Source organism: Strongylocentrotus purpuratus, unplaced genomic scaffold (assembly GCF_000002235.5).
Source record: "Strongylocentrotus purpuratus isolate Spur 01 unplaced genomic scaffold, Spur_5.0 spur5_contig_844, whole genome shotgun sequence".
Taxonomy (NCBI): domain Eukaryota; kingdom Metazoa; phylum Echinodermata; class Echinoidea; order Camarodonta; family Strongylocentrotidae; genus Strongylocentrotus; species Strongylocentrotus purpuratus.
Genome location: NW_022145551.1, coordinates 2,348,443 through 2,420,531, shown reverse-complemented (window position 1 = coordinate 2,420,531; position 72,089 = coordinate 2,348,443). Strand labels below are relative to the sequence as shown.

Here is a 72,089-nt window from a genome sequence, read left to right as displayed (position 1 = left end):
CAGAACTCAACTTTATCTTTAAGTGTAAGAAGTGGTACGAATGCTTAGCTACAACCTAATTTAAAAGTCAGCCTGTCATTCCAAGAGATAACAAGGACACCTCTATATCCCTTGATCGGATCAAGTTAATCCTCTCAGCTACGGATCCGCTTCGATTGATGAGAATAGAGACTAAATCGAGTTGAATTAGAAATCGCTTAACACCGTAACACTCTCCTCAGATACCTCGAATCAAATCAGTCGAAATTGATTTCGTTGTTTCTTCTTCTTTCTTCCGTTACTTGAATTAGTAATAGAACATAAGAAAGAAAGCAGGGACATGGAGAGAGAGAGAGAGAGAGAGAGAGAGAGAGAGAGAGAGAGAGAGAGAGAGAGAGAGAGAGATGTACAATACTGTCAAGGTAAACAACTCATACTAAGCGAAATCTTAAACTATTGCACTTTGTAAACAGAGTTTGACAAACTCGTTACGATTTACCACTAATCTTTCGATGGGATAAAGCTTCTGCTTTTTCTTTGCGAGAAACCAATGTGTGTTTGAAACCTATCCTATTTAAGTTTTGGGTATATCAGTTCGAAATTCCTCAGAGAGAGATAAAAGAAAACGCATTCGCCAAGGTTGTCATCCCCTGCATTCATCCCTCTAAACATGTCAACTTCTCAGCTCTGCATGTCAAAAGTTTTGATGAAGAAGCTTTTACAAAGGAACATTAAGCATCACGCTTCAGACTTAATCCCGAATTTGTCTTATCTCCTTCTATTTCCAAACTCTTCTCCCCTGCTCGAGTGAGAGAGAAAGGTCTCTTTTGGTAGGTAAACCACTTGTCCATGTGAACTGTAAATAGGGGCGATTGTGTTGGTCAAAATCGGCAACTAATCGTATTATCTGAACGTTCGCTTTTATTGAAATCTTTATTTGTTAGAGAGTCGCCAGAGCTCGAACCAAACCACTGCTCTTCCCCAAATCAATGGGGGCTGCTTGATGGCCCGGACTCTGAGCTTTTGTTTCTTGCAGTTATCCTACAACACTTGCATCGTGTATTAGGGCGTGAAAAACAAGTTTCCATTAAGTGCACAAACATTCTTAAATCCATTGCGTACCGTGTTGTTTCAACATACAGTACACGCCGATTCTCAATAGAGAAAGAAAAATAAGGGAAGAGTTACACAAAAGATGAACGGCTTTTAGGAGGAGTATGTTGACAAAACATATCGACTTTTCAATGTGTGTTTATCTGTTTTAAGAACGGTTTTATTCTTCTCCACCGCGAGTGCTTCAGAATGAGCTTCCGGATAAGTGGGAAGGTCGGGATGTAATGATATTTTTGGAGGATGCATTTGTCGATGGAGTGGGGAACATAAAAGGAGACGGCATCTCGAAAATCAAAATCGAGTTCTTAATCGCTTATGTACATTCATCGAATGACGTCATCGCGGGGCAGAAGAGGAGACAGCAAACGAAAGGAAAGTTGGAGATAAGAAGGAGAGGGGATATTCTTGATTGAGGAATGCAGTAGAGTTGATTCTAGATCAGGGGTAAAGAAAGTGAGGATGTTTTCCTGTCCTCTCCATGGTAGCCGTTAACTTCAAGGCACGCCTGGTCATTTCGTTTGACTTCGCAAAGCGCACATCGGGGAAGCACCACCAAAACTCGTGCTAGTCATCTACCAATCTCTTCACTCCCTCAGCATTCATTTTCAACACGTGTCTGGTATATTTTGATAGATATCATCATAGTTTGATGTTTGCTTCATAATATACATCGTCGGTTGTGTAATGAAAGAGCGTTGATTATTTTAACTTTTCGATATATCAGCTAAAACCAGCCAGAACCAAATGAAGGTGGACGCTCTTTTCATCCAGTTATCTAATTTTTAATCAGTTCATCACCTATACAAAGCAAATGGCCACTTTCGCAATATTTGACTCCGTTCTGACGCCATTGTGACGCCAAATCGAGGAAAAATTCTATCAAGAAATTAACAACCCAGTCTGGTTTACCAGCGCTAGCCGTTCACACTGTTGACTAATTATTTTTTCATAAACTGGATTAACTCTTTGAATAAAGAGTACATTCAACAGTATTTCATATATTCCAGCGTCATATTACGACATTTGTTTTCGGACGTCGGGCACTACTTGAGACGATTATGTTGAGAAGTAACGTAGTAATGACAGCTCTATCATCGTTAAGGAGATAACAATAACTTTACTTGGTGAGTTTAATATTGCAACCGGATGGTCGTGATTTGATCATTTTCATCATTCATTTTGATCGAGTAAAGGGAGGAAGGGAAAGAGAGGGAGAGGTAGAGAGAGAGAGAGAGGCAGACCAATCGATGCAGAAGAAGAAACGGTGAAATCTCATCATATCCCTTGATTATATGTGTATACATTTTAATTATTGGTATTATTAGTTTAAATTATTATGATAATTTTTGTTTTTTTGGGGGAACTCAAAATTATCCTACAAATGTTTGTCTAAGCCATGTCACAGCTCCACTCATTAATGAAGCATAATTATAGTTCCAGGGCACTATCGCTTACACGACGACGATGGCGCGGCGACGCCTTTCATTCGGAATCATGCATTCGTCTTGTATACGAGATCGTAAACAGAGTCAAGAATAGCAGCCATTACTTCGCATTGCTAAGTAGATCGAGTACTCTTGAGATTGCAGACACCCGAGTCTCTAAGTTTGGAACTATTTTGAAGATGCGGCCTGATTGTGGCTTTTAGGTGTATCCTGTCGAGTCAACGAGCCACTCTATATTCTCATCTCTCCTTCTCCCCCTCCCTCTGACTTCCGCACCTCTCTCACCACCGTTCATTATCTTAAATGCACTTTCATCCCCCCTCCTCCTCCCCCTCCTCCTTACTTTCCTCGGAAAATGTCTTCTCCCATTTTCTCTCAACTTCGTGAGTATTTTCTACCCCCTTAATCCGGGTCGGATATAGGTATCATATTCCCGGCGTAATTCTAGGAGGCTTTTAATTAGAACTTTTCAACATGAGCTAGAATTTGGACTATCATTATCGTTGCTTCTCTCTTTCAATTTGCCGCCGTTTTCCTTCTGCATGTCGACCGTAATACGTCATTGCGTGTACTTAGTCTATATTTTCTTGAGAAATGTTTGCGTCGTGTATTTTTGTAGATTTTCGTCGCTGATCAGCGTCATCAAGTTTAAAGTGCAATGCCCGTATTGGCGTACAAACCCTTCTTTTTAAAACCCTACATGTAGTGTCTAGTCGTATGTAAAACGCCCACTCTACGTCACAACACAAATGGCATCGTCCCTACATATACATTCCACTGTAGATTAATATAAGCATGATCAATTCGAATGTTGTTTTTAAGAATTGATATTTTGTTTACAGTTTTAGCAGATCGAGAAATGAATTAATGTAAGTCTGTATACTTTGTTAAGTTTTTCTTTTGTATACGAAATAATGAAAATGGAAAAGGGTAGGCCTGACGATTTTGAAAGACAATAGTAATGTTATCATAGTCATGAAGATTGTTATGTACATGTATACGACTTGATTACATGTATCACCATGTTTTCATTCCCATGTTTTTTGTTTCTTCTTTTTCTTCTTCTTCTTCTTCTTCATCATCTTGCATGAAAAAAGGAGGAAAGGGGGAAAGGGGGGGGGGGGGCGATTTCAGACCAACCCTCTGGAAATTGACAGAAACATTTCTTATCAGCTGAAATTGTTTGTATGTCAACACACGTTGCATCTGAGGAGGCGCGATAGGTCAGTTGGTAGAGCAGTGGTCTCGTAATCCGGCGACCCGGGTTCGAAACCAATGCGATGCGCTAGTGCCCCTTGGTATGGCATTAATCCTCATTATCAGGACATAAAGCCGTTGGTCCTCTGGTTGATTACTAACAATCATTAATGCTTTCTTAGCAGTCAGGTAAAGTAACCACCATCATTTCACTACCATATATAAAATTGTCATTACTTGTGAATTTCATGCTATTACATTTACACATTTGTTTGTTTTCTTCAAAGATACCATATCATGTAAATTAACTGACTTTCTTCTCCTCTCGTTTGTTTCTTGTAGAAACTCTCTAGAAATTGACAGATACATTTCATATTAGCTAAAATTGTTGCTTTTTCAACAAACGTTTACTTCTCATTATTGGTAAATGCCATAGTTAAACATAATATTATACATATATATTTTTTATTTTTTATTCAAAGATACCATACAATGTAAATTAACCGAATTTGTTCTCCTCTCGTTTGTTTCTCTTAGAAACTGGACAATGGACCCTTTCAGGGTACTTCTTTATATGGTAACATTCCTGCTATATGTGGTGGGACCCATCTCATCGTTTCGGCTCTGTGGGCGGGAGCTCGCCGATGCCCTGGCTGTCGTCTGCAAAGGGCGAGGATACTATATCGACGATTCAGAGATCGCACAAAAAGGTAAGTTCTAGCTACAACACACCCCCTTCTCCAAAAAAAGAACTAAATTAAATAACAGGAAAAGACTCTCCTTTCTGCCTCACATAATTATATTTATATAATTTTATCCAAGGACTGAATAGATAATCAAAAATTAGAAAAAGACACGAATTGAAGAAAACGGTATTGACCTCTACACCCCCACCCACCTACCTAAAAAGAGAGAGGAAGAACAAAATATGAATGTTCAATATTTTACTTTATTATGACTCTACGATCTGAGGGGATCAAACTTGGAAGCAAACAAATACGGCTACTTTATTTAATATTTATTTTGTTTTAAATCAATTGATCAATAAAAAGGTACCAATAATCGGACAAGTGGGTACAGAAATTATATTGCGAGTAATGCTAGTTCTGACATTTCGACTTCAAAGAGTATCAAGTATTTCTGAATTTGTTTGGTTTTTGCAAACCTATTTACGAAATAATGATTATGTTGCCCTATACCTCAAGAACCTTCCATGAGGGTTTAAACAAATTGAACATTACGTAACATTGATATTTCTCCGGATTAAAATCATAACATCTTCCCGATAGCGGTGTCGATAATTAGAGGGAAAATTCAAATCATGTTCAGGACTTTCCCAAAGCAGGTTCATTGCTTCCGTAATTTCCTTCTTTAGTCGTGACATTTGGACTTGCTGAAAAATAGCTTTTGCGGCTGAAGGCAGGTTAATACAAAATAACGTACTTGTGGTATTTAAAGCAATAAAACAAGCAGACAAGCAAACGAGCACACAATAAATAAAACAAAAAAACGCCGTGCCGAAAAAAAAATAACGGCCTTCTTAATTAGTAAGTATTTGGTTGCTTTATTTACATTTCTCTGCAACTCTCTATCAAAATGTATCTAAAATCTAATGATAGTTGAAAACAATTCTTTTAATTTGTTTAATCCCAACTATATAGTGCGTGTACAAGAGCATTACGCCCGCAAAAAATCGGGTATTAATTATATATATATATATATTATATATTGTAAGTGAATTCAATTCGTATGGATTGGTGAATTTGTGGTGTAAGATATTTAAAACAACCAGAATTTGGTCTAGATCCACACAAGTATTGACGAATATTAGTTTCCCATCTGCATCTATGAATGTTATTGTTGCAGCTTAACTACACGTTTGTTTACATACTTCATGTTATTATATCAGATCAGTAGGATGGTACTTGTCTCTAATGCTAGTATTAGTATAAACTCGGCATAATCTAACATATTTGAGCTCGCTTATAATCGGCTTAAAGCGATCTCTCTTATCGTCACATTCCGTTAAAGTGGATGAATTTTATTGTTGACTATGTATTCATTCTGCCTTCAAAAATATTCTTAATTTGTTATTTGTATTGATAGTAGGCGGTATTGGTATGCGCTCTGAAGAAGCCGGACTATTTTATGTTGCAAATCGGCTTATTAAAGTGAGCTGTCTCTTTCTTAACTGCCAGTAAAGGTGAATCACTGAGTAAAACGAGTTGCCTTATTAATCCACTACCAAGGTCACGCCATATGTTACTGGAATGATTGACGTCTCATTTGTTTCCAGACAAATAATATGGGCTTTCTCGGGTATTTATGTTTCTACCCCCCCCCCCCCCCTCTACCTCCACTCCCCCATTTATTTCCGTAGTTACTATGTAGCAGTATTATTGTCAACCGTTATTTGTCCTCGCGTTATTTTGATTAGGACATACTTATGTTAGATTCTGACCTTTATTTTCTCCGCCCCCTTTATTTCTTTCCACCCGTCCAATGTATTACTTGCATCAATATCTTTTAATTTACTAGCCAAGTTTATTAAGGTTTTCCTACGTTAGATTCCAACTGTCTACTTTCATTTCGGTTACCATCTCCACCCCCTATTTTCTTGCAGTTTTTATCTTCCCCCTGTTTTTACTGGCATCTGCATTTTTTCTTTGAGTAGCGAAGTTACTAATTTTGAACAAAATGATTCCAGTATGCTTGCACTGCTAAATGGAAATACTTTAAGTTTTGTAACATTGCTGGCAATACTTATATCACCATTATGTACGATCAACACGATAAATCAATGTTTCAACAAGTCCTATCCCGGGTGAATGGCGCCGGAAATAACCGGAAGTAATAGCGGGGTCATTTGATAGACAATTCAAACGAAGGATTGTAAACCTGTCGATAGTATGTCTGTTGGGTCAGGAAATACTAATGCCTCGCATGGATTACGCATTGTCTGCCAAGACTCAGACATCCCCTTAAGTATATTGTACTCTCCCGATCCTCCCTTCTCTCCCCCACCCTTCACATCTCTCTTTACCTCTCTCTCCTCTCTCTCTCTCTCTCTCTCTCTCTCTCCATCTCTATTTCTGTCTCTTGCTCTTTCTCTCCCTCTCTGACCTTTTCTCTGAATTGCCTTCTTCCCTATTACCCCTCCCCTCTTTCTTCCTATCCTCTTTCTTAGTTTTATTCTCCCCTCATTTCAACTCGTTTCTATTGGTAGCCAGTGCACATTTCAAATTTTTCTTCCTTAGTCTCAAAATACAAATCAAAACTTCTATAAAACCTTATTCTGAACAGAACTGTCATAATGGCAGATCAATCGCATTCCTCATGTGTTCATGTTCTTTAATTTGGGATTTTTTTTTTTTTTTTTTAATTCTTGGCCATTTCTTGTAAAGCTACTTTTCTCAGATCTCGAATAACCGTCTCAGAGATGGTTGCAGAATGAGTGTTACAAATCGATATTCGCAAATGTTATTGTTTCTATCCGCACAATAAGCAGAAAATGTGTTCTATATTTCAAATCTACAGATTTATAGGCCTATCCTGATCTCATGCTAAAATTTCCCGAGCTCCCCAGGTCTACTTTTCGACAAAAAGTATAACCGAAACTTATCGCAAGATGGCGCTATGATACATCTATCGACGTGCATGTAAAACCGTCACTCCGATAGTGGGTGACCCAAGACTTGCAATATGAATATGTTTATATAGAAGACAATTTTTTTTATTTGTCTTAATGATCAGTTCCCTCTTTCTTTTCTTTCGAACAGATTCGCCGATTGTACCCCATCATGTCGCGTCAAGCTTCTTGGGTTCGTCGAGCGCTTCAGCTCACAGTCGGCAACGGCGGCGGGTCCGGACAGGACAGATCGTCAACGAATGTTGCGACAAGGAGTGCTCAAACAACATCATGGAAAGTTATTGTAACAGAAGAACTCCCGAAGTACCCCCCGAAAGCGTCATCTCAGAGAACCCATCAGAAGAGATAACGGAAGACTCCACGTTGCGCACAGACGGCGAATCAACGGAGATACGGACGGACATAAATCCCGCCACTAATCTTGAAGTGCCGAGTCCGGACGAAAATACGCCGGACGCAACCGCGACGTCGGATGTCGAGCAACCGCGTTCCGATAATACAACCGCAGTAGAAAAGCCGAGGAAGAAAGACAATGGCAAAGGCAAAAATTCTTCTTTAGAGTCGTCAACAAAAAAGAACAGGACTTCCAAAGGTATGAGTAAAGAGGATAGAAGGCGGATTGCCAGTGATGAAAGGAGGGCTAGTAGGGAACGAAAGAAGGAGCTGAGCCGGGAGAGGAGAAAGCGGTTGAAACTGCAGCAGAGGAAAGACAAGAAGAAAAGAAGCGGTTGGAATCAGCGGAGAGGAATAGAGGGACAGACCACATGGGGCTGAGCGAAGACTCGACGCTGCTTGCAAGGGAACCCTTAGGCATTGATGTAAGTAAAGCACAAGTACTTTTATCTTACAAAAATCAAACAAATACATAGCAAATTAGGGTTTGATGTTTTCTTTTAGGAAATAATGTCATTTAGGTGCTGTTGTAAATGAACTCTTTGAGCTCAGTAATATAGGCTGTTCATATAATCTCATTGAGAAATTATTCAAACTCTTAAAAATGTACTTTCCTCTCTTTCCTCTCCAGGTACGAAAGCGGTTTCATCACACGCCGCGGTCATCGAGAGAGCAAGCGTCAACAGCGACACACGCGTTAGACGACGATCCGGCGACGTCGCGGCAAGAACGACGCCGAACTCAGTCTCGTCCTAGCTCGCGAGAGCGAAAGACGCATAGAACGACAACAGCGACAGCGAGGGAGGAAGAAATGCAACGTGAAAGAAGGAACGTTATGCAACGCCTTACCGGTCTGTTTCTCTGATAACGCTGTGTAATGCTAGGACAGATTTGTCAGGTTCTGCGGGACTATGTCAGTAACTTACAAAGATGACGCTGGTATTTGCAATCTCGTGACTCTGAAATTATCGGAGATGTAAAAGAATGAACCGATATTAGGCTCCTGCTGCAGATAAACAATGGTGCCGAAACTGTAACGAGGACCAAGACCTGTATCTTCATGATATGCAAAGGAGTGTATTCATATTTGCTACGATTGTGATACGACGTTACTACGATTTGAGGGCGATGTGTGTACGGTGTTACCAAGATGTAACTACGATGTTGAGGTACAACACATGCTGAAGAGATACAAAGCTGCTTTAACATGAGAAAGTGTCCTTTACGCATGTGGCGAGTGATGGGTTTCCTTAACGATCGTTTTGAGGATGTTGCATGGCAACATAATAACTATGCAAACTAAACATTATTGATTGCAGACGTTTGGGATCATAACGATGACGGCTATAACTGAAATGCAATCGTCAGATAAAACGTAACCAATAACTTTGAAAATTGCCACGACCTTCGGCGATATTTGATACCACGATGTGCCACGAATGTGACACGAAAAATCCATTGTATTCATTTATTTTCCCGACTTTGGCTGAATTTTGTCGTATTATGGCTGAACCAGTTGCTGAATTTCGCTGATTTTTTTAAAACTGTATTTTACCTGTCTTAAATTTTAAATTACCAATCGTTACACGTTCCTGTAGCAGTTTTACTTTACTGTATATACAATCTGAAACTTATTTTTAGATACAGTCATAATGATGTATATGATAACATAACATTAAAACGACGGAGGTTTTGTGAGCATTATGGAAAAAGGTGATTATAAAGAATCCATGGAATAGATTGGAATTAACAAATTAACAGATGTACAATTAATATTAGGGGAACGAGACAGTAACTTTGATAACTTTGATGAGTGAAAATAATTTTTTCTATTTATTGTAAACAATAACTAATCAATTCTACATGACGTAGAGTAATTTTCTATTTTAAAATGTGACGATTTTTGTCGAGATGTAAGTGCGCTTCTCTGATCAAAATAATCTTTTCTAATTTATTTTTGTTCGCAAGAAGGTGACTAGAAATAAGAAATTTTCTGCTACAGCAATTTGTTTTCATGATTAACTATATTATTTAGGATCAATCTAGATGAAAGTGGACTCTAACCTACAAATAATGTTATTCAATAGTTTTATTGTGCATTGTATTCATTTTTTGTACAAAGAATAATGTATTCACTTGACTGTGATATTTTTGTATTTTTTCTATAGAGTATGAATCCTGATGAATCGTTCTTTTAACATTTGAACTGTGTAAATATTCATTTGGAACCTTGGTATTCCGTTTTTATTTAAATACATTGGCGATATATTATAGAAAAAGCCACGAACGTGGTATGTATTTATTGATTGTAATAATGATTTCATAAGGAGACTTACGTGAGCCTACTCTTAGCATGTTTGTGGGTTGTAATTCTTGCAGTTATGGCGTCCCATTTCCTTCTCCTCGGCCCCTCCTTCTTTCCGAGTCTTATCCATGCCTCTTCTCTTTTTTTAAAAATATGCCATCTCGAATGTATAACGGTACCTGCAGCCTGCACTTTGTCACTTTGTCTATTAATACATATCATCATTATCATCTGAGCATTTAAGTAAGCGATACAATAGTATCCTTCAAATTTAAAAATATTGTATTCACTGAATAACTATACAAGGATTGGCAAAGAAAAAAATACCTTTATAATGCATCTACGTATCAAAGTGATGTCTCCGCGACCGTTTAGGTTTTTTGTTTTTCTTTATTTTTAAACAGGTTTATCCTCTATAAAGATACATTATCGCTGTAGACTGCCTTTAATTTTAGTGAGATCTCGGTCGTTCCGTATAAATTATCAATGGAAACTTGCTGCCGCTTTCTTTTGTTTTCTTCATGTTATTACTTATTTGAAGAAAAAACTATTAAACACAGTCTGATTCATTAAAGATGTTATAATTGATTAAGCTACATTTCATGACATTTACAATCATCTGGGGTCGTATGTTCATGCACTTATAATTTCTTCATAACCTTCCTTGAATTAACAGAGCATTTATTTGGCTTAAAATAACGAATCCAATCGGATACTAAATGAGTTAAATTTAGTTGAATTTAACGAATTAGATAGTATAACACATCTTATCACGAGGTTTAAAAAGTTGACATGCAAGACAATTATTTTGCGGAAATTGTGTTTATTTATAGATAACTTAACTTTAGCATAACAAAGTAAAAAATAAACACAACCAAATGTCTTTTTCAATCTAGTATTAATTATGATATTATAAACATAACACATTTGTATTCATGCCTATTAATACTGATACCTACCAGTTATATGACCAAATATACAAATCAACGTGTATTCACTGTTTGTATTGCACGAATGATATGATATCTATTTAAACAGCTGCACTTTTGTGACATTTATGCTCGATTCACTACAAAGATTATCTTCTCGCTTTAAAATACATGTAGTTTGAATGAAAGGATTTTTTTTTAAAGTGTCAAATTTCATTTGTATAGCATGAAAGGGAAATCGTAATTATTTCAACTAGTATTACATGATTTAAAATGAGTTTTTTTAAGCACTCCAAAACATTTCTTTTTTTAGATGAAAGCTTTTGATGTGAAATATTTTTCAAACGTAATACCTTACTAGATCTTAAAATGTTGCTCCTAAAAATGTATAACATTATATTTCGTATAAAACTGTATACAAGAGTTTTAATCACATTTTTTTTTAATAGAAAGACTCAAGAGTTTTTTTTTTCCTGAAAAAAATTGCCTCATCTCCTACCTCCATTAAAAAATTATTATGGTATTGTTATGAAATAGTCAATACGTTTAATGAACAAAATATCAAAACATGTTTGACCTCATCATTATTATTTTTGTAATTTTTACTAGTCCAAAAAAGTATTATTAGAATTTAAAAAAAATCACACTTCTAAAAATCTTTGTTATTCTAACGTATGATTAAAACCACCGAACCTATATGTTTAATTTGTATAATGATGATTATGTAAATGGTTGATATTTTCTTCTTGTTATTTTTTGATTTATATGTTGTCAATTGTTGATTGAGTCGACTAGTTTCACTAAGCTGCATTTTGAATAATAGAATGTGATGATAATTAACTGGATGAAAACAACGGAGTATCTCCAAAATAAAACAAATTTGAGATAGGAAAAATTAATGCAATGTTGTTTATTGTTTTTGTATATTGTTATGTTTACATGCTGTTGATTGTACTTGTAGGACAAGTTAGAATGTTGGGAGCCAGAAGGGTGTTAACTTATAAACTTGAACACAGATCTATAACGCCCTTCTGGCTTCAACTTCAGACGAAGTGAGCATGATGTGAGTGCAGTGCCTTTGATATTGATCTAAAAGGCATCGACTTCAAAAGGGCATCGTAAATGTGTGTGTGGGAGAGGGTGCTAAGCCATACACAATCTTTTTTCAGCCAAGCTACAATTTTGATAATTTTGAGCATGGTCGGTCAATTTCAACATATGATGCCTCGATTGTTTGTATGGTCTTTATATTAATTAATAATGTGGAATAGAATAGAATAGAATAGAATTTTATTGTCTTCTTCCGAAGAATGAAGAAACTTTCCTTCGAGGTTATGCATATACATAAACATTTCACAACTTATACAAAATTTATAATATAAATACAATTATACCAAAATATTCAAATGCATACTAAATACAAAAGTATTAGTTAATGAATAACATACGTACAAATAAATAGAATACAAACTACATAAAACATAAGGATAAAGGGAAGAAGACAAAAGGGAGAAATAGAGAAGAATATAGAATGATGGGAGTTAAAGGGGAATGTAGCCCCGGGGAAAGAAACTCAGAAACCGACATTCCCCCCCCCCCCCCCCCCTCCCTCACCACCTCCAGGTCCTCACTCTCTTTCAAACAAGTACGAAGAGACAGAGAGACTAGAAAGAGAAAAGAAAGAAGAAAGGGGAGAAAGAAAAGTAACAGAAAAAAGGAGAGAGAGGGAGAGAAATGTATTGCTTGAGGATGTCCCGACTCTTTCGTAAGCAACTATAGTTCGACAATAATTTCTATACCCATTTCACAAGCGACGGCATGAAAGTAATCTTAAAACGAAGATAAAGTGAAATAATCAAAACTTGTTTTTATAAATATTTTTTAATACTAAGAAATGAGAATGGCGATAAAAACGCACGAATAATACGATACAGATTTATTAGTTTGAACCACTCTTGTATAAAGATCAAGTTAGTCAAGTTTACCTAAATTTGCAATCGACGCACAATACAATTAGACACTAACACATTAAATATCTCATGTAGACAGCAGGCTATGGGACATGTATTTTGGTATGACAAAAAAACTCTTCGTAAACACTGAAAGACTCCTAAACCCAATATTAATGTTGTTGCTGATTACGATGATAATATCAAAAATAGTGGGTTTTCGTACAGCGCTCATATTATCTGTCATGCTTTGACACTCCTGGCGCTCCGCAACTAATGATGATGATAATGATGATGATAATGATGATGAGGATGATGATGATGAAAGGACTAAATGATAATGTCGATGGTGGTGATGATATCTATGACGATGAGTACGGTGATAGAAGTCACAAAGGACATACGACACTCAAATCGAACAGCTACTGGCTTCGCACAGACTGTCTGACTTTCAACAGTAGAGGACGCCAAACCGCTTTTGTATCGGGAGCAATATTGATCGCTTCTATGGCACTCTGTCCGTTATTTTCCTTAATTGATTGATTTTTAAATATTTGTTATCCATCCCAGTCTCGTGCGATCTGTTTCAAGACTTTGTAGCCCTCATACAGGCTTTTGATACTTTCAATCTCCACCGAAAAATAAAAATCCAATCTTAATAGACAACCAGGCGCGTACACAGGATTTTTTCAAGGGGGGGGGGGGGGGGGGTTTAACATTTATAAATCGGGCCGAAAATTTCGCAACGACTCAGCCAGCCGCTGAATAAGCGGGGGGGGGGGGGGGGGGTAAGAGGACACTTTTTTTGGGGGGGGGGTCTCGAAATTTGAAAAATTGACATTTGGCTTCGTTTGGGGGGGGGGGGGGGGGGGTAAGGTCACCTTTAAAAAAAAAAAAAAAATCCAAAGGGGGGGGGGGGGTTAGGGGGTGATGGGGGGTTTACATACATAAAAATACCAAGGGGGGGGGGGTTAACCCCCAACCCCCCCCCCTGTTTAACTGCTCTGAAAGGAACCATGCAGCATGCAGATGAGTCAGAGTTTGAATGAAATCGGACCCCCCCCCCCCCAACAAAAAAATTATAAAAAAAGAAAGAAGGAGATTTGCTTTTAATTTGTTTAATTCAAGTTGTTATCACTACATGTATTGGCTCTTCAAATTGTTCAATCTATAATGTTGTTGTCACGTAGGGCAGGACAACGTTCCCAACACAGAAAATGACTAAATTAAAAAAAGAAACTCGTTCAGTATGACTGGGATATGTATTTTTTATTTTACAGGACCTATACTGATAAGGCATTCATGATTTCTTAGGAGTAGAGTGCCTGAAGGGATAAACGAAATATGAAAACAAAAACATGAATAAGTGACTATTTGAGTACACAACAAACGGGACATTCATCCGTAGAAAAAAGAAAATTCAAGCCATTTCATATACAGAGCAGATGAGTTAGGAACTAGCAGGAGACGTCTGTAAGAGTACCAGAACAAACTGTTTAAAATGCCTGTAACCCTAATTATGTTGGTATTATTGCAAAAGATCTCTAAAATCTTCCTCATAATTCACATGTACTTTTCAATTCTGTTTACAGAATCATTTAATTTGCTGTCAAAAGTGATGAAATTGCTATCCGTTTTTCCGCCCTTGACTATTCCAGTATCTGGCCTATTTAATTTGATCTCCACCACACCAGCAATGCGACCTGCCCCACTAACTTGCTGCCAGCCAAAGATGGCGTAATCCTCAATTCAAAACGCCCGGCGAAAACAAAAAACGGTACTGAGGCTGTATTATGAGTTCGTTGATAACGCCATCTTCGGCGGCCTGAATCAAGTGTATAGGGAATATCAAGAACCAGCCAGATTCTGGACTAGCCCTTGATTAGCCCGCTGTTTGCTGGTATGATTCGTGACATATTAAGCTGGGCTACCCCCACCCCCTCCTCAGTGGACTGTCAGATGCATGTGTCGTGTATGTGTAATTATCACTCGGACGCCAAGTATCTCATCCGATGTCCAATCTTTAGTATGAAGTCCTACTTGATTTAGCCCATTCTCGAGACCCTATTTTTCCCGATGATTTTAGTCATCGAAATTGATGAAAGCAGCTTCACAGCAAGTGACAGTGATAATGATGATGTTGGGGAAGTAGGTGAGATAGGAGGAAGAGAAAGACTAAGAGAAGGAGCAGACGCCGTTCAGTGATGGTGCTGCTGCGGGGCAAGTCCCCGCCCCCACCTCACCCCCCCCCCCACTCCGGGAACGGAGGGATACCATGCGTGTTCCCAAAATCTCCGGCTCGTAACAAAAGAAAAAGGTCTACCCGTATTGACTTATCAAACCGGACTTTTGCTGAAAGGGGGGGGGGGGCGGTGCTGAAAAGTCTCGTATAACAAAAGAAAAAAGGTCTACCCGTATTGACTTTACACACCGGACTTTTGCTGAAGGGGGGGGGGGGGGGGGGTTGCTGGGAACACGCATATACGTACCCTAAATAACACTGAGTTTGGGGGGGGGGGGGGGGGAGTCATAGCCTATGTGCACGAACCTGAGCCTCGCGCTTTGGCGAATGGGCGCCGGAGACTAGCCCCACTCTTTCTTTCATTCTATCATTTTTTTAAATGTATGCATCATTAATTTGTTCATTATGTAATCCCTAACATAAGAAAAGTGCCCCTTTACGTCAGATAAGTGCCTATTTCACCTTCTTATAAGTGCCCCTTACCACCTATCATAATAATCCCCATTATCTTGGATAATTTCCTCTATTCGAATTTGAGAGGTGCCCCATTTCCTTCATATTAAGTGCCCCTTTTCCATTCTCATAAATGTACCTTGACATTTCTGGTGATTCGAATGCCCTTTTTACCTCTGATTGTTTCATTTTTTAAACTTTGACACGTGCCCTTTTTCCTTCTGATTTGTGCCCCTTCCCTTTTTAATTAGAGCCTCTTCCCTTTTTCATTAATGTCCCATTTTTCAACTCTGATAACTCTGATAAAAGGGTGCCCCTTTTTCTTCGACAAATGCCCCTTTTCCATTCTTACTAGTGCCTTTTTCATCTCTGATTCGAGAGCCCCTTTTCAGGTGCGAGAAGTGCTCCATTTTCACTATTCTTAATCGCCCCCTTTTGTAATACTTTGAACCGTCCTCCTGTTCTGTTCTAATTAGTGTTCTTTTCCATGTTGATAAGTGCTACCCTTTTCCTTTATAATGTCCTTAATTTAAAGCGATTAAAAACAGCATTTTCTTCAATTTTCAAAAACAAAGCTCACTCGCATTTAAAATATTGTTACCATTAAAGATATGTTCAGTTTGTCATGATTATATTGCGCTTAAAGACCCACCAGTATTGTTTTTCCCCTTTATAAGATGTATTTTTGCACACCGTAATATCACAAATCTTTCTTTTTTGCCCGCTCGCTTCGCTCTCTTGCAAAAATAATTATTCACACCATCACATTCGACTGCAAAGTATGATGCCTAATCAGTATCATAGGCCATGTAAAGAGAAAATTAAATATTGAAATCATCCCTAATAATCTAATCACAATGTAGGCGTACAAACAAATGTATACACATTTTATATTTTCACTTTGAGGTTTCCCTTTGAAGGTGCCCCCTTTCCAAGAAAGTGCCCTTTTTTGTTGGTGCCCCCTACTTCAGAAGAAGCTCAGACCCGTGAATAATGTGATTAGTTGTATGAATTCGGCGAAATATTGCTGCAGCTAGCTAGTTTAAAGAGGCGACTATAGTAATTAGGTGTGATTTGGTCAATTTGTTTCTTCTGAAATACCATAATCTAAATTTTCATGTTGAATAAAGCACTACAAGTATGTTACATTCAAGTTCAAAGACAAGTATTTCATGGTATTTAATGACCTTGCACTTTTCCTTCACCCCAAACATGCACTTATTAAAAAAAATCATTAAAAACAAGATTCTAAAACCAAAATATAACAAGTAGGCCTAATGTATCAGAAGAAAGTGGATAACAAGGGCTGATTACTAGACTAGCTTTGTCAATGTGTTATGCTGCCATCTAGTGGCCAAGATGGGAACAACGTTTTACCTCTTTGTAACCTGGGTCTATATCCCTTTGAGAGCGAGCCCGCTCACAGCGATCGTTTCCCTTGTGACGGAGCAATTTCGGTTACATCGCCAGTAATGGAAAATTTGGCGGTGCTTTCTACTTTCATTGCTCATAGCGCCTCATTCAGTAATTTTTGTGATTTTTAGTAAATGTAAAAATGAAAGATCGGACTTTTTCCTTTCTAAAAATGTAAGTTTTGTGTATCATTACGAAAAAGAGAGTCTGTTATTTTTTAGGGGAAGTGCCGTCTTATTTTGCTGAAGCTTCACGTCTTTCCTTTTCAATACACTCACAATACAAATTGCGTAAGTACCGCCGCACGCGCAGATCGGTCGATACCTCCATTCATTTCCCCATTGTCAATGATTGTCGTCTGCTAAAGCTCGGCCGATTATCAACCGAGCCATAAATAATAGGCCTAAGCCTTCGTTTTACATGGGTTTTCGACACATTTTGTAACTATATTCTGACCAACATTATGCCATGATCAACACTAAATGCCCCTTTTTGTTAATGTGCAAATCAAATATAGGACTATTTGGGAAATGAATTTGAGATGAACATTGTTTTATTCTCGAAAACGAAAATAATATTTACTTTGAATGCTTTCGACTTCGTTTCTCATAATTTGAAAAATTCATTTTGTTTTAGTTTTTACCTCCCGCTTAATTTTGTTAATTTTTTCTCTATCTATACATCTCTTAGAACCCTATTTTGATATGAGGTTGCTGTATCAATAACATATTTATTGAATTTTTGTACGCATATTTGATTTGTTTTGTTTGTAATGAAAATAGCTAAATCAATGACAGAGATTACAACAAAATCATAATCCATCACAATCATCTCTATCTCTCTCTCTTTCTATCTATTTATCTATATATCTCTGTCTGTCTATATCTGTATGTCTGTCTCCTTCCCCCCTCTCTGAATACGTCATGAATTTCGTGAAATTGGAATTGTGCTTCAGTGTCTTTTATTGCCTCATCGCGTTGTTGATGTGTTTTTTTTTGAAAGGGTGTGGCTAATAAGGAGTTAATCGCCATAGTCTTGGTAGTCTTCAATTTATTCGAAAATAAATGATATTGAAAATATAGTAATTCATTATATGTTATGAAACAATAAGGAATGAAGTGCAAACAACGTGAGAATTCAATTTATTTGTCTTCGTCTCCATCTGTGTTCTCGTTCAACATATCGTGTCAATAAAACTTTGATAATCCTCGTTTCATGATTAGTTTTGTAGATGGCATGTAAATGTAAACCGGTACATGAAAATATGATGATGATGCTTACAATATTGTAATAAAGTAGTAATGATAATACAAATTGTTTTCTTCATCTTGCGCTCGCTTTTCTTCATTGCCAGAAAACTTGTTTTTATGTTGCCTTGCATTTTGTTTCTTCAACAATGGTAGCATCTTTGCCCAGGAAAAGTCTCATATTTGTGGCTATACAGCCTGAGTTGCTCAAGACAAGACTGATATCCCGTGGGGAGAGAGAGGAAGAGTAATGGGTCGTTTTTTCAGAACATAACATTTGAACATTTCATATGCCCGCTCAAACCAAGACCGGCTTTAGGTTGATCAAGATATTTTACTCAAACCAAAATGGTTACATGCCCTCGTAAAGGTAGTTAGAGTGGTTGTTTGTATTGTCATGTAGATTGACCTATTGACCTACGTTTAGGCTCACATCCTCTTCTTTCAAAACGGTAAACTTCCAGAGTAGTTACTTCTTTACAATCTTTTGTTCCTCTCAGGGTGGGGGATAAGGCTTTCATAAAAGAGGTCCATACATGAATGATTCGCTAAATTGGTCAAGTTTATAAAATGAACAGCGTATTGTCATGTAAATACCCTACATCGATAAGGCTTAGATTAGTATATGATGAACAAAATGCCACACCGGTAGGGTAGATAAATACAAATAAGTAATCAGGGTCGAAATCGAACTGATAATACGGACCCGTAATACGAATATCTGAAATGCAGAAGGGTGCATGGAACTTGGAAGTAGCGTCAAGCAAGAATCCTGGCAAGAATATAGAACGGACGCGCGCGTACGCGTCCGTCTCCAGCTGTACGGGTATTTCGGGGCCTTTTTTTCGATCCGAACACTAACTTAGAGTAAAGTTGAAATGATATCACCTTTTCTCGATTTTTTTCTACGTATATTATTTTTTTAATAGATGAGATGAATGAATATATCTAAATAATAATTCAAAGAACTCTAGCACATAATAGCTAATAATAAGCTGGAAAACTTTGTCAACATATTAGGGATATATCCCGGCTTCTGTAGAAGCCCGTCGTCTCCAAAGTGATATTAGGGACTTTTAGATTTGCGTGGACTGATACGTGTGACGTCCATTCAAGGCAGTGCATTAAAAGGACGTCGATCGTAGCAATCCACGTTGTCGTTGTGCAAATCTAAAAGTCCCTATTGTCAGAGTGTCAACCCTAGTTCCAACTCACTAAAAATGCCTCGCAAAAACTCCAAAATATGTGAAGAAGAGGTAGGTATTCAAAGGTGTACCAATCAAGGTATAATAATTACAGAAGAACAAAATGAATGATGCCAGAAGAAATATCAGCTTCAGAGAGGAAGCTTTCTCTGAATAAGACGTGTGTGGACAGCCAAATGTTAAATAATTTTGATCCAATTTTTGCATTGAAAAGCATGTAACTTTTATATTTGTCAATATAACATGTATATAGTGTATAATTATATCACCTTCTTAGTCTGTTTATTATGCCGTACAGGTGTGTCGTTGACGGATGACTGTGTGCAAAGTGTATTTCTTTTTATTTTCTTTGTTTTCTCAGAATGGTGTTTTTGAGTGAAATGGTGACATTGTTGCCAAATATTTAGGATGAAGGGAAAAATGCAGAATGCTCAAATCTGTTGTGTAATATCAGTGATATGTCTGCTACAAGTTTATGGGAACAGTTTTAGGAAACCTTTTTAACAATGAAATTATTGATGTAGGAATACATAATTAGGCTATATCGCATGCGATTGGTCGAATATAAGTTCCTAAAAAAATTAAAAAAGTGGATAAAAAAAAATGCTCCCATATATTGGTTTATATAAATCCATAAAACTTACACACACAGTTTCAAAACAATGTGATCAGTAGTTAGCCCTAAAGCTTGGGCAACATAATTTCTTATTCTTTATAATTATGCAAATGAGGGATTAGTGCAACAATTCGTTTACGTACGTAAAATTACACCTTTAGGCAGATATTATGAATACATACAAAAATGAGGTGAATGCCACGGTAAAGTAACAACATGCACTGAAGCATAAATCTACCACAAAGTCCACAGCCTGGACCGTTTCCGTGTCGCGCGCCCAATCAGCTGAGAAAATAACACACCCTCAACGCTGACTTGGTGACAGTATATTGTCTCTCACTCTGTATTCTTTTCGACTGTTGTTGTTGTTGTGTGCAGCTAAATGTAATGTGCCAACACACGGAGCGACTATTTTACAAGAGCTTAAAGGTCAAGTCCACTCCAAACCATAGAACAATGGAAATCAGTACACAAATTACCGATTTGGTTATCAGTTTGTTACGTCATGTCCTCACTATTTATCAATTGCTTTATATAGTTTAATCCTATTAATTTATCTTTTTATCCTCCAATACTTGATTTTCCCATGTTTTGCCCAGGTTATATGATTTGTATTATTTTGCATGCATGACATTGCACAATACCTTTTATGAACTTTGAAGAATTGATAATATTTTCTGAATATTGTATATTCATTTTTTTTTTTTTTAAATCTAAATAGTTTATCAAAAGTCACATTTTTCATGATTTAACTGAAAAAGTACTCTACAGTGTGAGTAAAGAAAAAGTTTACACCTAGAAAATTGTTAATTATTTAAAAACTCATCGATTAACATTTAATTGTTATATGTCTTATGAAAGAGTGTTTTATCCCAAATCATTTGGTACCATTTTTGTGGTATGTGTTCACGCTTGGATGAACAGGAGACATTGTTTGCGAGAGTGCAAAAATTGACTTGCGGCTAAGTTGCCTATGTGACGTTTGAATAAAACAATTTGGATTTGGGTATTAATTCGGTCTTTGCAGATCCAAATAACATCCCTAACAAAATTAATCATGCCACACATATCACATATCGAATATCAAACATCAACGAACATTTGTACGCGTGTGTGTGTGGGTGGGTGGGACTTTGCCCTTTGCAAAAAACATGTGCAATGCATTTCAATTGATACATTCAATTCATTCTCTCACTCCGCTATTCCCAACATAATACTGTACATGCTGTAGGCATCACTTTGGCGCAAGTCGATTTTTGCACTCTCGCAAACAATGCCTCCTGTTCATCCAAGCGTGAACACATACCACACAAAAATGGTACGAAACGATTTGGGATAAAAACACTCTTTCATTATATGTATAATAATTTACTGTTCATAGATGATTTTAAAAATAATTAGCAATTTTCTAGGTGTAAACTTTTTTTGGACTCACACTGGATCTACACAAAAACATATTATTATCAATCTAACTTGGATGCTGGTGTGAAGAAATAAAATTCTTAGGGAGGAAATAGGAAATGTACATTATCAATATAAACATAACAATTAGTGGATAGTGAGGACATGACGTCACAGACTCATGAGTGAATTTCCAATCTGTCTTATGATTTTCATTGTTACATAGTTTTACAGATTTTTTCAAAAGTTCATAACTTTTTTTTATTAGTTTTCCGATTTTGCTCAAACTTTTTTTGATGGGTTTGTCTGATTTTCCTGCTTCTATTAAAAGTAATTTATTTTTGGAGTGGACTTGTACTTTAATCACCGTGTTACGCTGTAGTAAGGCCGTGTTGCACTTAGTCACAACGTTGCAAACAATTATAACCTGAATATTTTTAATAGGATTTTAAGGAGACTTTTCCTAAAATCTTTCTTTTATTTCTCACCTCAGTTTTATTAAAAACGCACTAAATATCAGGGTGAACTTTTCCTTTAATAACAGGACTAGGACTACTAATAATAATAATGATAATAACAAAATAAATAATAGTCATGATGATAATACGTTTAGTTATAATAATAATAATAGGCCTATGGTTTATGATAATCTCGGTCGAAGTTAGAATATCGATTGACCTACACATGTTAAGCACAGCTCAATCAAGCTAGAAGAGCAATGTATAGTCTATTATCTGAAACCTACCAATTGCAATTACCTATTGATTTCCTCTTAAAACTATTCGATCAGCTTGTGTTGCCTATTCTGCTCTATGGAAGTGAGATATGGAAATTTGAAGTGCTACATGATCTTGAGAGTTTCCTCGTGAAATTTTGTTTACAAGCCCTTTTGTGAGCAAGCCAACTGCAAATTGTATGTTTTTTGTGAATTGGGGAGGCTTAAACTTGAGAAATATATCGACAGCAGAATGATGGACTCCTGGTGTAGGATGGTACAACTTAGTAGAAAAGATACATTTTCTGGTGAGGTGTACATTATCTTAAAATTAACCTTTGAGCAGAATATACATCAGGCACCTTGGTTTAAAAAAAAATCAAGCTGACTCTTGACATTTGGGAATGTCTAATTTACGGGAAATATTTGAAAATACAATAGTAGTTGTGATTGTGTCAAAAACAAAACGGTGGAACGTCGATTGAAAGATTTTCATGTTAAGTATTGGTCTACTTGTATGTACGATCAATCACATTGTGTGAGATAACTATCGAAACTTAAAACATTCTTTATATTTAGAAAGATACTTAATCGATGTCATTAAATGAGATTGGAAAATTTTGAAGTCGTTTTCACCTGCCGATTTTTTCTGGTAGATATCCGGCGAATACTCCCTAGGAAAATGAATTTAAATACGCTCGACGCAATTTGAAATGACTTGAGGATGAGGTTCATTACCTGCATGCGTGCATGCTTTTCGTTCAGACAGAAAATCGTTCCTTAATAAATATTGTAAGACCGAATACATGCACTGAAAATTGATCAGCTTTTTAACTCCGATTATGTCCAAACACATTTAATCTTTTTGTTTTAAATGTCAAAAATAATGTTTCGTTTTCATTAATTTAAGTATGGGCACATAAAATGTCATGAGTTCAATATTTTCTTTATATTTATCTTTTGTCTTATATCAAATAGCTCTAGTATTTTAAGCATCGTGATTGGGCAAAACGGGTCACATGACACGATCGTGCCAAAAAAAAAAAGCGCTGTCAAAAGTGATATTGCACGCTAAAGATCCATATCAAGCGCAGGGTACGTGTAGAGCTGAGCAAGAAGCAAGGTCTTATCTTTTCATTTTCTAGAACCAACATAACCTATAGACTCTAAAGTTAGACTTTCGTTTCATGCGTCGATATTTATAAAACAAATATTAAACGCACTTGACCCTGTTGTGCGTAATGTATAAATGCAGTGTATGCTCGGTTTCTTCAGATAGTGCGCACCATGAACTCGCCGCAAACGGCGGCACCAATCCAAAAGAAACCCTGCATGCACTGCATTCACAATTTTGCACAATACCAATTATGTTGTCATTTTTATTTTCCATGCGCATATGTAAATGAAGATTAAGCGCATTTGTATATTAGTAATACGCTTATTAAATGCGCACACAAGTTTAAGCGCAGGCAAAGAGAACAGAGAAGATACAGTACGGTGAATAGTAGCGAACGAGCCTCATGTAATGTAAACATCATCTTCAACGTGTGATCGCGATAACAAGGTGCGTGTACGTACGTATTATGCGTAGATCTACTGCTTGTTTTGTAATGAAGAATTGAGATCAATGTCGTGGAACTGAGCACAGAATGACGTAATACCAATATGGATTCTGCTTTGTCATTGGCAGTCTCATTGTAAGTAAGATTTAGAATCTATAATCAATTATTTGTTTATTTTTTGTTCCTGATCGCAGTGGATATTCTTTATTATATAAGAAGTGCTTCTGTGAGACAATTCAACGAGCCTGCGCATGCAGATATATCTGATTATGGCTGCATATTTTGTGTGCATATGTGAGTGTATATACTATAGACTTGATATCTACAGACAGGTTGTTAATATGGCAGTTCATTTCAAACAGTAGGTTGAACGAGTCAACGTAACAGTCTCATATGTTAGACAACATTATCAAGTGCATTTCTTTATCACGGCCAGTGCTATATGCATGCAAAAGTGACGGCTTTATTTTGGTGAGTGTCCGGATACACACCCTCCAGCATACAGCCTACGTACGTGTGTGTACATGAAAAGAACAATACTTCTCAGCATAATAAACGCTTGCGCAATTCTCCGGCCAGGTACAGGTACAAGGTCAGCGCCTAGATTCATTTTACACAGGGGAAGTGTGTGTATGTGTCTTTGTTTAAGTGTGTGCTTGTGTAACTGTGAGTAGAATCTATAGTGTGTGTTGTCCAGTTGTGGGAGTTATGACGACGCCCCCTGTACGGTGTGCGCTGTACAACCTATTCAATAGACCCGTCGAGTTACGTTTGCTCGAAATACGAACGACTGAAATTATCGACCAAACTATTAACACTATTGCTATGGTACCCACGAGCGAACAAAATATAATTGAAATCAATGACAATCGAATGGGTCGCTAAATATTTGTATCATGACTTCATGAGTATTTTAACAATTCTGAATCTATAGTCCTATGTATTATGATCAATTTATTTTTATGTTTGAGGGTAAACGTTAAATATTCAGGACCAGGATTATCTTGTTATTCTGATGAAATGTTCAATCAAATATTAAATAAATAAATAAGAAGTTAAAGAAGTTTGCAAGCAATATTTCAAAAGTCTTCTAAAAGAAGTTCTAAGGGTTATGTTGACAATATCGTAACGGATACTCGTGATGGTGAGCGCTGTTCAATGATTATTTTTCGTTCAATCTGGAGCGAAAGAGAAGGCTTTATGTGCATGGTAAGTGTCCGGACACCTAACTGTACCCCCCCCCCCCCTTAGCTCCAACCATAATTCTCAAAAGCACATTTTCTCTTGAATGTTCTATAATTGAGCGATTTACATAAACCTCCTCATTCCCCTTTGGGGGGGGGGGGGGGGGGGGCTATATCACCCAGTCTAAGGCCAACTGATGAATTAACACAACTAATAGTTTGATCTGTTAGACAGTTTGACATTCCACATTCTTGTGAAATATTTATCACCTAAAGGTAGACTGACAAATTTGCATGCCAGAACAAAAATGAAAATGTTAAATTCCAACGGCATTTAAAAAATAACACTGATTTAGAACCCCCCCCCCCACTCAGTGTTATTTAGGGTACGCGTATGCTTGTTCCCTCTTTTTGAAAGCACCCCCTATCTGAGGACTGCCAACATTTCCGAACCCCCCTTTCGCGGGATTTTCTTGCTTTGGAGACCCCCCTAAATTGGGAATAATTTCTCAGGAGTCCAAAGAGATGAGAAGAAAAAAAAAAAAAACCCTTTTTTAAAGAAATCTCCGGGTGAAAAGTCAAATACACCCCCTTTTCTTAACCATAAGTGTATAATTTGTTGCACGATTCAAGCATATAGCAAGCATTCAGAAATTTATCTTGAAACATTTCGAAACAACCCCGAAGCTAAATGCAATGGGTATAGGCCTACCAATACCATTGCACATCCAATGGCACATTTGGCAAGCATTTTCTTTTTCGTTTCTTTTTGTTTTAATATCAAGATTACACATTGCTATTCTAGATTGGTTAGTTGCTTCTTCATATCTTCATTTAAATAAAGATTATAATTAATATCAGTCCCAGAATAAATATTATCATCAACAACCTCAACTTCATATAAGGGATAGTTGAGTTCTGTTGCAGAGGGCGCTACACAAAAAATTGTATTGTGAGATAAGGAAAAACTGAGTGTCAAATTCGAAAGAACATAATATTTAAATGACAAAATCATCTTTGTTTGATCAAAATCGGTTCAGAGACGGCTGAAATATTACGATTTCTAATACTTGTGTACCACCACAAGTATTAGATATTTTGAAAAATTTGAAAAAAACCGTTGAAAAAAAAAAACACGAATAACGCCTTTTACGTCGTATTTGAGCCAATGCCGATGTTGGCTTTTTTGTTGGCATTTTCGTGTTGCTTATATTCCCCACGATTAGCCGGCTTGTGTATTGTTATTTTTAATTAAATAATTAATTAAAGGTCACCATGTTTTTTTTTAAGTGGAGCTGAATTGGTATGATCGTATTGACTGAATTTCACACATTTTGGGGTCTAAAATGACCTTCATAGCAATTTTAGCTTCTAATAGGGCATTATAAATGTCATAGATAAGAATAAGAGCAATAACCATGCACTTTTAAGGCATTTGCGGTCTGAAAACAGAACTCAACTATCCCTTTCATATAATGCGACGTTTGTCGTAATTCCATCTGTTCTCTCGACGATACCATAGTACCTTCCCTTGTAGCTTAGTCAGTGATTTCAGTCATACGTAGATTCTGCTAGGTATCCAGGATTTTTAGAGTTGTTTCTTCATTTTTCAGATCGGTAAATGTTTTTTTAAATAGAAACTATATAATATCATGTAATATTTCAACCATATCTACTAGTAGGATTAATTTTACTCAAACACCCCGAGTGCAATTACAATTCAAGCTTTGTTCGGTCCATGATTTTATCAATTCGGTGCGTCGCATTAACCAGGCCAGCAAATGGTCTAGCAAACCAAACGGTCTATATGAAGACCAAGAACTACGTCCGAACTGACCGCGACTTGACGGGCAATTCCAGTGTAACCGATGGGACATGTAACTCTCCCATTTGTATAGCTGTAGACCTACATGATATTTTGTACTTCTTGTAATACTGAAGCCGACATATGGTATTGGCGTTCATGAAAAGGGGACACTATTTGTTTTTCCAGGCCCGCCCACAAACAGCGGGCTATTAATGTCAGTTTCACCCTTTGATGCCAAACTGAAAACAATTATAGATGTTATTTATTTTGTGAAGAAAAAAATAAATAGAGACATGCCAAGAAGTGTTTAGTTTTTTTAAAGGGAAATCAAAACTTAACAATAAACTGTTCTAAAAGGAAGCTGAAAAATGACATGACAAGACTGGTGAAAGTTTGATCCAAATCGGACTCTGATAAAGTTATGAATGTTATGAAGGCTCACCACTATAGTTTTTGTAATCATGGACATTATGGGAATCGGCAGTGTCCGCCGGACGTCTTATTTGTTCCAATAAAGTTTTTTTTTTCTTCTTCAAATATGTATGAATCTGGATGTCTTTGTTATCTATTAAGAGAATATTTAATGACAATGCCGGCCACAACATATTTTGATTAGTGCCCAAGGGGAGAAATTATGATATTTTTTTTAACACGGAAATTGGGAGAGTTGCCCATGAATACGTTACGATCCAGCGACCAAATTGCCAATTTGCGATTCGCATAGATTTAGCGATCACATATTTCAAACACTTATAACAATCTTACTTTTGGTTATTTGTTTTAAAATCTCACCATTCTGTTTTCTCTTAGTTGTCCGCATTCATACAAATGAAATTACTGGATTGCCATTTAAATAACTCTCTCTTTTTGCTCTCATGTTTCAGAACATGCTACTAGACGTAGTACCACACGGAAGATTCACACGCCGTCCTGCGTTCAGCTAATCTTCAAGCTAAGAGGTGACTTTCATTTAATACGAAGATATGTGAATTGAAGATGATAGTACTGACCACGCTCTTGAAAATGTGTCTTGTCAAAGAAACTATAAGTTATTCTGATTATAGTACAAATTTGAGTAATTGCGTATCAACCCGTACGTGAGTAAAACTGGAAAAGAAAGCTGTGAAGTTATTTTCCGCCTTAGATATTATACAAAACCCAAGTTACACAAGTAGCCTACTGATTAAGACGTGTGCAGTGCCTTCGGCAGATAAGGGAGGGGGAGGGGGTTCTTTCGTGCACCACCCCCACCCCCCCCCCAAAAAAAACTCTATAAACTTCATCTTAGAAAATAAATATTATGATGTCTATACATCAAAGGTTTCTTATGTCCAATTTAACAAGTGATAACCTTGGAATTGGAACTAAGGTGGTTACTAAAAAAAATTTTTTTTTTCTTATTTGCTTGACTACTTTTGTAAATAAATATGCGAAAGAAACCTAATCATGGTAAAATACTATTCTTTCTTTTAGGATCTCTTATAAGCACTGCATCTAGACATCTTCCTTATCTTCGACAGTGCGTGAGCACGCATCAGGTGATGTATGTGTTCTACTTATTATTAATTTAGGTTGTTTGTCGTCATCATATTCTAATTAGTACTTAAGCCAACCGCGTAGTGAGCGATCCGATTAATTCACATTTCTCTAATAGAATTTAATGAAAGAAGATGATAGGAACAAATCGGTCAAATGTATTAATCAAATGGTCATGTAAATATAGTTTAATTTTAAATGTAATCTGAATATGTAAATAATAAAATATTAAAGCCTGTCTGTACTAGTTTGGCCAGGAGAGACTTCCATGCATGGTCACTGACAGGTGGTTTTCTCATCAAATCGGCTTTCAATTAACATAAGATAAAAAGGACCATGGGGGAGGTAGCAAATAGCTACAAGTTGTACAGTGGGGTTCAAGAAAACATAATTAGTAAGGGTATGAATATTTTAGTTTGTTAACTGTAGGTGTCTAAAACGTCAAAGCAAAACTGATACAAACAATATTCAATACATGTCATAAACTTGGATGCAATATATTTCTGTACGGCTGTAGACTCGACAGAAGTATGTACGCCTACTTATTCTAGTGCAAACATCATTTTACATGAGATACAATTAGATATCTATAAGCTACCTAAATATGTGTACTGCAAATAATTATGGATTTGTCAAAGCGTAAAGTGTATATCCATTCTATATAGAGGGCGTACGTAGCTACAGGTACTAGTGCAGTCCCGCTTTAATAGTGAAACAGATACCAAGTACTGACTACAGCTCTGCACATGACACTGAAATCGTCACGAGACGTGGCGAAGAAAAGGGATAGAAGAGGGGGGGGGGGGGGGAACGTAGAAGATGAATCTTAAGTCTTAGGACATGCCGCACGCTTTTATTTCAGAGAACAATAGCGCAACAAACTTCGAGCAGATCAATATGTTTCTACAGTGCGTCCCAGAAAAAACGAAACCGAGAAGTATCGATGTTTTATCATAACTTAATCACAACCATAATTAATGAATGTACATATTTGGAAAGCTTAGAGTCTCCTCTTTCAGTTGATGTTACTCACGTGATGCATATTTTACGCATGAGTGATTAAGAGCAATTTGAAGGAAGGAAATCAGAAAGTAATTTGGACGGCGGTATCTGAATTTCAAAGAAAAATTCACATTTCTAGAAAGTTCATTTTCTGCTCTTTCATATGATACCTCGATCAAGAAAAATGAGCGAGGAATAACAAAGTTCTGTTTGCTTAAAGTAGCCCTTACATTTTCATAATTTTAACAAACGAATTCGTTTTCACTGGGTGCCTGCCGTAGCAAAAAGCAGATTTGACAAAAGACTTAACTCCGTTTCGTTGACAATCAGCCATGCATGAAGACTCTCGTCTACGGCTGATTGTCAACGAAACGGAGTTAAGTCTTTTGTTAATTTCGTTTATTGATACGGCAGGCAGCCAGTGAAAACGAATTCGTTTAATAAAATTATGGAAATGCAAGCACTACTTTAAACAAACAGAACTTTGTCATTCCTCGCTCATTTTTCCTGATTGAGGTGTCATATGAAAGGGCAGAAACTCAACTTTCTTGAAATGTGAATTTTTCTTCGAAATTCAGATACCGCCCGCCAAATGTCTTTTTGGTTTCCTTCCTTCAAATTGCTTTTAATCACTCATGCGTGAAATATGCATTATCTGAGTAGCATCACATGAAAGAGGAGACTCTAAGCTTTCCAAATATGTATCATTCATTAAATATAGTTGTGATTAAGTTATGATAGAACATCGATACTTCTCGGTTTCGTTTTTTCTGGGACGCACTGTATAGCAACATCACATCACGATGAGTCCAATTGTGCAAACAAGGGATGTTGCCATATACATATATATATTTTTTTTCCTTGTTGCAATTGTATCCTGCTTGGATGTTAATCGATGCTATTAAAAATGCCCCTTTTTGTTTATTCATTCTTTGATTTTGTAAAAAAAAAGATTTTCTTTCTGGAAAAGAAATGCACTTGAACATTACTTCATTGCTGTAACTTATATAGACCTACTGCATGTGAATTAATAAAGAAATTAGAGAAAACAGTCAATTTCTTTTTGTCTGTGTGTATGTTTTCATTGTTTTGCCAATCCAGCCAGTTTAAAGTAAATATTATGAACATGTATTTCTGAGTAATCGGACAATATTAAGTTAACCGTACTTTAAGACATTGCGTTTCACTTCAATATTATTACCTTTCTGGACCGACAGACAATTTTGTTCAGAAATGGAACTTGGTATTATTGTATTGTTATTTACTTGCTTTTTCTTTCTTTGTCTAACATTAATCTTCATAAAACTATAGAACGAAGCTGCCTTTTCTTTTCAGAGTTTAAGATATTGTCCCAAATTTTGATATTTTTTTTTCTCGCTTTGTTTTCTCTTCAGGCGAAGTGCGACCGGCCACACATGACATCAGGCATATTTCATCGCTATGATTTACAGCTTCGGAGATGTATGCTTCTTTACAGCGCTCCCGTACGCCCGATCTTCCACCTTTTCTCGGTACCGTCCAAGCAAGATTGCATGCAGAAGTAAGTCATCATGGAGTCTCAGATAATCACCACTAGTCTAGAGTCCGATCAAAAGAACCCTACTTTGCAGGTGGTTGCTGATCAACCCGCTGTTGATCTCGACGATGACCGGTTTGTGATCACGGATAAACCAGGTAGTGATGACGGATGGATAGAAGACTCTGACGAGGAGGTTCCCGCTCTGCGAAAGCTCTCCGACGTCGAGCACGAAAACTTTGATGATGTCGATAACGATTCGGAGTTCCACTATGATGAAAGTTTCCTGTCGACAGCTGATGACTGCGCAGAAGAGTTTCTGGGTCTTAACAGCGCAGATGAGATAGCGAACGGGACAGAGTCAACGCCTTATACAGACGTCTATTCATCCACTCAGAGAAGTGCACCAACTTCCGTCGGTAAGGCCAGTGTTGTTCAAAATCAAAGTTTTGCTGTTAATAGTTGTCAGGACAGAGTCGAGGTAACTGCTAGTGGCGAGGATTCCGATAAAACTGCTAGTGCCGATGAAACCGCTAATGCCGAGGAAGGAAAAGGTGAAGTTATGTTTTATGGAGATAAATTTAGCAAGCGCGAAACCACGTCACAAACGCAACAAATCAAAACACTGGTTGGTAAGCAAGGTCACGAGGCAAAGGTCAAAGAGGGAATCGATGATTCGATCGAAAGCAAACAATACTGCACCATGAAGTTGGGACGAAAGGAGACACGCGGGTCTTCTATGTTAGACGAACTACTGTCCTTCCCTGAGTCAAAAAGAGCAGTATTGCCAGTTTCTGCGCTTCCCACAAGAGGGGTTAAAAAAGCGCGAAGAAGGAAAACGGGTGGTAAAGTGGCTTTCGCATTTGATGTCAAGGATCGAAGTAATAGATTGCGGCAGACAAAGGTTTCAACACCTAAAGAAATGGCTTGTGAATCTGAGACACAGAAGCCTGGTGAAGAAGAACTCACGACAAACCCGAATCTCATTCCCCCCATGCCAACTAGTCAGATGTGTACTTCTTCTCGCAGTGAACCCACACGGTGTTCAACCCCATCTACCACATCTATCACATCGAGCGCTTCTCAATGTTCTATTAAACCGAGGACTGTACCTTTAAAAGTGGATGTGAAGGGGATTTATCCCAAGGATGGCATTTTATTGACAAATGTGTCTACCCCATCCAGCGCCTCTAGCATAACCCGTGCAGAAAGTAGCGTAGGACGTGAAGGACTCGCAGGAGAATCTGTGGACTGTAAAGGACTTGATACAACAAGGATTAATGATGTTATTCGTAAGAACTCTGAGTTAAAGACAACGACGTCTGAATCACTTCCAGAAACAAGTAACCAGAAAACGTACCTATTCAAAGTCCAGGCGGGATCCAAAGCGGGCAAAGCCGATGATAGTAAGACTTCCGGTCTGTTTTCAGGCGATGAAGAAGGTCGGAAGAAACGTTATACGTCAGTGGACGAGTATGTTAAAGACCTGAAGCTTATGATGAAAGAGAAGGGTATCAAGAATATGGTGCTGCAGGGTCCAAAGCAGGTCATTAATGATGTAACAAAGAGGTTGAATGATTCGGACAAGAAGAAGGTCCTCTTTCGACTGGGTGTACCACAAACACCTGCTCAAGAAGGGATTTCTATTTTGCGGCCTTTATCGAAGGTGAACAAGCCTGCTCCTGCAAGTTGCGCGACTCCTTCCTTGATCGATTCACAGATGAATAAACCGCCATTGAAACTTGATCCCTCCAATACTGGCAACGTATCGAAGGTGAAAAAGTCTGCTCCCGCAAGTTGCGCGACTCCTTCCTTGATCGATTCACAGATGAATAAACCGCCATTGAAACTTGATCCCTCCAATACTGGCAACGTATCGAAGGTGAAAAAGTCTGCTCCCGCAAGTTGCGCGACTCCTTCCTTGATCGATTCACAAATGAATAAACCGCCATTGAAACTGGATCCCTCCAATACTGGCAACGTCTCGAAGGTGAAGAAGTCTGCTCCCGCAAGTTGCGCGACTCCTTCCTTGATCGATTTACAAATGAATAAACCGCCTTTGAAACTGGATCCCTCCAATACTGGCAACGTATCGAAGGTGAAAAAGTCTGCTCCCGCAAGTTGCGCGACTCCTTCCTTGATCGATTCACAAATGAATAAACCGCCATTGAAACTGGATCCCTCCGATACTGCCAACGTATCTGAGGAATCAGCAGCGAAAGATGACAAGCCTTCAGAGTTTAGCATTCCTGCAAAGTGCGCGTCATTTACCCCAGAAGTGATCACCGTTAAATATCCTACGCCAGTGAGCGTCGGAAACATCGCAGATGAAGCTCAAAGTTTGCCAGCCACTACGTCGAATGTCTTCAAGGCACTTTCCATTCTAAAATTGGGTCAACCCGATGAAGACCCAGCTGTCCCGCTATCAGCACCGATAAGCAGTGCCCGTCCTACAGACCATGCGATCGAAGGTATCATTAAAGCAAGGATGGATACAAATAATCCGACAGCTGGAAACACTGTGATTGATTCGCTAGGAACGGTTATTCCATCAAGGTTGACACACGCACCACCATCTACCGATCAAACAGCTTCAACCCAACAGACACAAAACTCTACTCTTGAGAAAACGAAAACAGTGACTGCTGGCTGTTATAAACCTCTTGCCGCGAAAGTTGCCTCCAACGCTGGGGAAGGAGAAACTCGCATCACAAGATCTAAGTCACGTGCGGCAACAGAGACAAAACGCAAGAGTGTAACAGATCTCGATATAGCTATGGCACCACCTTTAAAGTTAGGTGATAAAACCTCTGCTGTCGTAGGTGATCAAGACGGTATGTTACGTTTTCGGGCGCCCTCTCAGTCCTCACCATCATCAATGTTACCGTTCGTGATGAATACTTCCGATAAGACAGATGGTACCTTAGTGGGACCGTGCGTCTCTTTTGTTGGTTTACCAAGATTACCAAGAACATCTGCGCCTTTGTTGCTACCCAAAAGGACGAATCTAGTCCGTTATGTTGTCCTTGGCCCCGATGGTCAGCGGAAAATATTGCAAGTGCCCGGAGGAATCCCTGTTCTAGTCTCAAAAGCCTTATCAGGTCAGACCCCGTTGATACATTGCAATTCTAATCTTAGTATAGGTGCTTATACAGATAATTCCGTCCTAGGAGATTTGTCGGCTACCAAAGAAGTGGTCGATGTCAGAACCGAAGTTCTGCCATCTGGCGCCAAAGTGAAAATAGTGAGAACGAGAACTAAATCTTCACCAGAACATGTTGAAAGAAATGTCAGGACAGATCCTAAGAAAATAGTAATATTAGGAGCTAATGAATCCCCTAATAGTGGTAAGAACATAGTATCCCAGCACGATGGGTCGTTTGTATACACTCAAAAATCAACCACGGCAATCAACCAACTTGAGAACAATCCCACGGAAATTGCCAGAGACCATGATAAGACTATAGCTAATATTGCCAGAGACCATAATGAGACTATAGCTAAACAGGTTTCGCGGAGTTCTGAACCATGTGACGGACAGGAGGGTACATGCGAATCCACAGAGAATATTGGGGTCAACTCACCCAGCCCACGGAGGAGTCGGCGCGAGAGGAAAGTCACAAGGCCATATTCTCCGCCGCCTCAGAAGAGACGGAAATGTACATCTTCACCATCATCTTCGGACTTCGACGTTTCATCTGCAGAGATCATCTGCTCCTCTCAACAGCCGTCACCTAAACCGTCTGCTAGTGCAGTGGTCGTGTTGAAGAAAGACATCGAACTTCCGCACTTGGTCAGGTTATCGGGTAACACTACGGTTGAATGTATAAAGGAGGAAGATGGCCAACAAGATACTCGCACTCCTAAGAAGGTGTTAAAAATACGCATCAAATCGGAACCGCTGTCCGATGACGACGAGCCAATGAACCCTGCCGAACCCAGTCCGAATCTTGCCGAAAACAAGACGATCAAACCCGAACCGGATACTGACTCTGATTCAACAGACATTCCAACTGATCCGGAAGATACCGATGATGAATCTTGCCATCCGAGTGACAAACCGACAGGACTTCTTGCCGATGCGAGGCCAGCCGATGGGACTGGCGAGCTCCCGAAGATTTCCGATTCAGAGTATTTGTCGCGAGCCGAGAAAATGCGTCTTCTAAAGCAAAGGATTCAAGAACAGGAGTCGATGCTTGAAAACATTCAGAGACAACGGCAACAACAAGTGATGCAGAGACAAAACAATCCTGATTTAGAAGACCTTTTCTGATTAAAAATATTCGCATATCTTGTCGGTACTGCTGATTATAAAGTACTTAAAGGGTGCCTGCTTACAAAAAAATGGGCCATCGTGAAATAGATATACTCCAGTAACTATACTTGTTGTTCCATACCGTCTAAGGATACCACCCACAAGAGTAGACTGACAACAGGCCGATTAAAGTCACATTTCACTGAATGGCCCAGAATTGGTCCGTTTGGATTCGGTGTGACGTCATGACTGAGGTATTGCATTCAACTCGGTATTACTGTTGTCAATTTTGTGTTTGTATCACAGTGCATAGCTCGAATATAATACTTGAACCAGTTTACATACACGAGTACACATTATACATGATGAATGCTTCTTCTCTCACCATACCTCGATCACACCGCTAACCGACTCCATACTGGATCCAAACAGACTGATTATCGGAGATTCGGTTTGATATATTTTTGGTTTCGTTTACTCTGTTGTCTGATGTGTATAAAATATAAAGTCTTTGCATTTAAAAAAAAAAATCATAGACGAAGTTCGTACAATTCATAAGGCGGAAGAAAAGTGTAATACTTGTTAAGTGCCGTGTTTGTCACTCTTTTGTCGTGCATGTACTATATAACAATAACATACATGTACTATTCCATGCTTGGAATTTAAATTGTAAATTGATCTATGTTGTTCACAAAAAGCTGCCTGCTGGGGTAGTTACTCGTAACCGTGAATAAGTCTTACTTCTTGGAAATCCCATTGAAACGTGCGTTATAGAATTAACGCACGTTTCAATGGGATGTCCACGAACCTAGACTTAGGACGTTTTCGAGAAACTGGCCCCCTGACCTAATTTATTGTGATTGACATAACATGTCGCACTTTGCCCATCATTATTATCAGTATTAGTAAATGTTGACAATCAAACTAATATTTTGTTATGGTAGGTCCATGGTCTAAGCTAAAAGGGGTGTCCCTTTTATACGAACTTGCAGGTATTTTTAAAGAGAAGGTTTAGTTCTGGGAAGAGGTGAACAATAATTTTTGTGAGCGTTATCCTTGTATTGTGCAAGTGTGGAAGAACATCAGATAAAATAATGTTCCCTGAAAAGCATGGCTCTTCAAATGCCTTAATATTCGAAATATTGGAAGTAACATCATACAAAGCGGGACGTTTTTTATGCCACATGTTTGTGTAGTCCCATATACATCTTTCTGTGTACAGTGCTTGTAACTTTACCAAGACTGGGCCAAATTTCTTATCATTTTGATGACTCCAGAGCCTTGCAGTAGACCTACACATCAATACTTATATGATACAGGATCAACCTTCTCTAAACGATTCCACATGTTTCTTTCACAATTCAATTGCCTGACCAGAACTCAACTTTATCCTTAAGTTCTATCTCGTGTAGAACACTGTTTGCACCAGTATAATTACAAGCTTCTGTCGAGTCTACAGCCGTATTCAAAAAGAAGATACTTCTCAAACAGTTCATTGTGTATTCCTTCAAATTGTGTACCATGTGTTCAATATTGTTTGTATCAGTTTTGCCTGTAAGTCTTTGATACCTACACTTAACTAAACAACTTCATACCCTTACCAAGTTTTGTAATTTTGTTAAGTATGTGAACGATTGATTTGTCCCGATTTATGCTTCTTGATAAAGCCACTTTTAAAGCTTTACATCTAAAAAGTATTCACAAGAGTTACAAGAAAAAAAAGGAAGCAAGAAGGGTTACGAACAATTTGATTGTTAACTGTACATCAACCTCATAAGGCTATAGAGTTTATTTTCACTTTGTTACTATTTGCCTTTTACAGGATGTTTTAACTTTGTCATTTTCGTTATCTCGAGTTCATTTTACAACGTTTTTGTTTTTATCACGAATTCATCAGAAAATATGGGTTATATTTGCCCTCGTCAGCACAATGTTTATGGAGTTCCATGATAGGTTGTGCAATTATTGGTGTCGTTTGCTTTTTACTCACAGTTTAGGAAGAGGTACAATTTTAGATGGAAATTGTTTTACAGGATTAAAAAAAAATAAAACAACGGATTTTTTGTTTAGATGGATTTTTCCCCCACCATTGCAACCCATCGTTTGTCCTTTATGGACTCGACAAAAAGTTTCTTTGTGAGCTGAGTTACTTTCGATACCATACATTCATGCGTTTTGCTGTATATATTTATGAATTTGTTTTCTTCATTGGAACGTATCTTTTCGCGGTAACTAAGATAATTTTCTGCCTCATGCATTTCATCATTTTTATGTTTAAATATAACTACGGAAATTTGGACTTGTTGCAGTCTTATGTTATCGTATTGATATACAGGAACAGTACCACTTATACGGTACTCCCACCCTTGGCTGCCCGGCAATAGACAATACACTGTTAACCACATTAGGAGACAGTCAACAACAATGTTTTGATCATAAGTTTGGAATTACCCCATCTACGGCCAAATTTGCAAAAAATTGCAAGTGCAACGGATTTTCCAGAAAAAAGTAAAACCAATAATAATCGTATTTGCAATGCCTTTGCTCCTTAATGGTTTTTCCTTTCCTACCCCCTCGACCCTCGTTGTTTCCTACTGGTAACGGTTGTTGCCAATTCTGTTTGATGGTAGGGGTAGAGTAAAAGTTAAACAAAATTAGCTCGTATGTATCTCGTGTGGGTATACAATAATTGTTACTTTACGTAATATTTCGAAAGTTATGATATTACTCGTGATCATCATTCAAAACTAGGTACTAGTTGTCCCATCAGGGGAGTGAGGTTTTCATTATATCTTCCAAATCTGTGATAATTATTATGAATAGATTGTTTTACTTTACTGGTTGTGTTTCTATCGTATTTTAATTATGTAATGTTTTCTCAGTTGCTAGGGATGTACTTCCTGGCGTCTATTCTTACCTTCCGACGGGCATTACAAAGTACCAAATTCAACGAAGCTTGATGTTTTTGACGCATAGATGTTATTTAATTGACCTCGCAATCATAGTAATTATACACAAAGTACTAAAGAAGAATGTTATATAAAACCCTTGTGTTGTTTGTATACGTTACTCTATAGTGGTTATAATTATATGAATCATTACTATAATTATGTTTATGAGGAAGTGGTTGCTATTACGGTTCTGTATTAATCGTTGAAAAAAGTTGCTCATGTTTACGGTTGTATCAGTGCGCATGCGCAGACAGTTGACCTCGGGTCATTGGCTTTAAAACAAAGCCAATGACCTGAGGTCAGTGGTATTTATGCGTAAATTAAGATTGCGCCCATGCAAGTGATGACAATGACAATGACAATGACAATTTATTCTCATGTCACCCAAATGCGTAGGCAGTGATGTTATCATAATTTGCATGGGCGCAATCTTAATTAATACGCATAAATACATGACCTCTAGGTCATTGGCTTTGTTTAAAATGGCGCACACAACCGTAAACTGGTGTATTGTGAAACGTCAATGGAAAACGGGAATGGGTGGTAGAGAAAAAGAAAATAAAAGAGATAGAGAAAGAAAGTATAGAGAAGGAGAGAAAGTATAGAGAAGAAAAAAAGAGAGAGAGAGAGAGACTAGAGAGTGATAAAGAGAAGAGAGAATGGGAGAGTGATATAAAGGCGGATAACGTAGGGGCGTCTTGGAGGGATGGGATCTCTAAAGGAATGTAAGTAATCGCTAATCGAGAAAGAAAAAAAAAAGGTAGAAGATGGTGATATCATAAGCTGAAAATAAATGATAGATGAGAAGACAAATTGTGTCCAACTAAGAGGATAAGATGATAAAGAGATACAATGAAGAGGGGAGGGGAGGAGAAGAACGATGAGAGGGCGTAATGCCGTCAACTTTCTACTACAGCTGCAATCCCCCCCCCCCCCCCGCCTCTCTCTCCCTCTTCTTGTCTGTCTGTCTTTCTCTTTCTGTCTCTCTCTTTCTTCCCCCTTTATTCAACCACCCCCGCTGTTCTTTCTTTTTATCCGACCCCCTCTCTATGCGTCTCTTTCTTCATCCTAGCTATCCGCTCTATGTCTTTCTGTTCACCCCCTCCCAATCATTTCAGTCTTCATGTTATCTCGCTTTATTTTTAATCGTTCTGACTCTTTCTTGTCTTCCGACTCATCCCTTTTGACTTACAGTATACACATTGATTCAAAATACATGCATGCCATCTCTCTCTCTCTCTCTCTCTCTCTCCACATATCCATTTCTCTCTTTTTCTCGTAATCTCTCTTTAAGCTACCATTCCCCCTTAAAACGTTAATACCCTAAAACGTTTTGTCTTAAATTCTTTTTTTGTGGAAAATTCTTTCAGAAACATAGTTATGCCTGAAGCATATCATTTTGTATCACCAATGGTCTCCTAATTGCAAGCAGACTAATGCCAAATGTTGCAACACCAGAGACAAATTATACAAAGTTAACATAGTAAGTGTGTCCTAAATGTTTGTTTGGAATAATACCTGAACGGTCCTTTACGAAATGCCACGTAAAAAAAAGAAGAATACATGAGTCATTATGAAAAACAAATGTCAAGACATTAAACTGCCAGGTGTTATGAATTATTTTCGTATATTAATAGCTCATCACTCGAGGCATAATTATCAAGAAAATAAAACGTTGATGTCTTCGAAAAACTATGAGTGGCTTATCTAGTCCAAGCGATATGTTACATTGCCTTTACGGGTTGTCTGATAATGTACATGGATTGGAATTTGATACGGTATATAATTCTTTCCACCTGCATCATAAATGCAAGAGAAGAGATGAGCTCCGCTTTGGGTTATTATGATTCTTCAAAAAGGAGGGGATTTTTCTTATGGAAACGATATAATTTTCTCGAAAATGATGCACATAATATACATTTGTATGACTCCCATGTATACATTATTATGATTCAAAAGTAGAAATGTTAAACAGAACAAAGCGGGAGTATATCACATCATACACTATTGACGATTCGGGAATTCGGGAAGTTGTACAGATTTCCACAAAATATTGTTTTGGGTATTTTTTCTTTTCAGTCTGCCTCTAGCTATCATTAAGTAACCAAAGTTCCGACTACAAATATGGATCAGCTTGATCACTATAGAGCGATATTATCTTCATAGTGGTGTAGAGAGTGAGTCTACCAATTGAGAGAGGAGGGGGCGGCACTGGAGATTTTTTTATTTTTTTTTTGTGGGAGGGGGGGGGGCATTGATCTTATTCGGAAAATGAAATGCGAAATAACAAGACTACTGGTTTGTGTTAGGGTGAAGGAGGGGTTCCAGGCGTCTTCTTTTCTTACCCTTTCATTTTCTCTCTTTCTTTCTCTCTTTTCTCGCTTTACCGTTTTTGAAAACTCGATTGAGGGGAGGGGGTGCCCCCATATTCTCTGTAACTATGCCATTAATAAAGTTGAGTAACACATCTCTCATTTCTCATCTCTAATTATACAAATTTAGACAGCGACTTTTTCTTGACATAAAACATTTTTATTTCGCAACCGACGTCCTTCATAATGCATTGAAATAAATTTACATCCAAAGCAAGAAATCACAAAAATATAACCTCAAAGCCTGATCATCTTTACAAGCCGGCATTTCACATACCCGTAACATTCACGATAATTATACAAGCTTCTTTAAACAGAATATAATCATTTTCTTCGCCTTTACAATATAGCAATCATTAAACGAAAGCATAAATATTTACACGGTATGTTTTCATATTCAACCAGTTTTTTTTTTCAAACAGAAAGCGCGTGTTCAATTTTATAAATGCTAGAGATCATTTTTTTTCTGTTTATCTTATGTTAGCATTTACATTTACCATTTGTTTTAAATCGATGAATTAACAACATATACGAATATTAAGTATCGTGACCCCCCCCCCCCCCCCTCCCCAATCTATTTAAACATACCCATAAACTTGTGGCTCTTTATTCTTTAATAATAAACATGAAATTAAGTTTGTTACCAATATTCCAAGTCGCCAACTAAAAGCCTTAAGAATAATATACATGTAAGGGGAAGGGATATGTTGTTAAATGATTATCAAACCTAAAAGCGCTCCCATTAATGTTTGTATTACCATGACGATAACTCTGACTAAATTGGCTAGTTAACCTTTACGACAAATTGGGGATAGTGGCAGGTGTTTTGTTTTTGTTGCTTACCATGAACAGCGGTCGGGAAATAGAGGATACTGAATCCATTAGAGTCGTTATAATATTTACTGGACGTACTAACATTTCCGTTGAATGTCAGCATTTTCCGCAAATCACTATAGTGATTTGCGGAAAATGCTGTCCTGTTCCGTTCATGATTTTTATAATGTTAATCCGCTTTGAGTATTTTTCGTCTTCCGGTTATACTTCTACATAAGGATCCATTTGCTCCTATTTCTGTTGCATCATTTGAAATATTAACCGATGTATTTGTTTTTTCCTATATACGTTTTAAAACTCCCAATTTAGACAGTATATGAATTTATTTGGAAATTGCCATATGTTAAAGGTAATACAAAGTTTTGGGAAATTTTGATATTGGTGGGATAGTGAATCTTTACAATTTTGATATATTTGGATGCCCCTGTGGATGTATTACAAGCACTAAAAAAATTAGCTCCTAAAGCACTTCTGTTTTCGAGAAAAATTGAATATAAAAATTTACCGGTGCTCCCGGTAAATTTTGATATATTTCAAATATCGCCTATGGCCGTACAATGGTAGCTGCGACCATGAAAATCTCAGAATATGTAGTTGTGATATATAATTTCCAAATGGGAATAGCTAATCGGTCGATTTTAGTCAAAAAAACATTGTTTTATAGCTTAATTAATATCTTGACCTTGAGAGGGAGCTATACGACATAAGAAATTTATTAATTACAATTTCATAATTTTAGACTCGATTTCAACAGCGACAACGATCAATGAATATTGTAGGAACGCATACGCTTCCAATATGTTAATTTGAACCAAATTCATGACCCCATACCGAAACTTTGTAATACCTTTAAAATCGGTTACATCATACAGACGACAGCTAGTGGTTTCAAAAGATATCTAACTGATGTCAATCAAGAATGAGAAGAAACCAACAAATTTCCCTCAAAAATTACTCTGTATCTCTGGCATTTAATTGATACGGTAGATCATATTCTTATTACAAATTATTTACTTGAATATCCATGTACACTCTCATATATATTTTTTTTAATGACAAAGATGCGCGGTGAACGAAGGTGGGTTGAGCACATTCATTTTCACGTTAACACGAAATTTGATAACAATCTTTCATTCATGTAATGCTTAGAAAACAAAACATACAATTAGTCTGTGTTTTTTATAGCAAGTTTGTATAAAGATATACACATTGAACTCATGTTAGAATATTTGCAAAAGAATAGAATCATTTTGAATTTTGAGCGGTGAAAGTTCAGTACTTCTTTCAAATTTCCCGAAACATGGGTAGACACATGTAAGAAAATGGAGGATATAATTCATGAAAGAAAAATATGGCCGGATCTCGAAAGGAACGTAGAACTATATATATATATATATATATATATATATATATATATATATATATATATATATATATATATATATTTCATTATCCAACATTTAAACGAATCTTTGAATGGTCGTAGAACATAACAAAAGGCAGTGTCATGTAAATTAAATGAAACATATAACCAATCTAGTTATTTAAAAAGCCTAAAGCCGACCTAATAACCGCTGAATATCCCTCTATAACAAATTAGAAAATGATTAACCATGTGTAATTCCAACTACCGACTCTTTTAAATTCAAATCAATTTCCTACTCTGGCAAAATTAATGTATGTCATTTACTGCTTTTCTACACTCTAATAAACAGGCGTATTTGTTGATGTCGTTGTTGATGTTGTTGTTGATAATGTTGTTGTTGTTGTTGTTGATGGTGATGGTGATTATGTTGCTGCTGCTGTTGTTGTTTACTACATATAACACGTGCTATGCTTTTAACAGGTTGTGAAATTGCGCCCATTCTATTTGCCGTTTCTCGCAGCAGTACAACACCATTTCCCCCGGATCGCAGAACTTGTTGCAGCACTCGTGGATAAAACCGCGGTTACCCGTTGACCTCCGCTCCACCGCCACCTCAATCGCCGTGTCACCCATAGAGGGCCGACTTTCAATTTCTCGTTTTGTCGTTCTGAGAAAGTGCACTGCATTTCGTTTGTGTAGGAAAGGCTCTGGAATGAAAAGACAAAACAAGAGTAGAAAGAATGAGAGAAGGAAACAGGATACCTATCAACAACCTTCGCAAAACAAAGGAAACGAAGCGAGAAAAAAAAAGGTTACTTCATAGCGAAAATGCATTTACTAATTCCAAGATATTTAAATTATTAAAAACAATAGTAAGTCCAGAGACCCGTTTCACAAAGCCTTTTTTCAATGACAAATGACAAAGATCAGTGAAAAATCTGCTGATAACCAATCAGAAGCAAGGATTTCACTAGTTTATAACAAAAAGTGTCATTTGTCACTGATGACAAGTTTTGTGAAAAGGGACCCATGATCTTTTTTCGCGTTAGAGGAAATTTCTACCACATTTAAATTCTTTCCCACCTCTGGAATTAAGCGTAAAGAAATTATATCAATATTTGGAAAAGCGTGAATATTACAAGGGGTCATTATATAAAAAAATAATAAACATCAGTAAGTGTTATCGTTACTAAAAGGGATTATCAAGACAAGGTAACTCTGGATTGTTGTAAAGGTACAAAGGGGCATAAGATGGGGAGTGGGTAACTAAACTAAAGTATAACGACGAGTATTTTCTAATACAATTAATTTTCATGTGCATCCTTGTCGTTTGATAAAGACACCTCATCTCTTAATAAAGTTGGCTGACGTAGTTACCTGGAATCATGTACAATACGACATTATTTCAGTGTAATAACTTGGCTATGTTCTCATTTAGCAAATTATAAAATGCTAATACCTATCCTCTCTGTCTTGAATAAGCAATCATTAGTATACATGTGTAGTTATGTTTCTTTACTTGTTAATATATATTTTTTTTATTTTGGCTGAGAAATATTTAGAGAAGGTTAAGTTATGTTAAAGTTATTATTACGTGTTCAATGCTTCTCTAATTTCATCCGATGTAGAGGATTTTAATGACACCATTTCTAGTGAAATATTTCGATCGCCCACTCGTACAGCCTAACAAAAACACCCACACTCGGGGGCTTTCCCCCTTGTTTTCTTCTCACCTTCACGACATCCAAAACTATTTAACAGATTCGACAGGTGTAATTTGCTGTCAATCTATTTTATGAGGTCCACCAAGTGTAATCTTTTCACAATTGAAATACCATTGGGCTTTAATACTGTTTATCGATTTTTGATGCACTTTTCCTCCCCCGCTGAGCAGATTTCTTTGTTTTTGTTTTGTTAATGAAAATATAATTTCCGTTTCATCAGCCCGGAGGTTTTGAAAAACAGAAATATGTTTTTAATGATTTGGTTCAAGCCAAGTACAGGCGTTATCTAGTCAACCCTTAATGGAGTTCAAACTGGGTTGAATGACTGTCAATGGAGCGCGAAAACACTGTAATTGCTACTAAATTAAACAATTATTTTGCAAAAAAGAATAAAGAGTTGAAATCTGGTCATGAAACGAGAGAGAGAGAGAAAACGAAAATTAACGAAGAAATCCTTTTTGTCCTCATTATCTTCAATATCATATATGTACCACATATTAAAGGGATTGGTATCTTTTTCTCAGATTCTAAACAAAATCCTGGATTAAGCCCATGCTGCAATCATAATTATAAACCTTTAGGTCAGTCAGGAATCCCATGACTTTTACAAGCCGATCGCTTGTCTGATTATCAAGATATTTATGATTGCAATTCTGATTGGAATTTGAAAATTCAAAAACCATTTATAATTATTACAAGACCTCTTAAAGCTTATCAACACTAGTGTGGCTAGGAGGGATTAGACTACACAGCGAGGTCACTGGACAGGTGGTTATCTCATCAACTCAGCTCTTAAATAACATAATAAATAGAGGACCATGGGGGACCAACAAGCACCGATTGGGGAAGTTTTCTACATAGAGGGAGCAAGTAGCTACAAGTAGGACAGTGGGGCTTTAAAAGAAAATTATGACCACCAAAAGATAAGGAACTAAAATAATTCGATTTTCGTTGAAGCTCAATGTCTTTTAAAGCTTATCTGCCGTAGTTTACAGGAGGGATTAGACTGCCCCGCAAGGTCACTGGACAGGTGGTTATCTCATCAACCCAGCTCTCAGTTAACATAAGTAAAAGAGGATCATGGGGGACCAATGGTCACCGATTAGGCATTGTTTGTTATATAGAGGGCGCAAGTAGCTACAAGTAGTGCAGTGGGCCTTTAAATTGGAAGGAAAATAAAGAACGAACGAAAGAAAGAAAAGAAGAAGAAGAAGAGAGGAGCAAGAGAGAATAGCGGCAACTGCTTATGATCCATCGAGAGACCAATCATTGATCGTGAGCCGAGAAAATTAAATTGACCGCAAGCATTTTGAAAGGGGGCCATCGTTTATCATTTTCTGCCCTGAATAATGATTTTGAAGAAAATTTCAGAAAGTCGAATCGATTTCATTTTTGTTTGACAGGACAATGCCAAATGTCCGTCAAAGCACAGAGAAATGTATTTATTTATTCATTCATTTATATGTTATTGTGCGTGATAAAATAATGACAGGGTAGCTAATTCAGTACTATACTTGGTCTTTCATGAATGTTGAAAACTTCAAGGGGTGCAATTCTAAAAACGTTAACTATATGGCTATTTTTAAAGAGGTCGAGTTCGTGGTTACATTTCAACTCTTGAAAATATATCGCCGAGCAAAGCCAAGCTTCCCTGAGATACCGAGTTAGATCAACCCCATAAGATGATGATGCTATGAATATAGAATGCTCCACAGGGAGAGGAGAATGTGCATGTTTAAGGGTCAGCCTAAATCCAATGACCTGGGTAATGTACAATATACCATCTGTACAGTTCTTAGAGACATCGTTGATATATCAAACGCTTTGTAAACCTACATTATCATTATTATTATTAAAGCCCCAATGCACTACTTATCGCAACTTACACGCTCTATATAACAAACAATGCTTAAGCGGTGACCGTTGGTCCCCCATGATCCCCTTTTTCTTATGTTAATTGAGAGGTGATTTGATGAGATAACCACCTGTCAGTGACCATGCAGGGATGTCTAATCGCTGCTGGCCAAACCAGTGCAGACGTGCTTTGATAGTGTTATTATCATTTTTATAAATTATCGAAATGTAATCATGATAATGAAATAGACTTACTTGCTGGTGTATAAGAGGGTTTCGAAATACTTCTTTTGTCGTGTGAGGCGTAGCAGCTGTTACACATGCCCATGATGGTCTGCGCTGCCCTACCACAATGCCAGCTCTGTCCCGCTGCCACACAGACACACAGCAGCAACACCGCCACAGCAACCCCGAGCAACTTGTTGTTGGAAGACGACCGTATCGACACCTTGCCCCATTCTACCATCTGTGTGGGAGAGAGAGAGAGAGAGAGAGAGAGAGGAAAATGGGGGGGGGGGGGGGGGGGAGGAGAGAGAAAGAGAAATTGGTGAATGGATTAAAAGAAACTGGAACCATTGAAATGAATCCCAACTTAGGATAGCTTTATTTATTCATTTATTTCTCATATTTATACAGGGTGGCACACAAATTTGGTGGTCTTCCTTGAGTACCTGTTTGGTAAGAATTAAACAAATAACAGCAGCAAAATATAAAATAGATACATGTACAAAAACATGCACATAAACAGGTAAAATACAAATTAATTGGTATCCTCGTGAAATAACTGATCATTCAAGAATTATCATTGATAATTTAGGTGAATAGGTGAATGGAATGTTCAATTTAAATAGAAAATACATTAAAAAATGGGAAAAAATAAATAGATGATAATAAACAACGTATTTAAAAGTTCACTTACACGTCATCGGCATGCAGATAACAGGGATTAGAGCTACACACAATTTACTGAAATGTACTCACAGATAGACATGCAGGCACAGGGACGATCCATCTCATATTTGAATATAGTTGTAGTTGCAAAAGATATTTAAGTGCTTAAAACTTGTTTGGTATTGGTAGGAGGACTAGAAACATAGAATTGCTAGTGCAATATTTTGCGTGGTAAAAATCATCCTGATAAACATTACTTACAGTGAAAATACAAACGATCTCTAGATATTGGAGTTAACTCGAAGTCGAAAACGAATTGTAATATGCTCAGTAGTGGACGTAGTAGCAGTGGTGGTGGTGGTAGTAATTGTAGTAGTTGTAGTAGTTGTAGTAGTTGTAGTAGTAGTAGTAGTAGTAGTAGTAGTAGTAGTATAGTAGCAACGAATAGCACTGTAGCCGGGGTGACGGTATTATAGTAGCAAGTTACAGTCAAATAGACGTAGTGGTAGCAGTATAGTTAAGGTACAGTAGTAGTATAACAAGGATAGAAAAAAGGGTAGAGTGTAGGGTCACGTGGTCAATGTGTGTAGGAGTCATATTTGTAGTAATATCACGCAGTCATTAATTGATATTTGTAATCCCCCTCAAACCAACAAAGAGTAATAACAGACCGACACATAATCGAATAAACCATAATGACACCACCTCATATGACCTATTTAGCGGTCTGTATAGATTTGTGTGGGGTTGGTAACTTGGTAGTAATTATCAATGGGGTAGATTATTGGATCAGCTGGTTGGGAAAAACAAAGGAACGCATTTTATAGTCATGTGAGTGTTACATATTCACCCCACAGCGATTAAGCGTGATTTATTTCGTTTTGTTCCATTTATTCTTAGCGGTGTATGTGGCCAAAACTTCCATTGTGACGGAGCTCTACGTAACTTCCTCAATCCTTGGACCCGTCTACATCCGCCAACATGTGACGTCATAAGGGTCTGGTTATTACGTCAAGGATTCGAGTGGAATTGATGAGAAAGAGATTGTTCTTCTAGTCTGCTAGCATAATCATTCGATTACACCATTGTAATATATATTTCGCTTTGTTCAAATTATGTGTTTATTTAATTCATTTGGGGTCATTTATCTTCTGTTGGTTGGTTGTTATTTTTTTTTACCTGACTGCTAAGAAAACATAAATGCTTGTAAGTAAGCAACCAGACGGCCGACGGCTTTAGGTCCTCTCCGAGGGACCTGGTTATGAGGAGTAATGCCTTACCAAAGGGCACTAGCGCATCGACTTGGTTTCGAACCCGGGTCACCGGTCTTTGTTGTTTTGTTTGTTTATTTTGTTTGTTTTCATTTTTCATTTTTGTCTTTGATAGATTTGACATGAATAGAATTGATGTGAAAGAGATTGTTTAACTATTATGTTTGCATCATCTTTCGTGTACACCATTGATATATATATATATATATATATAGGCCATTGTTTATATATATATATATATATTTTTATTGCGGTATCGTTTATCTTTTTTATAAAAAAAACTTTTTATGGGGGATGTTTTTTTTTTGTTGTTTGTTAGTTTGCTTCTCTTTGTTTCCGGTTTTCATCTTTGTTTTTACGGATCGTAACATTAGAATCCGCTTTCACAAGTAGGCCTATACATTACATGTCCGGAAATCAGTTACACGAGTTATTCAAGAAATACAGAATTGGATGAATGGAATAACGGGACATATTAATGTATAAATAGATTACTGAACAAAATGACTCATAAATAACCAAAATGACGGATACATCAATCGAACAAAATTGATTGATCACTTCACACCCGCACATTATATTTGACTGCGTAAATAATATTTATTTATATTTTATTTATTTGACATATTTGTACAGGATAAAAAAGAAGCAATCGAATCAGCAAAGCTGTTTTTATCGATGTCCTGTTAACATGAATAAACATTTCCAATTCTAACCAATGGGATTCTTTTTATTACATTAATCAACAACAAAAAAGGTTGTTAATGGAAGAAAGAAAAAAAAATGATATGGACAAATTCGTTTGAAAGTAGTTAATGAATAACCAATCATATATGTTGAGTGAAAAAATATAATAGCAACAATAAAGATGGTTAGGAATCCCCATGGTTAGAATTCGACATGAGAGAGACAGAATTAGTAAAGCGAAGCGAAAGTAGGTTCGGGTCAACTAAGACATCTTTATCACTTCCCAAAGAAACATCTACCTGCCAATAAAATTCCTATTCATCTCTTTGATCTAATGACGTAGAAAATGCAGCACAACTTTTTCCTTTTGGCGCCTTTTTGAATAGGGCAATCTTAACACCTGTCACACGAGCAAAGGCGTTGATGTTGATCACCCAAAGCGCACCAGGTGAGATATAAATAGATGAGGGGTGACCGCTCCATTGGTAACTGACGGGAATCAATTCCTTTATTTCCGCTACCATAATATCGTATTGATGGGAGCTGAAGCGCGTCTTAGATGAGAGAGAGAGGAGGGAGAAAATAGAATAAATGATGAGAGAAGCTCAAAATAGCCTAGGAATTATCATGGGAAGCTGTTTCGAAGATCTGCGCGTATGATATGTATGAGTTGATGGTAAGATGTCGCAGAGGGTTCGAGGAGGGGTAATAGTGGCAGCCGTGGCTGATAGGGGTACATGGGCGTGGCTGGGGTACGGTGCATTGGGTGGCAGGTGGGGTTCGGTTGTTGGACAATGCAGTAATTGTGATGAAGAGTTAGTCCATTCCAGGGGGAGAATCTTTAAAAAGAAGGAGAAGGAGGAAGACGACGAATCGATGACGAAGAAGGAGAAAAAGAAAAACAAGATGATGGTGACGATGATCAACGTGAAAGAATAGAAGAAGAAGAAGAAGAAGAAGAAGAAGAAGAAGAAGAAGAAGAAGGAGAAGAAGAAAGAAAAGAAAGTTCGAAAAAATGAGAAATGAAAAAGGATGATAATCAAAAAGAATGAATAGAATAAGAAGAGAGTGGAGATGAGGAAGATAGAAGACGACAACGACAAAGAAAATAATTTCATAACATGAATAGAACAAATTAGGAAAGGACAATACAAAAAAAATGTTTGATTCAGCAATCATTACGAAAGAAATGAAACAATGAACATGTTGAGAGGACGGGTGAAAGAAACAACACTCGAAAGAGAGAGAGATGGGGAGGGATAAAAAGATACACACAGAGAATAGAAGGAAGCAGAATTAGAACGGTTGCATAAACCGCTACGTCTATTCATGCAAATTGTTGCCGATTAGATACACTGTTTCCCCATTACATCTATTACCTTAGAGATAGAAATCTTACACACCCAAGGATTAACGTTTATTCACCCAATTCAATGTTTTCAAAACATGTTATCTTGTTAGATGCTGCTTGTAAGTGTCGGCTTGCATGGTGATGTAGATATACATTATGTTATCTTGAATAATCTATACAATATTACACCTATGATAATTAAATCTATTTTAAGCTTAAGAGGGTGGTTTGGAAGTGATTATATCCTCATCGTCAGAACATTGCGCGAAACAAATTGAGATAACACGTTGTCCTGAAATTATGTTGAACATGATGGGAGTAGATATTAAGCAAATAACTACCGTTGGTGAAGATGATGGGACAAACTATCACTTCCGAGGCTCCTTGAGGGTTCGGTGCGCGCATGTGTTTGTTTTAATTGCGCTCATTGGTAATGCGCGCTTAATTACGCCTGCTTTAGTGCGCTTTTGGATAATCTTCAGTGAAAGTGCGTTGCCCTTTGTAGATAGTACCTCTATCTTCAGTGAAAGTGCGTTGCACTGTGTAGATAGTAGTACTATCTACACAGTGTAACGAACTTTTTGCTCCCCCATCAATAATGGGCGAACTATCTTTCATCACGTGATTTACTTTTGACCAATCGGGCATAAGACCATAGGGGAGGGAATAAAAGGCTGGCAATCTGAAATTATTCAGTTAGACACATACTATCAAGAAGAAGTAATTTGTTGTCTTTAGTAATACATAATAGATCTAGGCACCATAATAACTATATACAAAAATGAACTACTCAATGAGTCACAGTATTTATCGAGAAGATAAACCTTAAGTGTTCGCTTAAATGCAGAGAGAAACTAACATATTACTAAACGCTAGCTATTAAAGAACCAAGAGAGTTCCAGAACATATGTAAAGTATTACAAGTAAACTTTGTGTCGAAAAACAACGAAAGGATACGTATTACAACCGTCCTTTTCTCTGCCAAATTTTGCGGATAATCTTAATTCTTCATTCACAATTTCGTATTCGATTCGTAATCATTTCGCTCGCTTTGCGCTATTGTCATCTACAGTTTGATTGAAATACACGAGAAACATTAATATCTTTTCGATTATTTCATTTTTATCCGAATGCATTTAAATCCTGGTAAAAGAGAAACATACATCTCCAACTGCCCCGTTCAATTCCTTTCCACGGGGATGGTTATCTGGGTGTGTAAGCCACAAATATGTTTAAATAATTGAAATTTTCCCCAGGAAGCATTACATTTATTAGAGAATATCCTTGTTACAATTTTTTCTGACAAGAATCGGTTGTCAAACGCCATTTTTCAAATTATAGTACAATTCTAAAACTTTTGACCGAATTTTGATGCCACATGACCATGCAGTCCCATATACACACATCCCTTATCTAATTTCAATGTTACATGGTTATCTGTAAGAAATATCAAACATCATGAAGGATTATTCCAAAAACTCTTATCTGTACAATGCATATAATGCAAAATGTATTGGTGAAGGATTAGGGCCATTGATCCCCTTACGAGAATTCTCCTAATGAACTAATTTAGGAGTGAACATCATCGTGACATCATAACCCCAGATGCGGGACTCCCTAGAGCATCAACCAATCAGAACTGGAATTGGCTGTGACGTCATATTTACGGATGCAGTTTGGATGGTAGCTCTGTAATACCTCTATATGATCAGTGCACGCTCAATGGCAGGGGAGCAGACATTATGGATGGAGATAAGATATAATAAAGATAATAAAGGGGAAGAAATAAGGAGGGTATGGAAAGGAGATTGTCACTGATACGCGGAAGTCCCAACTTCCACCCACACTCCCTTTTATCCGGTAATCCTTACTCTTCCTTGCACACCCCCCCCCCCCCCCCCCCCCTTCACCTAGTACCGATGCTACGCCACTCTGTACAATTATATATGTTTAAAAGAAGGAGTTCCAACTTTGGCAAGATAGTCTTATTACAGTGGCAGTTATAGGATTCTACAGGGGAGGGGCCAGGGGGGGGGGGCGAGGGACACAGGACAAGTATGAAATTCTCTGACAATTTAGAAGAAAAAAGAAGATCAGTACAAATTTACAGTACTTTTATCGATGCCTCTTGGATCTTGCAACAATTGTATCAGGCTAGATTTTGCACAAGTTGAATATTGAACATGTTGAAAGAGTTGATTTTACATATAATTATATTTCTAATTATCGGAGTAACCTCCGTGCTGGAATTAGGTCCAAGTAATCAAAACAAATTTTTACTAAATTTCTAAATGTTCTGCTTATGTTATATGTATTGAAAGGGGGTTGCGCAATAGTAAAGAGGGTCGGGGAGACCGAGTTTTTAATTTTTTTTTTTTTTTTTTTTTTTTTGGGGGGGGGGGGGGGAACCCATTCCTTACCAAACCACCTACATACAACTACTACTACTAATAATAATAATAACATGCCGTTCGTGTATAGCGCATATCACATTATTATCTAACATCTCTATGCACTTCCAAATAACTTTGGATATAAAGAACCCCAGCTTGATGCTATATTGTTATAGCCTATTGTCGATTGCCCTGGCGCTGTTGGAGTCCGTAGTCGTCATCGAGTCAAACATTCTGGCGAGCGAAGCATCCCAGAAGGCCAGGAGGCAGAAGGCCGGAGGCCGAGGCGCCTAGGCTTTCTGGCTCGCTTCGCTTGCCAGAATTTTCGCCTCGATGTCGACTACGGACTCCAACAGCGCCAGGGCAATCGACAATAGGCTAGCATCGTTAGCGCTCAGTGCATTCAAGGAAACAATCTGACCAGGGACCCACTTACTACACCTAAAACGAGTGTGACAAATATAGATTAATTTCGTGCAAAACAAAATGTCATTAGTGCTGCGGAGGAATTCGAACCCCCGTGCCTTGTGGTTCCCAATCCGGAGACTTATCAGGTAGACCACAACACCTACATACACACGCGTGGCTCAGAATCCCTCATTGGACAGAGGAAGTGTGTGGTTCTAGGCCTCTCACCGACTGACAATTTTATGATTTAAATGAAAGAAGAATACATAAATAAAGCAACATGAATTCCACGCTCGTTTCATACCGTTTACATGATGTTGGACAATCGGCTTTTCAGGTTGGCAAGCAATACCACGACTATACATGTTTAGCATGTTTAGTGCCTCAGACATTGAAAGTTTTCTTTAAATACTATCCATTCTTGGTGTGTATTTTAATTATCTTACTGCTTGCGTGAATGCTAGCATATTACTTCTTGGCTGCCAGAATCTATTCTAACATATATTTAAAGATAGTTGGTTCTAAAATAACAGAACTTTATGAGATCTCATCATATTGATTACGTTTTTATGAATGCAATGCCTTTTCAAAAGAACTTTATATTGATGAATACGAAGACGTGTTAATATGTCATGCACGTTTACACACCATCGAAGAAAGATCAAATACAAATATTTGAATTAGTGTAGGACTGCAAACATGGTATACGTATTAAAAGCCAAGTACCTTAAAGCCCCTCTGCACTAGTTTGGTCAGGCGGGATTAGACCTCCCTGCATGGTCACCGACAGGTGGTTATTTCATCAAATCAGCTCTCATTAAAATAAGGAAAAGGGTTCATGGAGGACCAATGGTCACCGATTTGGCATTGCTTGCTAAATAGAGGACGCAAGTAGCTATAGATAGTGCAGCGGGGCTTTAAACCAATGGTGTCTACAACTAAAAAAAATGACAAGAATTAGATCTCACAGACAACGGGCTTGTTCGGCGAAATGAGTTCAATAATAGTTTACTGAGTGGAACGATTATTTTTATTTAGCTAGGATGCACGTGCCAAGCATGGTGAGAGGAAATGCCAGTGTGATCAAGTGTGTGAGAGGGGAACTAGACGGCCCACTTTACCCGATGTGCCCCAGGTCCGCCCTTCGGGAGGGGGCGACGCGAGCGTGATGTCATAGATACAGAAGCACGATCGATCTTAGCTCGGGATGCACCTTGTAGGATAGATAACCGTAGGGGCCATGAATGTGACCCATGAATAGATGAAAAAATGATTGCACGACATGACCATCATGTTCCGGGATGATTGCACGGTGAATTCCTAGTAACCCCCATTATCTAACAAACATTCTACATACTTCCACCTTCTACTCTAACCTTAATGCCCTACTGTACTACTTATAGCTACTTGCGCCCTCTATACAACAAACAAAGCCTAATCAGTGCCTGTTGGTCCCCATGATCCCCTTTTTATTATGTTAGTGAGAGCTGATTTGATGAGATAACCACCTGTCATTGACCATGCTGCGTGGTCTAATCCATGTGGCCAAACTAGTACAGACGGGCTTTAACTTAAAACCATGAACCAAGTCACACAATTGTGTTAGTGTCCATGTTGAAAGACGCATAGTAGTAGGTTCTCATGGGCAATTCGACACCATTTGGGTGTTTACTCAATATTAAACAGGCGTTGTCAATCACCAGGATTATAGTTCAGTTTTATGACCTACAGGCCTGATATATTGCTCTGTGTTTTACACCAATCGCCCCATATGGGAAAAAATTGCTCTCCGAGAAACTAGGGGGATTTCTTGATGGGACTACGGGTTTGCTGTATTTGAGACTTGTACACCCATCATCCATCGATGGTATTTCCACCAAGTCCGGTGTCAGCGAATTATGACCTACACCTGTACTGCACATGTAAACTGATGACCTCCTCGAGCCCTTATCTCTGACGAAACAAAGGTAGAGCTGGATCAACATAATATCGGATCATACTAATAAATTTCGTGATGTAATATATTATGCGTGATTTAAGACCAAAGAGTATGAATGCAGATAGTCGCTTCCGGTTGGGTGGATATGGTTTATTCTTAATAGATAATATTCATATCTTCTCGTAATTGTATTGATCAATCGCCTTGCATATTTAGATTGATCAATACAGTTCTGAGAAGATATAAACATTATTCATTAAATATCATACGATTACTTTAAAAAGAGGTCAAACATATCATTCCAACTTAATGGGTATCAGACTATCAGTGTATACAATTATACAATTCTATTGCATTGAACTTTCATCAAACTGATATGTTTACCTTTTACTATTAAAAGTATAAACGATAAAGCAGCATTAAATCCAGGGTCTCACCGTCTCGATATCTCGAGCAAGGTCATTATTTATTCATGATCTTTCTTCCCGTTCCCACACAAGTCATTATCACTCCATTCTATAAATATCATTATAGGTGTGTATTAAATGATTACCGCCCCCGTGTCAAATTTGTTCCACATTATTATGTTTTATTCAGCGTGTCTGGTTCATAATGTCTTTTCCTCGCCGGCAGACGCGTCGTTCAACTTTCGATGGCTACATTTAAGGTCAAGTTCCTAATAAGAGTACATATTCTTTACGTGTAAAGATGTGTAATTATTTTGTCTGTATTGTTGTCAATTTTCTTTCTTACTATGAAAAGTCACGACGAATTATTTTTATTATTTCTGACTACCCCTTCCGCATTTTCCTTTGCTCTTTTTAAATACGTTCAGACATTAGTATCAATTTTATGGAAATAATTCTACGTATTCATGAAAGGACACTACAAACGCTTCCGCGCCATAGAAAAGAATGAACAGATAAACAAAAGAAAAAAGGAAAAAAGAAAAGGAAGAAAGAAAAATAAGAGAAAATGAACAAGGAAAGAAATGTAACAGGAAAAGAAAAGAAATATAAAGAAAAGGGAAATGGCTTCTGAACCTGCCTGCTCCTTCAATTAAATTACAAGATGATTTTGCTGACGTCATGCCAAAGCTCATTCACTCTTTTGGATTCCGATGCAACAAAGATATAATGATGATACTGCAAATAAAATAAAAGTAACTCGAATAACTAAAACATTAAACGTAACCAATATTAAAAGGTATACGAGTACTCTGCAAATTATTCATGTTAATGTTAATCAAGGGAGCTTGGCAAGGTGGCGGCGTGACGCAATCCGACGTTCATTTTATATCTTGCAAAATGGATTGAAAAATAAAAATAGAGGAATGATAATGAAATGCTGTTACTGTGCAAAATAATTACACTTTCAAGAGCTTCTGGACCTCGATATACCACCAGGGGGTGTTTCACAAAGATCTTAAGTCGGATTTAACTCTAAGCTGGACTTAAAATTATGGTGAGCCATTTATAGCCTAAAAATAAAATATATTCACTAGTGAAAATTTAAATATTTTAGCCTTTTGATAAAATCACATCAAGACCATGAAATCTCCTTGATAAAAGAAATCATGAATAATTTGAATCAACATTTTATGCCTTCTAAAATAACTTTTACAAAATATTTTCAAAGATGCTTACGGCTTTCCAAAAATTTTAAGTCCAACTTAGGATCTTTGTGAAACACCCCCTGGGCTTATGATATATCCTGGCAGTCTGCTGCCCCCATGGTATACTTTATAACCACTCTTCCTATTATATACATGAAGCTTTAAGATACATTATGTCATGATTATGATGCCATCCACACTGCCCTCTTTCATTTCTCCTCCTCCTCCTCCTCCTTCCCCTTCTTCTTCTTCTTCTTCTTCTTCTTCTTCTTCTTCTTCTTCTTCTTCTTCTTCTTCTTCTTCTTCTTCTTCTTCTTCTTCTTCTTCTCCTCCTCCTCCTCCTCCTTCTTCTTCTTCTTTTTCTTCTCCTCCTCCTCCTCCTTCTTCTTTTTTTCTCTCCTCCTCCTTCTCTTCTTCTTCTTCTTCTTCTTCTTCTTCTTCTTCTTCTTCTTCTTCTTCTTCTTCTTCTTCTTCTTCTTCTTCTTCTTCTTCTTCTTCTTCTTCTTCTTCTCTCTTCTTCTTCTTCTTCTTTCCTTCTTCTTCTTCTTCTTCCTCCTCCTCCTTCTTCTTCTTTGTCTTCTCCTCCTCCTCCTTCTTCTTCTTCTTCTTCTTCTCCTCCTTCATCTTCGGTTTCTTCTTCTTCTTCTTCTTCTTCTTCTTCTTCTTCTTCTTCTTCTTCTTCTTCTTCTCTTCCTCCTCCTCCTCCTCCTTCTTCTTCTTCTTCTATTATGGTTGATGATAATGTTATTACTCCGTCCAAATAATGTAGAAATCTTGGAGGTTTTATTTTGATTCTACAATGTCCTTGTCCGTTCAGAACCCGGCTGTTTGTAAATCTGTCAGGTATCAACTACATGTACGTTATTTAGGCATTATCCGCAAGTATTTAACCCGCTCGGCCACAGAAAAAATAGTTCATGTCCTCATATCGTCTCGACTTGATTTTGGTAATTCACTTTTGTTTCAGCTGCCACAATCTCAATTTTCACGGTTACAACAATTACAACATTAAGCAGCCCGTATTATTACCCTTACCAGACGTACTTCTCACATTACTCCTGTTTTGTCTTCACTACATTGGTTACTTGTTGAATCCCGTATTGTATTTCAATTATTATTGCTTGTTTTTTCACTGTATACATGGACCTGCCCCAGAGTACAATATCAATTTGTTGATGCCTTATAATCCCCCAAAACGCTTAAGATCATCCAATTCTCAATTGCTTGTTGTTCCGAAAACTAAAAAACCATGGGGGGATCGGTCATTTGCACACGCTGGAACTCACCTATGGAATCAATTGCCACAACACATTCGTTATATTTCAAGTGTAGATTGCTTTAAACAAAGCGGCTTTCCAGTAGATTTAAATTTACTTTACTGTTGTTGTTCATTCCTTTGTGTATTTGTGTGTACTTATAGTTTTTCTTCTCCATGGGCCTCGCATACATTCTTCATGTGGAGTTGGCGCATTACAAATACTCTATTTTATTATTATTATTACTATTCTTATCCATCTTTATCTTTATCTTTGGTTTCTTCTTCATTTTTTTCCTTCTTCTTCTATTTCTTCTTTTCTTCTCCTCCTCCTCCTCCTCCTCCTCCTCCTCCTCCTCCTCCTCCTCCTTCTTCTTCCCCCTCCTCCTCCTCCTCCTCCTCCTCCTCCTCCTCCTTCTTCTTCTTCTTCTTCTTCTTCTTCTTCTTCTTCTTCTTCTTCTTCTTCTTCTTCTTCTTCTTCTTCTTCTTCATCTTCCTCCCTACCTCTACACATTTGTTAAAGATTGGGAAATGTGGACATGCCCCATTGCCAGTTCGACATATTTAATCATCATCAAATAAATAGATCGTATATTCCCGTCAGATAAATCATAAATCAGCAAATATTAATGAAGCGTTGGCTCTCTTTATGAAAACGATAATCTTTACTAATCTTTCGATACAATCCACCCCACAGCGTCAGCCAAATTGTGTCGAAACACTGGCTCTCCCTATGATCGACCAGTGAATTATGTGTTGACTAATACATGTATCAATATGCCTTATTGTAGGGGCGGGACCCCCTCCCACCCCCCCCCCCCCCCGCAACCGTACAATGTGGTTATTATAATGTCTTTCCGATCAAACAATTATGACTCTGAAAAACTAATTTTCAGGCGTTTTTCGAAGTGTTTTATAGCTTTGGCTTTAAACGACTCTGATGGAAATTTAATTTCACAAAATCTAACACTTTGGCTTTCAGTGTCACTATGTATAGGCGTCGAACAGTACTCTAAAAAGATATATCATTGCCCTCAAGAATGTGCTTGCCATGCTCACTTAGAGCAACACATAGAAGAAGAAGAAGAAGAAGAAGAAGAAGAAGAAGAAGAAGAAGAAGAAGGAGGAGGAGGATAAGAAGAAGAAGAAGAAGAAGAAGAAGAAGAAGAAGAAGAAGAAGAAGGAGGAGGAGGATAAGAAGAAGAAGAAGAAGAAGAAGGAGGAGGAGGAGGAGGAGGAGAAGAAGGAGAAGAAGAAGAAGAAGAAGAAGAAGAAGAAGAAGAAGAAGAAGAAGAAGAAGAAGTAGAAGAAGAAAAAGAAGAAGAAGAAGAAGAAGAAGAAGAAGAAGAAGAAGAAGAAGAAGAAGAAGAAGAAGAAAAAGAAGAAGAAGAAGAAGAAGAAGAAGAAGAAGAAGAAGAAGAAGAAGAAGAAGAAGAAGAAAAAGAAGGAGAAGAAGAAGAAGAAGAAGGAGGAGAAGAAGAAGAAGAAGACAAACAAGGGGAGGAGAAGGAGATACATACGTTGATGCGATATGTAATATGTCGACGGCGATATTCTTGCAGATGATAATATCTTGGCCTATTCCCTCTCGATCTGGCACGTCTAATTGATATCATAAAGTTAACCCAGTCAAGCATGAAATTAGGGTGATGTATTTCTGGCCTTCTAACGTTTGATGCTTTGCTATAATAGCTACCGCAATAGGATGCTGAGATTCACTATAATAAAATGACGTTTGCAGGCAACCCATCAGCGTGATTGTATTTTTTGGTGGGTGTTTACATTGTTTTGTTTGTTTGTTTGTTTGTTTTGTGTCTGTTTGCTTAAACACAAGTCATCTAGAGGTGTCATGAACACGTCATCGGACTGTTGATCACGTGGTTCGTGGTCCGAACTTCTCGTCGCGTCATTAATGTCCTTTGGCAAGACGTTAATCTTCATTTGCCACTCTCCACCTAGATGTTAAACGGGTAACGGTAGGAAGGGATTTCTTGAATGCGTACTTGTTGAGTTCAAATTGTTGTTCACGGCCTTGCTGTAAAGCAGCTTCTACACGTAGCTGATAGCAGGCTTTTTAACCGTGATGAAATAAATAAAATACAAATACAGAAAATGTAAGCGCCACAAACGTTAGCCTAGCACCTTGCGTGGTGGATATGTGCGCTATCTAAAAAACAAAAGGATACTCATGATAATCTTGAACAGAATGAAATCAAAATGTTACTCAATGGATGCCCAAGCGTGCAGAAAATAGCGTAGAGGCGTGGTGCGCAAAAGGGGCGGTGCCCCCTTTTAAATGACACATTCCTCTATATACCCGGCACTTCGTGGCTGACGGTCGTAGAAATGCATGCCCTTTTTCTTTAAATAAAAAGGGGAGTTTATGTATTTAATATTGGGGGCATGGGGGGGGGGGGGTGTTCACATAGTCTTTGAATTAAAACGAATCAAAATAACTGGAATAGAGATCATGCATGTAATTTGGATTTTCTTCAATTTACAAGTACATTACAAATTAGTTTAGAAAATAAGTTCACAAATAAATAATTCAAAATTCGTCAGTTATAAAACATTTCTAAGATACAATTACAAAAAGTGAATCAAATACCCAGTTTGGGATTAACGTAAGTGTACAATTAAATAACTATACAAGAAAACTCAAAAACGGTTAAAATGAATAATCAAATTTCATATGATCGTTGCAATCAACAAACAAGCAAGCAAGCGAAAAATATAATATCATTAAATGACAGAAGTACCATTCAGGAAACTCTCCATCTTATACAAATATAGAACCTATTGTTAAGCCCTTGTTACGTAATCTATCACCGTACATATTACTCATAGAGAGGTGACACACATCTTACATATATCATTATCATTTATCTATCACGAACTCGGACTGCGTTTTCAAAGAAAAGGAGCCAATTAGCCTAACAAGAAAATCAGTATAGACATCAGAAAGGATCTCTATAAGGACATGATGACAAGGAAATCCAACCGGAATACAATCATTAATAAACCTTAATAAATCATTATCTTAATGAACATTGCAATGAATGATGATGTTACCCATCTATTTCAATTTTTCCATGCATGATCTAGGTACTTCTTTCAATAAATCTTTTGAACAGTATAAGCTACGATAATAGGCATACAGATAACCCTAATACAGGTTTATTATATCAATATAAAAAGGATGTCCTATTTATTCATTTTTTCTATGAATTTGATTTCTATATTCTACAAACCCTATTTGAACCTTAAAGATGAAGTTGAGTTCTGGTCATGCGATTTTGCATAGTGAAAGAAACCGTGTGGAAACGATCAGAAAAGGTTGATCATCTAGCATATAAGTATTGCTAGGTTCTGGAATCATCGAAATGATAAGAAATTTGGTCAAGTCTTGGTAGAGTTACAAGCACTGTACACAAAAAGATGTATATGGGACTACACGAACACATGGCGAAAAAAATCGTCCCCATTTTCACGATGTTACATGCCATATTTAGAATATGAAAGCTTTTGAAGGGCCATGCTTTTCAGGGAACATGATTTATCTGATGTTCTTCCACATTTGCATAATACCAATGATAACGCTCACAAATCATTTGTCACCTCTTCCCAGAATTCAATCTTCTCTTTAACACGAGTGTACATCGAATGACTAATCTGATTCGGATCACGAGTCACCGATAAATCACCCTACGTCTTATCCATATTTCATCCTCTTTCTTGCAAATCTATTATAAGCCCCATGCACCCGATCATTTTCACTATCGACAAGAGAGAACGCATGTACATGACTTAGGGTTAGGTGAAATGAAATGAAAGACATTATTTTGTCTCTTTTTTTTTTTTTTTTAGCGAATTCCACATCATCATCGGCTGATTGTATTTGTCAAACATCGACAGAGAGAGAGAGAGAGAGAGAGAGAGAGAGAGAGAGGGAGGAAGAGAGAGAGAGAGAGGGAGGAAGAATCGGTGTTTACATTTACATTTACAATAGTGTTTCGACGTTAAACGTGACAGTCATGACCATCGTTTCGGGTACTTTTTATTTTCGATTTTGAAATTGAAATTGTCAAACGCTATACAGATAATACACGGTTAACTTTCATTACCTGTAATTGCAATCTCTATTTTCTTATTAATGATATTCTTTTGAAATATGCATGAGCATAACATAATTACAACAATTGCTCAAACAAGAATGGTGAGCACCTACTCCTATCGTAAGGTCCAAACATCGCGCTTTAATAAGGGAGACCCAACAATAATAGCATGATTTCTATCAAGTTCCACCATAACCGTTCGATATTAGTAAAAATCGCAGAATATTTGAACCGTATATACATTATTGTAAATGGGTTTGATATATGATAATTGAATCTTACTCGTAACGTTAGGACTTCTACCCCCACTGTTCTCTGACTCGCTTGACTTATTGTAGGCATGATGACATCATATTGGGTTAAGTTTGCTTGTAATCCCCACCGGAAAGGTCATATTGTTACAAATGACTAATTGATGCCAGGAATGATATGAAAATAATAGAAATTTGTTATCTTCTGTCGGGACAGTCGCTTGATAGGAAGAGAGAACAATGCCTTAGGGTTTGACAAAATAAAGTAGGTTGCTGTCTGACCTCCTGTTGATTCCTGTAGAATGTTCTCGTCTCAAACGTTTCGGTGTTGTGGTCGAGTGGATACGTCACCGGACTGAAAATCACAAGGTTCGCGGTTCGAGTCCCGCCGCGGCACTAATGTCCTTCGGCAAGACATTGATCTACATTTGCCACTCTCCACCCAGGTGTTAAATGGGTACCCGGTAGGATGCGAAAGCTAATGTGGTATGCTTAGCAATTTGAGCCTAGTAGCTCTTGTTGGAAAACTCCCCAGGGAGTAGAGAAGGTGCATACATTGTGTGTGGGAAAGCCAGAATCCGATGACCGGGGATAATGTAAAGCGCTTAGAAACAGAGACATTCCCGACCTATTAAGCGCTATATAAGCAATAATATTATAAACGTTTACTTTGCTCTAAACATGGCGAAATATCCAGGATAATTATGATCTCCTTTTATCTGAAAGCCTTCTTAGCTTCTTCTTTTTTTCTTTGTCTTCTCCATCCTCTCTTCTTTCCCCTCATCTTCTTATTCCTCCTCCTCCTCTTCCTCCTCTTCTTCTGCTTCTTCTTCTTTTTATTCTTCATCTTCTTCTCTTTTACTTCTTCTATTTTTCTTCTTCTTGTTGGTGTTGTTCTTCTCCTTCTACTACTTTTTATTTTCGTTTTCTCCCCCTCCTCCTCCTCCTCCTCCTCCTCCTCCTCTTCTTGTTCTTGTTGTTCTTCTTCTTCTCCTTCTTGTTCTTGTTCTTCTTCATCTTCTTCTTCTTCTTCTTCTTCTTCTTCTTCTTCTTCTTCTTCTTCTTCTTCTTCTTCCTTCTTCTTCTTCTTCTTCTTCTTCTTCTTCTTCTTCTTCTTCTTCTTCTTCTTCTCCGTCTTCCTCCCTTCTTAATCATTCTGTTTTCCTTTTGTCACTGTGTCTTAATATTAGTCTCAATGTTCATTTCAAATTCAAATCCTGCATATATGCCTTCGCTATCCTTACAAATTAATGCAGCTTAAATGGGAATTAATGGCAGATCTGAATCTCAGGCTTACGCAGAAACTGTTATTAGGGAAGCTTATAATTAGACATGAGAGTTTTGTTATGGAATATAGAAGTTGCAAAACGTGAACAATAGCATCACCACACATCTTACAAAATATGCCGTAACAGCAGACTCTTACTGAGAGCTCTATGGACCAATCAACTAATTATCTGCATCTCAGAAGGATTAAGTGATTACATAAGGGCCTAACAAAGGAACCAGCTGATGCCATCACGAAACAGTTTGTTGTTGTGAAGAGAAGAAAAACAAGTCCTATTAGGGGTTATTCTTACAGCATTTAAAAATATTTAATATAATCATAGCTATTATGTTTGTTATTATTATTATCATTATTAATAGTATTATTATCATTATCATTATTATCATTAAAATTTGTATTAGTAGTATTACTATTATTACTATTATAATTACCACCATCATTGTTATAATTATTATAATTATGATTATTATCAATATTATTATCATTATTATTATTATAATGATTACTAATGTTCTTATTCTTGTTTTTATGTTTGCTATAATTATCATCATCATCATCATCATCATCATCATCATCATCATCGTCATCATCATCATCATCGTCATCATCATCATCATCATCATCATCATCATCATCATCATCATCTGCACCAACTCACCTCATTACAATTATTATCATTTAGTTTTCTGATGGTCAGTACTATGTTTTGATCAAATATCATTTTTTAAATCAATTTCTTACATACAAAAAGAAATTTTTTTTTATTTAAGCTGAACAATAGTAATGCTGTCTCTATCATGAGTGGGTAGTTGGGAGAAGGATAGAAAAGGAACGGACAAATACAAATGTAATCCTAATAGCCGCACGACGAGCATTTCATAATATATAAAACATAAATCAGTCAAATACCAGTGACAATTTTAATTCCATGAACGACTTACGGAGAGCTGGAGACAAATTTTTTAAAAAGTGCTTTGCGTGGAAGCATCCTATCCTGAGGGTGGATTTGAAAGGCATTATGGATTAGAAATGCGGAGTATAAAATAGGCTCGCAACGAGTTAGAGAGATGATAATGATTTGAAACTTCCTAATCCCCTAGTTCTGTCGATAATGGCAGTATTTTGCTGCCCATTTGTTTTTTTGTTTATTTTGTTTATTAAAAGAAAAATAATGATAGTTTGCACAGAGTCATGGTGGCAAAGTGACAAAGTGATGTTTATGCCTATTATGGAGTTTTTGTTTTCCTTCAAATGATTATAATAAATACGAGCGTTATTTCTCAGAATACAAGCGAAGCATCTAGTTAAATGGCAATGACCAAGCGTCCATCTACACTCGGTGGGGGCGCTAACATCAGAGAGGGGGAAAATACGGGTTATATAAAGCCAGCCGATTGGGGAGTTTCCTTTCATCTTCTTCTAGCTATCGATTTTGTATATATCCATCTATATAGGTAGATGGAAAATTAATCTATAGCTACAAATAAATATATATTTATCTATATTATCAATGATAATAATTATATGTGATCGATTAAACTGAATATAAATAATTCATCTATCCATATTATCAATACGAATAATTGTGTTTATCCAGAGAATCCATCCATCAGCATCAGCTGTTCTTTATGAGGGTCCTACAATTAGTTTTCACCCATCAATTGCCAGGTACCCATTTACACTTGGGTTGCGAGTTGCAAGTGTGGATTTTAGTGCCTTGCCAAAAAGACGTTACTAACGGGCTGAGATTCGAACCCTCAACCTTAGGGTTTAAGAATCAAATGAATGAACCACTACAAAACAGCACATCCACGATTTATGTCTGTCTATGTATCTTTCTATATACCTACCTACATATTTATATATTTATTTATCTATCTATCTATCTATCTATCTATCAGGCTATAGTTCATCCTGACGTTGGACAAGGCCCTCCTCATAATATTTATATTCTCTTCTTCTCTAGCTATCCTCGTCCTATCTATAGTATCTATCACTTGTTATTTCTCTATTTCTATCATTTTTCGCCACTTGATGAGAAGGGGGGGGGGGGGTATCTCCGACACTTTTGAATGGATAATGTTAATCAGTCACCAGACCTGTATAGTAGGCCAAGTAAAAAAGCAAATAGGTCTATGCCCATAGCGTGAGAGTAAGGAACTAGATTTCAATCACTCAACTTTTAATCAACCATTAAAGAATGATATGGATATTTTGATCTAATTGGTTTAGTATGAACCACCCCCTGGAGACAATCCTTCCGCATATGCGACATTTAAAGACCCTCTGCATCCACATCTATCTATAGAGCACCAGTATCTATGTGACCCTAATGAATTGCATTTGGAGACAGACCTGACTATAAGGCTCGTTCATATAATGACGCGGCAAAACCTTGGCGTTTTTGTATGATGACGTAAAGTGTACATTGAACTCTGTGGCATTGACGTTTGATCTAAACAGTCAATATATTTCTTGTCATACATGTGTTTTTGTTAATATGAAGAAATATTACGATTCATCTTTTTCAGAGGACATTTTATTTATTCTATGATATTGTGCCACACTCGCATAACAAAGAATGAGAAAGCTTAGTAATTTGTTTCTTCACATTTTCGAGTAACCCGACCCTCAACATCTTTTATAGAGTATCATTATCGTTTTGGATCCAATAGAATTGCATTTAGAGACATACCTGACTATAAGGCTCGTTCCGTTATGACGAGGAAAAACCTCGGCGGTTTTTCCATTTCATGATGAATTAAAGTGTACATGGGTCTGCACATCTATGTGGCATTGGCATTTGGTTTAAACAATTAGGATAAGTCTTGTCATACATGTATTTCAAATTTGAAGAAATTTTGTCTCTCCCTACAGTTGTAATAAGTGTGCAGCTGGCAATTATACTAACATTAATTGCAGGACCCGCATAAATAGTGATTACCCCTGTCATCTTAACATCACGGTATCATTTATCTATCATTACCTTAATGGGGAAGGATTCGGCAAAGACTCTTAGCATGATGAGTGAGTAGAAAATGTTGCTAGGGTAAGATTAATTAGTTTGGAAAGTATAAGTCCAGGTAAATAAACGTGATGAAAATTTGTATAGAGTAGAAAGTGATTTACTATTAAATCAATATAAGAATGGAAGTTTAAGAATTGAATCAATTCATCATTTTCAATACGAATACATATTACTTGAAAAATCCTGAAAATTATGTTGATGTTTTGGTATCACTATAAAATAAGTACAGTATGTGTTTTTGTCAGCGGGAGAATAAAATTGATTTTTTGAAGCCGTAAATTAGCTGAATTCAACATTTTGAGACGACAGATAGCAGACATATTTCAAAACAAATCGAAGTCAAACAATTTTACATAGAAAGTAAGATAAAATATTGGACTGCTGCTTGAAATGACATAATACGAATGTGAATTATGAAAATGAAACAAATTATTGAATAAACTACTGTGAAGCATCACACATTGAAAAAACATGATCGCTTAAATAAGGAAAGAAAATGAGCACTCAAGTCGAGAAAAGATGCGAATGGAAATTGCCTATCAAATAGAAAATGAAAACAAGCATTTATAGCTAAAGAAAATATACTGACAATAAGTTTTGTTTGAAAGTAACATAGCTGTCGCATTTGTTTTTTTATTGCGGATTTTCAATCAATAATTTTCTCAATGGACATGTTTTGAGAATATTGTATAAGAATTCAAGTAATTGCAATAGCAAAACGAAAACCGATTCATGTAACAAACGGACTAAATATTAATTGTACGATAACAAAAAACTGTTATAATCGACGAGGGGAAATCAAAATGAAGAATTAACCAAGATTGGAGAAGAAGAAAAAGAGGAAGAAGAAGAAAAAGGGAAAGAAGAAGAAAAAGAACAATAAAACCAAGAAAAAGACCTAAAAGAAGATTTATACGAAGAAGAACACTAAGCAGTAGTAAACGAATAATTAAACGAAGAAAGGAAGGAAGAAATACATTAACAAAAAAACAAAAACATAGAAAGACGAAGGAAGTGATTAAAAAAAACCAAGATGTAAAAGGAAAACGAGATCGTGTTGAGGAGGGGAAGAAGTAAAAGAAACAAAAAGAAGAGGAGGATGAGGAAAAGGAAGATGATGATGGTTGACAATGATGATAATGCTGAAGATGATGTTGGTGATGATGATGGTGATGGAAGTGGTGGTGGTGAAGAAGAAGAATAAGAAAACGAAGAAAGAGAAGAAGAAAAAGAAAAAGAATACAAAAGGGAACAAAGAAGAAGAAGAAAATTAAAACGAAGGAGAGCACCAACATCGAAGGGAAGAATATCCGAATAGTTATAATATTCAAACAAAAAGGAGAAGAAGAAGGAAATAATATGAATGAAGTTAGAATAGAAAAAGGAAAATGCGAAAAAAAGAAAGTAGAAAACAAAAACAAAACTAAAATAAAGGACAACTGAGATAATGCTAGAAAAAAAATTAAATATGTATAGGTAAAATGAGATAGACAGGCTTCAGCAAGAACTTTGAACGAAGAAGAATAATTAAGAAAATAGAGATAAGTAGGCAGAAAGCTACGATTGGCTTCAATAATGAGATCCAAACTTGTTCAAAATCAAGAATGAAAGTGAGTAAAAACTAATCATTATTAAGATATATTTTATATTCCAATCCAATCCAATTAGGGAATTTGTAAAGCGCCAATATGTACATGTAATTGCCTAATCAAAGGCGCTGATGAGATTCTAACAAAAAGTCATTTTGTTGTGATACATAAGTGCATCGAACGGGGTGATGCTAAACAATTAATCAGTCCGCCCAGCAGTTTGAAGCACTATCAGCAACTAAATTGAAATCCTTTATCCAACCAATCTAATACAAATCAAGCATTGAAGTGAACTAGAGCAAAATTCACCTCTTTTCTATGAACAAGAATGTTGAGCAGCCGTGTTTAAGAAGGAAGTCAGTGATTGTGAAGCTGTGTAGATTAAACAAAGATTTACCAGACTTTTCTTTTTTAAATTAATGACTACTCGGAAAAACTGTTCTGTTACATTTCAGAAAGTGGTGAATGTCGCCAGTATGGCTTGAGTTGAAAACATGCAGAAACAGTTAATAATTTAATACAGACTGTTGTTTTTGAAAATTAAAAGGTAACTGAGTTGTTCTGTCAATATAACCCAGTTTAATTGTAATCGTATCATTTTTTAAAATAATTGTTACTCACATCTAATAATATAGTTACAATTATTTTTTAATATTATTGACGAGAGGGAACAGGCTTGAATACTAAATATATACATGTTTATATTTGATGGTCCCAACATGTATATATCAGGTCTTAACAGATGTTCCATTCATTTAACATTAATTTCTTCACATAACCCGAGCGAGATAACTTTCTAAAAACTACTCAAGAGCAATTCCAGTACCTCATTCTAAATCCGATATAAAGCGTGTTAATATAACATAACACGTCATTGTAATGTTCCCAAGTTTCGATATGTGATAGACAGAACTATTTAAATTGTCTTAAGATGATTTTTTCAAAGCAGTAGCAATCGTGGCATCAAGACATTTTTGTGAACACGTTTTAGTTATTTGTACATTCAATAATTTAAATAGGGTGAATAATTCATCCTAATGGATAAAGCTTGTTTCCACAGGGGTTCACTGTTATCATAGAAACACATGGCATTAATGATATATGAAGAAGAATGATGGGAACAATTGATTACATTTTACAATCATAATGAAGTCAAATCATACGAAAAAAGATACATAATGAATAAAGCACAGTAGAGAAGAAATACGAAAAGGAATAACATTTCTTACCATTCTGAATGTGTTTGGAAGTAGCGGTAGTTCGTTAGAGACCAACTCTCATCCAGGCCTTTATGACGTCACCTCAATAATCAAGACACCGATTAGTTCATCTCGTGAATTAAAAAAATAAAAATAAAAAACCAGCACCAAAAAGCGACGTGGCAGCAAAAGTGTCCTCCCCTGGTATCTATACGCCGTGCAAGAGGAAGAAACAACGAAAAGAGGAACAAGCTTGAGGAGCTTCCGACGTTTCTGCTGATGCGAGAGAATGTTTCGCTGATGCCTAAGAACCGCTAAGTGGATGATAGAAGCGTTGGGAAGACTCTTCGTCAAAACATTGTTGTATTGTAATTCCCTTTCCGAAATAAAAGTGCGAAACGCCACCTAGAGAACGATGCTATAGATGTTCACTTGGTAAACGCAAATCCCCCTTCTGCTGGTAGATAAGGGATGCGCAACCCATAAATGAGTTTATCCAATGGAGGGGCTGGGCTTACGCGTGCGTTTGATAAACGTGCGAGCATCTAAAGATAAATATGCGTTACACAGTAGTTGGCCATCCGGATTAATGAGGAGGGAATTCCACAAAATGATATATCCATTTTAAACCCAGCATCCTTCCCCCACCTCTTTTAGCATATTTCTCATAATGTTAAGATGTTTGATGGATTGATGTGGAATGCAATTGGAATAACGTATTGTGTATTCAATCTAGATTATAATATCTTGCTTTTCCTCCCCCTAGTTCTCTTCCCAGGTTGACTTTGTAATGACCTTCAAAATCCTCCGTTATGACCTACATACAATAATTATTCATGTATGTTTATTTCTATTGGATCAAGTTATCATTGTTACGTCACTGAATGAATCTCTTTTAAAACCACATAGTAGTAAGTGTCCATGTGTATTGCATTATAATTCGCCGACACCTGATTTGGTTGAATTAGCGTGTCTGTGTGTGAAGCGGCAAACTGGTGGTCCCACCGGAAAATAACACCATTTTGCAAACATATAGCAAGGCCGAGGAAAATTTGATATTATGTAATTATTAATTAAATATGTATTGTATATATGTAAAGCTTTAAACGCATCGTTAAAAAATGTTAAATCTGATATGCATGGCCCTACGTGTTATCAATGTCTGCGACATTGTGTAAAATTGAAACCCTAAAAATATTGCGCTTCTAAATGATCATGAAGTGCCTCAAAAAAGTTAAAATCTTTGAGTGACCGGTTTTACCTTACTCATTTTCCCCAAAGGAATGTAGTGTTATAAAACCGTTAGTAAAATGAAAAATGAAACTTCGATTTCCAATCATAAATATCTTGATAATCAGACAGGCGATCGGCTTGTAAAAGTCATGGGATTCCTGGCTGACCTAAAGGTTTTTAATTATGATTGCAGCATGAGCTGCATCCAGGATCTTGTTTCAGAATCTGAGGCAATGTTACCGAGTCACTTTAATATGTGAACAAATCTAAGCAGGCAAACAAAAACAAGTTAAAAGAGACCTTAATGATTACAGCCTATTTGGCTCTCTGTCCATTAGATATTATCGTCATGATAATAACTGGCTAAATCGGGCGGGGGGGGGGGGGATCTTGAAAGATAGAATCGCCGAAAAGGGGATACTTTACAATTACAATCTTATAACAAACATGATTATAATTTCCAAAAATATGGTTATTGTCGTATTTCCGGTTTGATATCGTGCGCTGTTAGCTCTATGCCCCACTTCCAAAATGCTTTTTAAAATCAGGCACTGTTTTCCGCGCACAGCTTCGAAAATAAAGGGATACTTTTTTTTGTTACAGTTTTTTATCACGTAAACGACAATCCGGAGATATCGACTTTTTGTTTGTATGTTTTTTCGTCCAATTTTATCAATGTAACCTATTTTGCGTACCCTTTTCAATCTATTTCGCATGTTTTCTCGTGTTGCAATGTGTATGGATATTGTAGGCCTATTTTACTTGCACTGTAAAATCAGCATCTATTTGCCAGTCATGTTTCAATAAACCCTAATTGAAGTGAAATGAATTGAATTGTATTTGTTTGTTTATTGTTTATTTGTTTGTTTTACTTGCCTTATTTCGTTCTGATCATTTGCAAGTTGATTATGTAGTGCTATTTACGGTCGGTGTCATTCTTCATTTTTCTCGGAATTTAATCAAAAATACATTATGACCGAACAAGTAAAGAACACAGTTCAAGCATGTTAAAATTACAATAAATACTATTTTTGTTTACGAAATAAAATCTGGGCTTGCTTACTTCTGGCAAAACTCAACCTTGGATAATTATGCAAAATACAAGATCAACTCAACAATATATTTCCTCTTTTTGCGGGAATACAAGTCATCTCCGTGCGAGTGAATTTATTTTCTTCAAGGCTTGAAATTCGAGCCGGCCAATATTTCGATTTTCTACCCATATACCTCACCGATTCACATAGCGTCATGCGTTGGAGTCCGTCTTCTCAAAGTAGTTTTGAATTCTACCCCGAAATCTATGTTTATTAGATCAAACCACTTCTCCACCGCCGGAGGAGGGGGAAGAGGAAGAGGCAGGGG

The 72,089-nt window shown here is 37.1% G+C and overlaps 3 protein-coding genes across 5 annotated transcripts; 2 read left to right on the top strand and 1 right to left on the bottom strand.

Annotated features, from left to right (window-relative positions):
- The first annotated feature begins 1,443 nt into the window (after positions 1-1,443).
- Positions 1,444-11,909, top strand: LOC115918240 (insulin-like growth factor I). The gene is made up of 4 exons (XM_030990984.1): positions 1,444-2,216; positions 4,272-4,444; positions 7,514-8,201; positions 8,408-11,909. The coding sequence occupies exons 2-3, from the start codon at positions 4,282-4,284 to the stop codon at positions 8,155-8,157; spliced, it is 807 nt and encodes a 268-aa protein (XP_030846844.1). The 5' UTR covers positions 1,444-2,216; positions 4,272-4,281; the 3' UTR covers positions 8,158-8,201; positions 8,408-11,909.
- Positions 11,910-23,676: 11,767 nt separating this feature from the next.
- Positions 23,677-38,182, top strand: LOC115917945. 3 transcript variants are annotated; one of them, XM_030990974.1, is made up of 5 exons: positions 23,677-23,815; positions 27,689-27,763; positions 28,278-28,342; positions 30,737-32,524; positions 32,633-38,182. In XM_030990974.1, exons 4-5 carry the CDS (start codon positions 30,893-30,895, stop codon positions 35,129-35,131), a joined length of 4,131 nt encoding a protein of 1,376 aa, XP_030846834.1. In that variant the 5' UTR covers positions 23,677-23,815; positions 27,689-27,763; positions 28,278-28,342; positions 30,737-30,892; the 3' UTR covers positions 35,132-38,182. The 3 variants fall into 3 exon arrangements, with proteins under 3 accessions (XP_030846834.1, XP_030846821.1, XP_030846828.1); XM_030990961.1 differs by having other exon boundaries at positions 23,677-23,948; XM_030990968.1 differs by having other exon boundaries at positions 23,677-23,948; positions 28,278-28,347.
- A 4,850-nt stretch (positions 38,183-43,032) lies between these two features.
- LOC752400 lies at positions 43,033-69,955 on the bottom strand. The gene is made up of 3 exons (XM_001175486.4): positions 69,525-69,955; positions 46,470-46,680; positions 43,033-43,343 (listed from the first exon to the last, which is right to left on the bottom strand). Exons 1-3 carry the CDS (start codon positions 69,525-69,527, stop codon positions 43,102-43,104), a joined length of 456 nt encoding a protein of 151 aa, XP_001175486.2. The 5' UTR covers positions 69,528-69,955; the 3' UTR covers positions 43,033-43,101.
- Between the last annotated feature and the right edge of the window lie 2,134 nt (positions 69,956-72,089).

Coding starts and splice junctions, on each gene's coding strand:
- LOC115917945 (XM_030990974.1), top strand. CDS start 30,893: ATGGAGTCTCAGATAATCACCACTAGTCTAGAGTCCGATCAAAAGAAC. Junction 32,525..32,632: donor TTTTGCGGCCTTTATCGAAG/GTGAACAAGCCT, acceptor AACGTATCGAAG/GTGAAAAAGTCTGCTCCCGC.
- LOC115918240 (XM_030990984.1), top strand. CDS start 4,282: ATGGACCCTTTCAGGGTACTTCTTTATATGGTAACATTCCTGCTATAT. Junction 4,445..7,513: donor TTCAGAGATCGCACAAAAAG/GTAAGTTCTAGC, acceptor TCTTTCGAACAG/ATTCGCCGATTGTACCCCAT.
- LOC752400 (XM_001175486.4), bottom strand. Junction 43,344..46,469: donor ACCCTCTTATACACCAGCAA/GTAAGTCTATTT, acceptor TTTTCATTCCAG/AGCCTTTCCTACACAAACGA.